We start from the raw sequence: 72,089 nt of genomic DNA on the forward strand, positions 1-72,089 counted from the left end.
AGACCAGACCGGACCAGACTAGACCGAACCGAACCAGACCAGACCGAACCGGACCGAACCAGACCAGACCGAACCAGACGGGACCAGACCAAACCAGACCGAACCAGATCGAACCAGACCAGACCGAACCAGACCAGACCAGCCGAACCAGACCAGACCAGCCGAACCAGACCAGACCAGCCGAACCAGACCGAACAAGACCAGACCAGGCCAGACCGAACCAGACCAGACCAGACCGAACCAGACCGAACCAGAACGAACCAGACCAGACCGGACCAGACCAGACCGGACCAGACCAGACCGAACCAGACCAGACCGAACCAGACCAGACCAGCCGAACCAGACCGAACCAGACCAGACCGAACCAGACCAGACCGAACCAGACCAGACCAGCCGAACCAGACCAGACCGGACCAGACCAGACCAGACCGAACCAGACCGGACCAGACCAGACCAGACCGAACCAGACCATACCAGACCGAACCAGACCAGACCAGACCGAACCAGACCAGACCGAACCAGACCAGACCGAACCAGACCGAACCAGAGCGAACCAGACCAGACCAGACCAGACCGAACCAGACCGAACCAGAACGAACCAGACCGAACCAGAACGAACTAGACCAGACCGAACCAGAACGAACCAGACCAGACCAGAGCAGACCAGACCGAACCAGACCGAACCGAACCAGACCAGACCAGACCAAACCGGACCAGACCAGACCGAACCAGACCAGACCGAACCAGACCTGGCCAGACCAGACCAGACCATACCGAACCAGACCAGACCGAACCAGACCAGACCGAACCAGACCAGACCGGACCAGACCAGACCGGACCAGACCGAACCAGACCAGACCAGACCGTACCAGACCGAACCAGACCGAACCAGACCAGACCAGACCAGACCGGACCAGAGCGGACCAGACAAGACCAGACCGAACCAGACCAGACCTGGCCAGACCAGACCAGACCGAACCAGAACGAACCAGACCAGACCAGACCGAACCAGACCGGACCAGACCGAACCGGAGCGAACCAGAACGAACCAGACCAGACCAGACCATACCAGACCGAACCAGACCAGACCGAACCAGACCAGACCGAACCAGACCAGAGCGAACCAGACCGAACCAGACCCGAACCAGACCGAACCAGACCCGAACCAGACCAGACCGAACCAGACCAGACCAGACCGAACCAGAGCGAACCAGAACGAACCAGACCAGACCAGACCGAAACAGACCGGACCAAACCAGACCAGACCGGACCAAACCAGACCAGACCGAACCAGAACGAACCAGACCAGACCAGACCAGACCGATCCAGACCAGACCGGACCAGACCGAACCAGAGCGAACCAGACCGAACCAGACCAGACCGAACCAGACCGAACCAGACCAGACCAGAACGAACCAGACCAGACCATACCGAACCAGACGAGACCAGACCAGACCAGACCGAACCAGACCAGACCGAACCAGACCAGACCGAACCAGACCAGACCGAACCAGACCGAACCAGACCAGACCGAACCAGACCAGAGCGAACCAGACCAGAGCGAACCAGACCAGAGCGAACCAGACCAGAGCGAACCAGACCCGAACCAGACCCGAACCAGACCCGAACCAGACCAGACCGAACCAGAGCGAACCAGAATGAACCAGACCCGACCGGACCAGACCAGACCGAACCAGACCAGACCGAACCAGACCAGACCAGACCGAACCAGAGCGAACCAGAACGAACCAGACCAGACCAGACCGAACCAGACTGGACCAAACCAGACCAGACCGAACCAGACCAGACCGAACCAGAACGAACCAGACCAGACCAGACCAGAACAGACCGAACCAGACCAGACCAGACCAGACCGAACCAGACCAGACCAAAACAGACCAGACCAGACCGAACCAGACCAGACCAGACCGAACCAGACCAAACCAGACCGAACCAGACCAGACCGAACCAGACCAGACCGAACCAGACCAGACCGAACCAGAACGAACCAGACCAGACCGAACCAGACCAGACCGAACCAGAACGAACCAGACCAGACCAGACCGAACCAGACCAAATCGAACCAGACCAGACCAGACCGAACCAGACCAGACCGAACCAGACCAGACCGAACCAGACCAGACCAAACCGGACCAGACCGGACCAGACCAGACCGGACCAGACCGAACCAGACCGAACCAGACCAGACCAGACCGAACCAGAGCGGACCAGACCAGACCAGACCGAACCAGACCAGACCTGGCCAGACCGAACCAGACCGAACCAGAACGAACCAGACCAGACCAGACCGAACCAGACCGAACCAGACCAGACCTGGCCAGACCGAACCAGACCGAACCAAAACGAACCAGAACGAACCAGACCAGACCAGACCGAACCAGACCAGACCGAACCAGACCGGACCAGACCGAACCGGAGCGAACCAGAACGAACCAGACCAGACCAGACCATACCAGACCGAACCAGACCAGACCGAACCAGACCAGAGCGAACCAGAACGAACCAGACTAGACCAGGCCAGACCACACCGAAGCAGACCAGACCAGACCAGACCGAACCAGAACGAACCAGACCAGACCGAACCAGACCGAACCAGACCAGACCAGACCGAACCAGACCAGACCAGACCGAACCAGACCAGACCATACCAGACCATACCGAACCAGACCAGACCGAACCAGACCGAACCAGAGCGACCCAGAGCGAACCAGACCAGACCAGGCCAGACCGAACCAGACCAGACCGAACCAGACCAGACCAAACCAGACCAGACCATACCGAACCAGACCAGACCGAACCAGATCAAACCAGACCAGACCGAACCAGACCAGACCGAACCAGACCAGACCGAACCAGACCGAAACGGACCAGACCGGACCAGACCGGACCAGACCGAACCAGACCAGACCGAACCAGACCAGACCAGACCGAACCAGACCAAATCGAACCAGACCAGACCGAACCAGACCAGACCGAACCAGACCAGACCGAACCAGACCAGACCGAACCAGACCGAACCAGACCAGACCAGACCGGACCAGACCGGACCAGAGCGGACCAGACCAGACCAGACCGAACCAGACCAGACCTGGCCAGACCGAACCAGACCGAACCAGAACGAACCAGACCAGACCAGACCGAACCAGACCAGACCTGGCCAGACCGAACCAGACCGAACCAGAACGAACCAGACCAGACCGAACCAGACCGGACCAGAACGAACCGGAGCGAACCAGAACGAACCAGACCAGACCAGACCATACCAGACCGAACCAGACCAGACCGAACCAGACCAGAGCGAACCAGAACGAACCAGACCAGACCAGGCCAGACCACACCGAAGCAGACCAGACCAGACCATACCGAACCAGACCAGATCGAACCAGACCAGAGCGAACCAGAACGAACCAGACCAGACCAGGCCAGACCACACTGAAGCAGACCAGACCAGACCAGACCAGACCGAACCAGACCGAACCAGACCAGACCAGACCAGACCATACCAGACCAGACCGAACCAGACCGAACCAGACCGAACCAGAGCGAACAGAACCAGACCAGACCGAACCAGACCAGACCAGACCGAACCAGACCAGACCATACCGAACCAGACCAGACCGAACAGGACCAGACCGAAACGGACCAGACCGGACCAGACCGGACCAGACCGAACCAGACCAGACCGAACCAGACCAGACCAGACCGAACCAGACCAGACCGAACCAGACCAGACCGAACCAGACCGTACCAGACCGAACCAGACCAGACCGAACCAGACCAGACCGAACCAGACCGGACCAGACCGTACCAGACCGGACCAGACGGGACCAGACCGAAACAGACCAGACCATACCGAACCAGACCAGACCGAACCAGACCAGACCGAACAGGACCAGACCGAACCAGACCAGACCGAACCAGACAGAACCAGAACGAACCAGACCGAAACGGACCAGACCGAAACGGACCAGACCGGACCAGACCGGACCAGACCGAACCAGACCAGACCGAACCAGACCAGACCAGACCGAACCAGACCAGACCGAACCAGACCAGACCGAACCAGACCGTACCAGACCGGACCAGACCAGACCAGACGGGACCAGACCGAAACAGACCGGACCAGACCGAACCAGACCAGACCAGACTAGACCGAACCAGACCGAACCAGACCGAACCAGAACGAACCAGACCGAACAAGACAAGACCAGACCGAACCAGACCAGACCAGACCAGATCGAACCAGACCGAACCAGACCAGATCGAACCAGACCATACCGAACCAGACCAGACCGAACCAGACCAAACCAGACCAGACCGAACCAGACCAGACCGAACCAGACCAGACCGAACCAGACCGAAACGGACCAGACCGGACCAGACCGGACAAGACCGAACCAGACCAGACCGAACCAGACCAGACCAGACCAAATCGAACCAGACCAGACCGAACCAGACCAGACCGAACCAGACCAGACCGAACCAGACCAGACCGAACCAGACCGAACCAGACCAGACCAGACCGGACCAGACCGGACCAGAGCGGACCAGACCAGACCAGACCGAACCAGACCAGACCTGGCCAGACCGAACCAGAACGAACCAGAACGAACCAGACCAGACCAGACCGAACCAGACCAGACCAGACCGAACCAGACCGAACCAGACCAGACTAGACCGAACCGAACCAGACCAGACCGAACCAGACCAGACCGAACCAGACCAGACCAGACCGGACCAGACCGAACCAGATCGAACCAGAACGAACCAGACCAGACCAGACCGAACCAGACCAGACCGGACCAGACCAGACCGAACCAGACCAGACCAGACCGAACCAGACCAGAACGAACCAGACCGAACCAGACCAGACCGAACCAGACCAGACCAGACCGAACCATACCGAACCAGACCGGACCAAACCAGACCAGACCGAACCAGACCAGACCGAACCAGAGCGAACCAGAACGAACCAGACCAGACCAGACCAGAACAGACCGAACCAGACCAGACCAGACCAGACCGAACCAGACCGGACCAGACCGAACCAGAGCGAACCAGAACGAACCAGACCAGACCAGGCCAGACCGAACCAGACCGAACCAGACCAGACCAGACCGAACCAGACCAGACCAGAACGAACCAGACCAGACCAGACCATACCGAACCAGACCAGACCAGACCGAACCAGACCAGACCGAACCAGACTGAACCAGACCAGACTGAACCAGACCAGACCGAACCAGACCAGACCGAACCAGACCAGACCGAACCAGACCAGACCGAACCAGACCGAACCAGAGCGAACCAGAACGAACCAGACCAGATCAGGCCAGACCGAACCAGATCGAACCAGACCGAACCAGACCAGACCAGACTGAACCAGACCAGACCGAACCAGACCAGACCGAACCAGACCGAACCAGACCAGACCGAACCAGACAAGACCAGACCGGACCAGACCGAACCAGACCGAACCAGACCAGACCAGACCGAACCGAACCAGACCGAACCAGATCGAACCAGACCAGTCCGAACCAGACCAGACTAGACCGAACCAGACCAGACCAGACCGGACCAGACTAGACCGAACCGAACCAGACCAGACCGAACCGGACCGAACCAGACCAGACCGAACCAGACGGGACCAGACCAAACCAGACCGAACCAGATCGAACCAGACCAGACCGAACCAGACCAGACCAGCCGAACCAGACCAGACCAGCCGAACCAGACCAGACCAGCCGAACCAGACCGAACAAGACCAGACCAGGCCAGACCGAACCAGACCAGACCAGACCGAACCAGACCGAACCAGAACGAACCAGACCAGACCGGACCAGACCAGACCGGACCAGACCAGACCGAACCAGACCAGACCGAACCAGACCAGACCAGCCGAACCAGACCGAACCAGACCAGACCGAACCAGACCAGACCGAACCAGACCAGACCAGCCGAACCAGACCAGACCGGACCAGACCAGACCAGACCGAACCAGACCGGACCAGACCAGACCAGACCGAACCAGACCATACCAGACCGAACCAGACCAGACCAGACCGAACCAGACCAGACCGAACCAGACCAGACCGAACCAGACCGAACCAGAGCGAACCAGACCAGACCAGACCAGACCGAACCAGACCGAACCAGAACGAACCAGACCGAACCAGAACGAACTAGACCAGACCGAACCAGAACGAACCAGACCAGACCAGAGCAGACCAGACCGAACCAGACCGAACCGAACCAGACCAGACCAGACCAAACCGGACCAGACCAGACCGAACCAGACCAGACCGAACCAGACCTGGCCAGACCAGACCAGACCATACCGAACCAGACCAGACCGAACCAGACCAGACCGAACCAGACCAGACCGGACCAGACCAGACCGGACCAGACCGAACCAGACCAGACCAGACCGTACCAGACCGAACCAGACCGAACCAGACCAGACCAGACCAGACCGGACCAGAGCGGACCAGACAAGACCAGACCGAACCAGACCAGACCTGGCCAGACCAGACCAGACCGAACCAGAACGAACCAGACCAGACCAGACCGAACCAGACCGGACCAGACCGAACCGGAGCGAACCAGAACGAACCAGACCAGACCAGACCATACCAGACCGAACCAGACCAGACCGAACCAGACCAGACCGAACCAGACCAGAGCGAACCAGACCGAACCAGACCCGAACCAGACCGAACCAGACCCGAACCAGACCAGACCGAACCAGACCAGACCAGACCGAACCAGAGCGAACCAGAACGAACCAGACCAGACCAGACCGAAACAGACCGGACCAAACCAGACCAGACCGGACCAAACCAGACCAGACCGAACCAGAACGAACCAGACCAGACCAGACCAGACCGATCCAGACCAGACCGGACCAGACCGAACCAGAGCGAACCAGACCGAACCAGACCAGACCGAACCAGACCGAACCAGACCAGACCAGAACGAACCAGACCAGACCATACCGAACCAGACGAGACCAGACCAGACCAGACCGAACCAGACCAGACCGAACCAGACCAGACCGAACCAGACCAGACCGAACCAGACCGAACCAGACCAGACCGAACCAGACCAGACCGAACCAGACCAGAGCGAACCAGACCAGAGCGAACCAGACCCGAACCAGACCCGAACCAGACCCGAACCAGACCAGACCGAACCAGAGCGAACCAGAATGAACCAGACCCGACCGGACCAGACCAGACCGAACCAGACCAGACCGAACCAGACCAGACCAGACCGAACCAGAGCGAACCAGAACGAACCAGACCAGACCAGACCGAACCAGACTGGACCAAACCAGACCAGACCGAACCAGACCAGACCGAACCAGAACGAACCAGACCAGACCAGACCAGAACAGACCGAACCAGACCAGACCAGACCAGACCGAACCAGACCAGACCAAAACAGACCAGACCAGACCGAACCAGACCAGACCAGACCGAACCAGACCAAACCAGACCGAACCAGACCAGACCGAACCAGACCAGACCGAACCAGACCAGACCGAACCAGAACGAACCAGACCAGACCGAACCAGACCAGACCGAACCAGAACGAACCAGACCAGACCAGACCGAACCAGACCAAATCGAACCAGACCAGACCGAACCAGACCAGACCGAACCAGACCAGACCGAACCAGACCAGACCGAACCAGACCAGACCAAACCGGACCAGACCGGACCAGACCAGACCGGACCAGACCGAACCAGACCGAACCAGACCAGACCAGACCGAACCAGAGCGGACCAGACCAGACCAGACCGAACCAGACCAGACCTGGCCAGACCGAACCAGACCGAACCAGAACGAACCAGACCAGACCAGACCGAACCAGACCGAACCAGACCAGACCTGGCCAGACCGAACCAGACCGAACCAAAACGAACCAGAACGAACCAGACCAGACCAGACCGAACCAGACCAGACCGAACCAGACCGGACCAGACCGAACCGGAGCGAACCAGAACGAACCAGACCAGACCAGACCATACCAGACCGAACCAGACCAGACCGAACCAGACCAGAGCGAACCAGAACGAACCAGACTAGACCAGGCCAGACCACACCGAAGCAGACCAGACCAGACCAGACCGAACCAGAACGAACCAGACCAGACCGAACCAGACCGAACCAGACCAGACCAGACCGAACCAGACCAGACCAGACCGAACCAGACCAGACCATACCAGACCATACCGAACCAGACCAGACCGAACCAGACCGAACCAGAGCGACCCAGAGCGAACCAGACCAGACCAGGCCAGACCGAACCAGACCAGACCGAACCAGACCAGACCAAACCAGACCAGACCATACCGAACCAGACCAGACCGAACCAGATCAAACCAGACCAGACCGAACCAGACCAGACCGAACCAGACCAGACCGAACCAGACCGAAACGGACCAGACCGGACCAGACCGGACCAGACCGAACCAGACCAGACCGAACCAGACCAGACCGAACCAGACCAGACCGAACCAGACCAGACCGAACCAGACCAGACCGAACCAGACCAGACCGAACCAGACCGAACCAGACCAGACCAGACCGGACCAGACCGGACCAGAGCGGACCAGACCAGACCAGACCGAACCAGACCAGACCTGGCCAGACCGAACCAGACCGAACCAGAACGAACCAGACCAGACCAGACCGAACCAGACCAGACCTGGCCAGACCGAACCAGACCGAACCAGAACGAACCAGACCAGACCGAACCAGACCGGACCAGAACGAACCGGAGCGAACCAGAACGAACCAGACCAGACCAGACCATACCAGACCGAACCAGACCAGACCGAACCAGACCAGAGCGAACCAGAACGAACCAGACCAGACCAGGCCAGACCACACCGAAGCAGACCAGACCAGACCATACCGAACCAGACCAGATCGAACCAGACCAGAGCGAACCAGAACGAACCAGACCAGACCAGGCCAGACCACACTGAAGCAGACCAGACCAGACCAGACCAGACCGAACCAGACCGAACCAGACCAGACCAGACCAGACCATACCAGACCAGACCGAACCAGACCGAACCAGACCGAACCAGAGCGAACAGAACCAGACCAGACCGAACCAGACCAGACCAGACCGAACCAGACCAGACCATACCGAACCAGACCAGACCGAACAGGACCAGACCGAAACGGACCAGACCGGACCAGACCGAACCAGACCAGACCGAACCAGACCAGACCAGACCGAACCAGACCAGACCGAACCAGACCAGACCGAACCAGACCGGACCAGACCGTACCAGACCGGACCAGACGGGACCAGACCGAAACAGACCAGACCATACCGAACCAGACCAGACCGAACAGGACCAGACCGAACCAGACCAGACCGAACCAGACAGAACCAGAACGAACCAGACCGAAACGGACCAGACCGAAACGGACCAGACCGGACCAGACCGGACCAGACCGAACCAGACCAGACCGAACCAGACCAGACCAGACCGAACCAGACCAGACCGAACCAGACCAGACCGAACCAGACCGTACCAGACCGGACCAGACCAGACCAGACGGGACCAGACCGAAACAGACCGGACCAGACCGAACCAGACCAGACCAGACTAGACCGAACCAGACCGAACCAGACCGAACCAGAACGAACCAGACCGAACAAGACAAGACCAGACCGAACCAGACCAGACCAGACCAGATCGAACCAGACCGAACCAGACCAGATCGAACCAGACCATACCGAACCAGACCAGACCGAACCAGACCAAACCAGACCAGACCGAACCAGACCAGACCGAACCAGACCAGACCGAACCAGACCGAAACGGACCAGACCGGACCAGACCGGACAAGACCGAACCAGACCAGACCGAACCAGACCAGACCAGACCAAATCGAACCAGACCAGACCGAACCAGACCAGACCGAACCAGACCAGACCGAACCAGACCAGACCGAACCAGACCGAACCAGACCAGACCAGACCGGACCAGACCGGACCAGAGCGGACCAGACCAGACCAGACCGAACCAGACCAGACCTGGCCAGACCGAACCAGAACGAACCAGAACGAACCAGACCAGACCAGACCGAACCAGACCAGACCTGGCCAGACCGAACCAGACCGAACCAGAACGAACCAGACCAGACCGAACCAGACCGGACCAGAACGAACCGGAGCGAACCAGAACGAACCAGACCAGACCAGACCATACCAGACCGAACCAGACCAGACCGAACCAGACCAGAGCGAACCAGAACGAACCAGACCAGACCAGGCCAGACCACACCGAAGCAGACCAGACCAGACCATACCGAACCAGACCAGATCGAACCAGACCAGAGCGAACCAGAACGAACCAGACCAGACCAGGCCAGACCACACCGAAGCAGACCAGACCAGACCAGACCAGACCGAACCAGACCAGACCAGACCAGACCAGACCAGACCAGACCGAACCAGACCGAACCAGACCGAACCAGAGCGAACAGAACCAGACCAGACCGAACCAGACCAGACCAGACCGAACCAGACCAGACCATACCGAACCAGACCAGACCGAACAGGACCAGACCGAACCAGACCAGACCGAACCAGACAGAACCAGAACGAACCAGACCGAAACGGACCAGACCGAAACGGACCAGACCGGACCAGACCGAACCAGACCAGACCGAACCAGACCAGACCAGACCGAACCAGACCAGACCGAACCAGACCAGACCGAACCAGACCGGACCAGACCGTACCAGACCGGACCAGACGGGACCAGACCGAAACAGACCAGACCATACCGAACCAGACCAGACCGAACAGGACCAGACCGAACCAGACCAGACCGAACCAGACAGAACCAGAACGAACCAGACCGAACCAGACCAGACCAGCCGAACCAGACCAGACCAGCCGAACCAGACCAGACCAGCCGAACCAGACCGAACAAGACCAGACCAGGCCAGACCGAACCAGACCAGACCAGACCGAACCAGACCGAACCAGAACGAACCAGACCAGACCGGACCAGACCAGACCGGACCAGACCAGACCGAACCAGACCAGACCGAACCAGACCAGACCAGACCAGCCGAACCAGACCAGACCAGCCGAACCAGACCGAACCAGACCAGACCGAACCAGACCAGACCGAACCAGACCAGACCAGCCGAACCAGACCAGACCGGACCAGACCAGACCAGACCGAACCAGACCGGACCAGACCAGACCAGACCGAACCAGACCATACCAGACCGAACCAGACCAGACCAGACCGAACCAGACCAGACCGAAACAGACCAGACCGAACCAGACCGAACCAGAGCGAACCAGACCAGACCAGACCAGACCGAACCAGACCGAACCAGAACGAACCAGACCGAACCAGAACGAACTAGACCAGACCGAACCAGAACGAACCAGACCAGACCAGAGCAGACCAGACCGAACCAGACCGAACCGAACCAGACCAGACCAGACCAAACCGGACCAGACCAGACCGAACCAGACCAGACCGAACCAGACCTGGCCAGACCAGACCAGACCATACCGAACCAGACCAGACCGAACCAGACCAGACCGAACCAGACCAGACCAGACCGAACCAGACCAGACCGGACCAGACCGAACCAGACCAGACCAGACCGTACCAGACCGAACCAGACCGAACCAGACCAGACCAGACCAGACCGGACCAGAGCGGACCAGACAAGACCAGACCGAACCAGACCAGACCTGGCCAGACCAGACCAGACCGAACCAGAACGAACCAGACCAGACCAGACCGAACCAGACCGGACCAGACCGGACCAGACCGAACCGGAGCGAACCAGAACGAACCAGACCAGACCATACCAGACCAAACCAGACCAGACCGAACCAGACCAGACCGAACCAGACCAGAGCGAACCAGACCGAACCAGACCCGAACCAGACCGAACCAGACCCGAACCAGACCAGACCGAACCAGACCAGACCAGACCGAACCAGAGCGAACCAGAACGAACCAGACCAGACCAGACCGAACCAGACCGGACCAAACCAGACCAGACCGGACCAAACCAGACCAGACCGAACCAGAACGAACCAGACCAGACCAGACCAGACCGATCCAGACCAGACCGGACCAGACCGAACCAGAGCGAACCAGACCGAACCAGACCAGACCGAACCAGACCGAACCAGACCAGACCAGAACGAACCAGACCAGACCATACCGAACCAGACGAGACCAGACCGAACCAGACCAGACCGAACCAGACCAGACCGAACCAGACCAGACCAGACCGAACCAGACCGAACCAGACCAGACCGAACCAGACCAGACCGAACCAGACCAGAGCGAACCAGACCAGAGCGAACCAGACCCGAACCAGACCCGAACCAGACCAGACCGAACCAGAGCGAACCAGAATGAACCAGACCCGACCGGACCAGACCAGACCGAACCAGACCAGACCGAACCAGACCAGACCAGACCGAACCAGAGCGAACCAGAACGAACCAGACCAGACCAGACCGAACCAGACTGGACCAAACCAGACCAGACCGAACCAGACCAGACCGAACCAGAACGAACCAGACCAGACCAGACCAGAACAGACCGAACCAGACCAGACCAGACCAGACCGAACCAGACCAGACCAGACCAGACCGAAACAGACCAGACCAGACCGAACCAGACCAGACCAGACCGAACCAGACCAAACCAGACCGAACCAGACCAGACCGAACCAGACCAGACCGAACCAGACCAGACCGAACCAGAACGAACCAGACCAGACCGAACCAGACCAGACCGAACCAGAACGAACCAGACCAGACCAGACCGAACCAGACCAAATCGAACCAGACCAGACCGAACCAGACCAGACCGAACCAGACCAGACCGAACCAGACCAGACCAAACCGGACCAGACCGGACCAGACCAGACCGGACCAGACCGAACCAGACCGAACCAGACCAGACCAGACCAGACCGAACCAGAGCGGACCAGACCAGACCAGACCGAACCAGACCAGACCTGGCCAGACCGAACCAGACCGAACCAGAACGAACCAGACCAGACCAGACCGAACCAGACCGAACCAGACCAGACCTGGCCAGACCGAACCAGACCGAACCAGAACGAACCAGAACGAACCAGACCAGACCGAACCAGACCGAACCAGACCAGACCGAACCAGACCGGACCAGACCGAACCGGAGCGAACCAGAACGAACCAGACCAGACCAGACCATACCAGACCGAACCAGACCAGACCGAACCAGACCAGAGCGAACCAGAACGAACCAGACTAGACCAGGCCAGACCACACCGAAGCAGACCAGACCAGACCAGACCGAACCAGAACGAACCAGACCAGACCGAACCAGACCGAACCAGACCAGACCAGACCGAACCAGACCAGACCAGACCGAACCAGACCAGACCATACCAGACCATACCGAACCAGACCAGACCGAACCAGACCGAACCAGAGCGAACCAGAGCGAACCAGACCAGACCAGGCCAGACCGAACCAGACCAGACCGAACCAGACCAGACCAAACCAGACCAGACCATACCGAACCAGACCAGACCGAACCAGATCAAACCAGACCAGACCGAACCAGACCAGACCGAACCAGACCAGACCGAACCAGACCGAAACGGACCAGACCGGACCAGACCGGACCAGACCGAACCAGACCAGACCGAACCAGACCAGACCAGACCGAACCAGACCAAATCGAACCAGACCAGACCGAACCAGACCAGACCGAACCAGACCAGACCGAACCAGACCAGACCGAACCAGACCGAACCAGACCAGACCAGACCGGACCAGACCGGACCAGAGCGGACCAGACCAGACCAGACCGAACCAGACCAGACCTGGCCAGACCGAACCAGACCGAACCAGAACGAACCAGACCAGACCAGACCGAACCAGACCAGACCTGGCCAGACCGAACCAGACCGAACCAGAACGAACCAGACCAGACCGAACCAGACCGGACCAGAACGAACCGGAGCGAACCAGAACGAACCAGACCAGACCAGACCATACCAGACCGAACCAGACCAGACCGAACCAGACCAGAGCGAACCAGAACGAACCAGACCAGACCAGGCCAGACCACACCGAAGCAGACCAGACCAGACCATACCGAACCAGACCAGATCGAACCAGACCAGAGCGAACCAGAACGAACCAGACCAGACCAGGCCAGACCACACCGAAGCAGACCAGACCAGACCAGACCAGACCGAACCAGACCGAACCAGACCAGACCAGACCAGACCATACCAGACCAGACCGAACCAGACCAGACCGAACCAGACCAGACCAGACCGAACCAGACCAGACCATACCGAACCAGACCAGACCGAACAGGACCAGACCGAACCAGACCAGACCGAACCAGACAGAACCAGAACGAACCAGACCGAAACGGACCAGACCCGAAACGGACCAGACCGGACCAGACCGAACCAGACCAGACCGAACCAGACCAGACCAGACCGAACCAGACCAGACCGAACCAGACCGGACCAGACCGTACCAGACCGGACCAGACGGGACCAGACCGAAACAGACCAGACCATACCGAACCAGACAAGACCGAACAGGACCAGACCGAACCAGACCAGACCGAACCAGACAGAACCAGAACGAACCAGACCGAAACGGACCAGACCGAAACGGACCAGACCGGACCAGACCGGACCAGACCGAACCAGACCAGACCGAACCAGACCAGACCAGACCGAACCAGACCAGACCGAACCAGACCAGACCGAACCAGACCGGACCAGACCGTACCAGACCGGACCAGACCAGACCAGACGGGACCAGACCGAAACAGACCGGACCAGACCGAACCAGACCAGACCAGACTAGACCGAACCAGACCGAACCAGACCGAACCAGAACGAACCAGACCGAACAAGACAAGACCAGACCGAACCAGACCAGACCAGATCGAACCAGACCGAACCAGACCAGATCGAACCAGACCATACCGAACCAGACCAGACCGAACCAGACCAAACCAGACCAGACCGAACCAGACCAGACCGAACCAGACCAGACCGAACCAGACCGAAACGGACCAGACCGGACCAGACCGGACCAGACCGAACCAGACCAGACCGAACCAGACCAGACCAGACCAAATCGAACCAGACCAGACCGAACCAGACCAGACCGAACCAGACCAGACCGAACCAGACCAGACCGAACCAGACCGAACCAGACCAGACCAGACCGGACCAGACCGGACCAGAGCGGACCAGACCAGACCAGACCGAACCAGACCAGACCTGGCCAGACCGAACCAGACCGAACCAGAACGAACCAGACCAGACCAGACCGAACCAGACCAGACCTGGCCAGACCGAACCAGACCGAACCAGAACGAACCAGACCAGACCGAACCAGACCGGACCAGAACGAACCGGAGCGAACCAGAACGAACCAGACCAGACCAGACCATACCAGACCGAACCAGACCAGACCGAACCAGACCAGAGCGAACCAGAACGAACCAGACCAGACCAGGCCAGACCACACCGAAGCAGACCAGACCATACCGAACCAGACCAGATCGAACCAGACCAGAGCGAACCAGAACGAACCAGACCAGACCAGGCCAGACCACACCGAAGCAGACCAGACCAGACCAGACCAGACCGAACCAGACCGAACCAGACCAGACCAGACCAGACCATACCAGACCAGACCGAACCAGACCGAACCAGACCGAACCAGAGCGAACAGAACCAGACCAGACCGAACCAGACCAGACCAGACCGAACCAGACCAGACCATACCGAACCAGACCAGACCGAACAGGACCAGACCGAACCAGACCAGACCGAACCAGACAGAACCAGAACGAACCAGACCGAAACGGACCAGACCGAAACGGACCAGACCGGACCAGACCGAACCAGACCAGACCGAACCAGACCAGACCAGACCGAACCAGACCAGACCGAACCAGACCGGACCAGACCGTACCAGACCGGACCAGACGGGACCAGACCGAAACAGACCAGACCATACCGAACCAGACCAGACCGAACAGGACCAGACCGAACCAGACCAGACCGAACCAGACAGAACCAGAACGAACCAGACCGAAACGGACCAGACCGAAACGGACCAGACCGGACCAGACCGGACCAGACCGAACCAGACCAGACCGAACCAGACCAGACCAGACCAGACCGAACCAGACCAGACCGAACCAGACCGGACCAGACCGTACCAGACCAGACCAGACCAGACGGGACCAGACCGAAACAGACCGGACCAGACCGAACCAGACCAGACCAGACTAGACCGAACCAGACCGAACCAGACCGAACCAGAACGAACCAGACCGAACAAGACAAGACCAGACCGAACCAGACCAGACCAGACCAGATCGAACCAGACCGAACCAGACCAGATCGAACCAGACCATACCGAACCAGACCAGACCGAACCAGACCAAACCAGACCAGACCGAACCAGACCAGACCAGACCGAACCAGACCAGACCGAACCAGACCAGACCGAACCAGACCGGACCAGACCGTACCAGACCAGACCAGACCAGACGGGACCAGACCGAAACAGACCGGACCAGACCGAACCAGACCAGACCAGACTAGACCGAACCAGACCGAACCAGACCGAACCAGAACGAACCAGACCGAACAAGACAAGACCAGACCGAACCAGACCAGACCAGACCAGATCGAACCAGACCGAACCAGACCAGATCGAACCAGACCAGACCGAACCAGACCAGACCGAACCAGACCAGACCGAACCAGACCAGACCGAACCAGACCAGACCGAACCAGACCAGACTAGACCGAACCAGACCGAACCAGACCAGACCAGACCAGACCGAAACAGACGGGACCAGACCGAACCAGACCGGACCAGACGCAACCAGACCGAACCAGATCGAACCAGACCAGACCGAACCAGACCGAACCAGACCAGACCGAACCAGAACAGACCGAACCAGACTAAACCAGACCGAACCAGACCGAACCAGACCAGACCGAACCAGACCGAACCAGACCAGACCGAACCAGACCAGACCGGACCAGACCAGACCGGACCAGACCAGACCGGACCAGAGCGAACCAGAACGAACCAGACCAGACCAGACCGGACCAGACCAGACCAGACCAGACCGAACCAGACCGAACCAGACCAGACTAGACCGAACCAGACCAGACCAGACCGAAACAGACCAGACCAGACCGAACCAGACCAGACCAGACCGAACCAGACCAGACCAGACCGAACCAGACCAGACCGAACCAGACCAGACCGAACCAGACCAGACCGAACCAGAACGAACCAGACCAGACCGAACCAGACCAGACCGAACCAGAACGAACCAGACCAGACCAGACCGAACCAGACCAAATCGAACCAGACCAGACCGAACCAGACCAGACCGAACCAGACCAGACCGAACCAGACCAGACCAAACCGGACCAGACCGGACCAGACCAGACCGGACCAGACCGAACCAGACCGAACCAGACCAGACCAGACCAGACCAGACCGAACCAGAGCGGACCAGACCAGACCAGACCGAACCAGACCAGACCGAACCAGACCGAACCAGAACGAACCAGACCAGACCAGACCGAACCAGACTGAACCAGACCAGACCTGGCCAGACCGAACCAGACCGAACCAGAACGAACCAGAACGAACCAGACCAGACCAGACCGAACCAGACCGAACCAGACCAGACCGAACCAGAACGAACCAGACCAGACCAGACCGAACCAGACCAGACCTGGCCAGACCGAACCAGACCGAACCAGAACGAACCAGACCAGACCGAACCAGACCGGACCAGACCGAACCGGAGCGAACCAGAACGAACCAGACCAGACCAGACCATACCAGACCGAACCAGACCAGACCGAACCAGACCAGAGCGAACCAGAACGAACCAGACCAGACCAGGCCAGACCACACCGAAGCAGACCAGACCAGACCATACCGAACCAGACCAGACCGAACCAGACCAGAGCGAACCAGAACGAACCAGACCAGACCAGGCCAGACCACACCGAAGCAGACCAGACCGAACCAGACCAGACCAGACCGAACCAGACCGAACCAGACCAGACCAGACCAGACCATACCGAACCAGACCAGACCAGACCGAACCAGACCAGACCGAACCAGACCAGACCAGACCGAACCAGACCAGACCGGACCAGACCAGACCGAACCAGACCAGACCAGAACGTACCAGACCTGGCCAGACCAGACCAGACCGAACCAGACCGGACCAGACCGAACCGGAGCGAACCAGAACGAACCAGACCAGACCAGACCGAACCAGACCAGACCAGACCGAACCAGACCAGACCGAACCAGACCAGACCGAACCAGACCAGAGCGAACCAGACCGAACCAGACCCGAACCAGACCGAACCAGACCCGAACCAGACCAGACCGAACCAGAGCGAACCAGAACGAACCAGACCAGACCGAACCAGACCAGAGCAGACCGAACCAGACCAGACCGAACCAGACCAGACCGAACCAGACCAGACCAGACCGAACCAGAGCGAACCAGAACGAACCAGACCAGACCAGACCGGACCAAACCAGACCAGACCGAACCAGACCAGACCGAACCAGAACGAACCAGACCAGACCAGACCAGACCGAACCAGACCAGACCGGACCAGACCGAACCAGACCGAACCAGACCAGACCGAACCAGACCGAACCAGACCAGACCAGAACGAACCAGACGAGACCAGACCAGACCAGACCGAACCAGACCAGACCGAACCAGACCAGACCGAACCAGACCAGACCAGACCGAACCAGACCGAACCAGACCAGACCGAACCAGACCAGACCGAACCGAACCAGACCGAACCAGACCAGACCGAACCAGACCAGACCGAACCAGACCAGACCGAACCAGACCAGACCGAACCAGACCGAACCAGACCAGACCAGACCGAACCAGACCGAACCAGACCAGACCGAACCCAACCGAACCAGACCAGACCGAACCAGACCAGACCGAACCAGACCAGACCGAACCAGACCAGACCGAACCAGACCAGACTAGACCGAACCGAACCAGACCAGACCGAACCAGACCAGACCGAACCAGACCAGACCAGACCAGACCGGACGAGACCGAACCAGAGCGAACCAGAACAGACCAGACCGAACCAGACCGAACCAGAACGAACCAGACCAGACCAAACCAGACCAGACCAAACCAGACCAGACCGAACCAGACCAGACCAGACCGAACCAGACCAGACCAGACCGAACCGAACCAGACCGAACCAGACCAGACCATACCGAACCAGACCAGACCGAACCAGACCAGACCAGACCGAACCAGACCAGACCGAACCAGACCAGACCAGACCGAACCAGACCGAACCAGACCAGACTAGACCGAACCGAACCAGACCGAACCAGACCAGACCGAACCAGACCAGACCGAACCAGAGCGAACCAGAGCGAACCAGACCAGACCAGACCGAACCAGACCAGACCAGACCAGACCGAACCAGACCGGACCAGACCAGACCGAACCAGACCAGACCGAACCAGACCAGAACGAACCAGACCGAACCAGACCAGACCGAACCAGACCAGACCAGACCGGACCAGACCAGACCATACCAGACCAGACCATACCGAACCAGACCAGACCGAACCAGACCGAACCAGAGCGAACCAGAGCGAACCAGAACGAACCATACCAGACCATACCGAACCAGACCAGACCGAACCAGACCAGACCGAACCAGACCAGACCAGACTGAACCAGACCAGACCGAACCAGACCGAACCAGACCAGACCGAACCGAACCAGACCGAACCAGACCAGACCAGACCGAACCAGACCGAACCAGACCAGACCGAACCAGACCGGACCAGACCGAACCAGAGCGAACCAGAACGAACCAGACCAGACCAGGCCAGACCGAACCAGACCAGACCGAACCAGACCAGACCAGACCGAACCAGACCAGACCAGACCGAACCAGACTGAACCAGACCAGACTGAACCAGACCGAACCAGACCAGACTGAACCAGACCAGACCGAACCAGACCAGACCGAACCAGACCGAACAAGACCAGACCAGACCAGACCGAACCAGACCGAACCAGACCGAACCAGACCAGACCAGACCAGATCGAACCAGACCGAACCAGACCAGATCGAACCAGACCAGACCGAACCAGACCGAACCAGACCAGACTAGACCGAACCAGACCGAACCAGACCAGACCAGACCAGACCGAAACAGACGGGACCAGACCGAACCAGACCGGACCAGACCTAACCAGACCGAACCAAACCAGACCGAACCAGAACAGACCGAACCAGAACAGACCGAACCAGACCGAACCAGACCGAACCAGAACAGACCGAACCAGACCAAACCAGACCGAACCAGACCGAACCAGACCAGACCGAACCAGACCGAACCAGACCAGACCGAACCAGACCAGACCGAACCAGACCAGACCGGACCAGACCAGACCGGACCAGACCAGACCGGACCAGACCAGACCGGACCAGACCAGACCGGACCAGACCGAACCAGAGCGAACCAGAACGAACCAGACCAGACCAGGCCAGACCAGACCGAACCAGACCAGACCGGACCAGACCAGACCAGACCGAACCAGACCGAACCAGACCGAACCAGACCAGACTAGACCGAACCAGACCAGACCAGACCAGACCGAAACAGACCAGACCAGACCGAACCAGACCAGACCGATCCAGACCAAACCAGACCGAACCAGACCAGACCGAACCAGACCAGACCGAACCAGACCGAACCAGACCGAACCAGACCAGACCGAACCAGAACGAACCAGACCAGACCGAACCAGACCAGACCAGACCGAACCAGACCAGACCGAACCAGACCAGACCAGACCGAACCAGACCGAACCAGACCAGACTAGACCGAACCGAACCAGACCAGACCGAACCAGACCAGACCGAACCAGACCAGACCAGACCGGACCAGACCGGACCAGACCGAACCAGAGCGAACCAGAGCGAACCAGACCAGACCAGACCGAACCAGACCAGACCAGACCAGACCGAACCAGACCGAACCAGACCAGACCGGACCAGACCAGACCGAACCAGACCAGACCAGACCGAACCAGACCAGAACGAACCAGACCGAACCAGACCAGACCGAACCAGACCAGACCAGACCAGACCGAACCAGACCAGACCATACCAGACCAGACCATACCGAACCAGACCGAACCAGACCGAACCAGACCGAACCAGACCGAACCAGACCGAACCAGAGCGAACCAGAGCGAACCAGAACGAACCATACCAGACCATACCGAACCAGACCAGACCAGACCGAACCAGACCAGACCAGACTGAACCAGACCAGACCGAACCAGACCGAACCAGACCAGACCGAACCGAACCAGACCGAACCAGACCAGACCAGACCGAACCAGACCAGACCGAACCAGACCGGACCAGACCGAACCAGAGCGAACCAGAACGAACCAGAACAGACCAGGCCAGACCGAACCAGACCAGACCGAACCAGACCAGACCAGACCGAACCAGACCAGACCGAACCAGACCAGACCAGACCGAACCAGACTGAACCAGACCAGACTGAACCAGACTGAACCAGACCAGACTGAACCAGACCAGACCGAACCAGACCAGACCGAACCAGACCGAACCAGACCGAACAAGACCAGACCAGACCAGACCGAACCAGACCGAACCAGAACGAACCAGACCAGACCAGACCAGATCGAACCAGACCGAACCAGACCAGATCGAACCAGACCAGACCGAACCAGACCAGACCGAACCAGACCAGACCGAACCAGACCAGACCGAACCAGACCAGACCGAACCAGACCAGACCAGACCAGACCAGACCGAAACAGACGGGACCAGACCGAACCAGACCGGACCAGACGCAACCAGACCGAACCAGATCGAACCAGACCAGACCGAACCAGACCGAACCAGACCGAACCAGACCAGACCGAACCAGACCAAACCGAACCAGACCGAACCAGACCAGACCGAACCAGACCGAACCAGACCAGACCGAACCAGACCAGACCGAACCAGACCAGACCGGACCAGACCAGACCGGACCAGACCGAACCAGAACGAACCAGACCAGACCAGGCCAGACCAGACCGGACCAGACCAGACCAGACCGAACCAGACCGAACCAGACCGAACCAGACCAGACTAGACCGAACCAGACCAGACCAGACCAGACCGAAACAGACCAGACCAGACCGAACCAGACCAGACCAGACCGAACCAGACCAAACCAGACCGAACCAGACCAGACCGAACCAGACCAGACCGAACCAGACCAGACCGAACCAGAACGAACCAGACCAGACCGAACCAGACCAGACCGAACCAGAACGAACCAGACCAGACCAGACCGAACCAGACCAAATCGAACCAGACCAGACCGAACCAGACCAGACCGAACCAGACCAGACCGAACCAGACCAGACCAAACCGGACCAGACCAAACCGGACCAGACCGGACCGGACCAGACCGGACCAGACCGAACCAGACCAGACCGAACCAGACCAGACCAGACCAGACCAGACCGAACCAGAGCGGACCAGACCAGACCAGACCGAACCAGACCAGACCTGGCCAGACCGAACCAGACCGAACCAGAACGAACCAGACCAGACCAGACCGAACCAGACCGAACCAGACCAGACCTGGCCAGACCGAACCAGACCGAACCAGAACGAACCAGAACGAACCAGACCAGACCAGACCGAACCAGACCGAACCAGACCAGACCGAACCAGACCGGACCAGACCGAACCGGAGCGAACCAGAACGAACCAGACCAGACCAGACCATACCAGACCGAACCAGACCAGACCGAACCAGACCAGAGCGAACCAGAACGAACCAGACTAGACCAGGCCAGACCACACCGAAGCAGACCAGACCAGACCAGACCGAACCAGAACGAACCAGACCAGACCGAACCAGACCAGACCAGACCGAACCAGACCAGACCAGACCGAACCAGACCAGACCAGACCGAACCAGACCAGACTGAACCAGACCGAACCAGAGCGAACCAGAGCGAACCAGACCAGACCAGACCAGACCGAACCAGACCAGACCGAACCAGACCAAACCAGACCAGACCATACCGAACCAGACCAGACCGAACCAGACCAAACCAGACCAGACCGAACCAGACCAGACCGAACCAGACCAGACCGAACCAGACAGAACCAGAACGAACCAGACCAGACCGAACCGAACCAGACCGAACCAGACCAGACCAGACCGAACCAGACCGAACCAGACCAGACCGAACCAGACCGGACCAGACCGAACCAGAGCGAACCAGAACGAACCAGACCAGACCAGGCCAGACCGAACCAGACCAGACCGAACCAGACCAGACCAGACCGAACCAGACCAGACCAGACCGAACCAGACTGAACCAGACCAGACTGAACCAGACTGAACCAGACCAGACCGAACCAGACCAGACCGAACCAGACCAGACCGAACCAGACCGAACAAGACCAGACCAGACCAGACCGAACCAGACCGAACCAGACCGAACCAGACCAGACCAGACCAGATCGAACCAGACCGAACCAGACCAGATCGAACCAGACCAGACCGAACCAGACCAGACCGAACCAGACCAGACTAGACCGAACCAGACCGAACCAGACCAGACCAGACCGAAACAGACGGGACCAGACCGAACCAGACCGGACCAGACGCAACCAGACCGAACCAGACCGAACCAGACCGAACCAGACCAGACCGAACCAGAACAGACCGAACCAGACCAAACCAGACCGAACCAGACCAGACCGAACCAGACCGAACCAGACCAGACCGAACCAGACCAGACCGAACCAGACCAGACCGGACCGAACCAGAGCGAACCAGAACGAACCAGACCAGACCAGGCCAGACCAGACCGAACCAGACCAGACCGGACCAGACCAGACCAGACCGAACCAGACCGAACCAGACCGAACCAGACCAGACTAGACCGAACCAGACCAGACCAGACCAGACCGAAACAGACCAGACCAGACCGAACCAGACCAGACCGAACCAGACCAAACCAGACCGAACCAGACCAGACCGAACCAGACCAGACCGAACCAGACCAGACCGAACCAGAACGAACCAGACCAGACCGAACCAGACCAGACCGAACCAGAACGAACCGAACCAGACCAGACCGAACCAGACCAGACCAGACCGAACCAGACCAGACCGAACCAGACCAGACCAGACCGAACCAGACCGAACCAGACCAGACTAGACCGAACCGAACCAGACCAGACCGAACCAGACCAGACCGAACCAGACCAGACCGGACCAGACCAGACCGGACCAGAGCGAACCAGAGCGAACCAGAGCGAACCAGACCAGACCAGACCGAACCAGACCAGACCAGACCAGACCGAACCAGACCGAACCAGACCAGACCGGACCAGACCAGACCAGACCGAACCAGACCAGAACGAACCAGACCGAACCAGACCAGACCGAACCAGACCAGACCAGACCAGACCGAACCAGACCAGACCAGACCATACCAGACCATACCGAACCAGACCGAACCAGACCGAACCAGACAGAACCAGAGCGAACCAGAACGAACCATACCAGACCATACCGAACCAGACCAGACCGAACCAGACCAGACCAGACCGAACCAGACCAGACCGAACCAGACCGGACCAGACCGAACCAGAGCGAACCAGAACGAACCAGACCAGACCAGGCCAGACCGAACCAGACCAGACCGAACCAGACCAGACCAGACCGAACCAGACCAGACCAGACCGAACCAGACTGAACCAGACCAGACTGAACCAGACCAGACTGAACCAGACCAGACTGAACCAGACCAGACCGAACCAGACCAGACCGAACCAGACCGAACCAGACCGAACAAGACCAGACCAGACCGAACCAGACCGAACCAGACCAGGCCAGACCAGATCGAACCAGACCGAACCAGACCAGATCGAACCAGACCAGACCGAACCAGACCAGACCGAACCAGACCAGACCGAACCAGACCAGACCGAACCAGACCAGACTAGACCGAACCAGACCGAACCAGACCAGACCAGACCAGACCGAAACAGACGGGACCAGACCGAACCAGACCGGACCAGACGCAACCAGACCGTACCAGATCGAACCAGACTAGACCGAACCAGACCGAACCAGACCAGACCGAACCAGAACAGACCGAACCAGACCAAACCAGACCGAACCAGACCGAACCAGACCGAACCAGACCGAACCAGACCAGACCGAACCAGACCAGACCGAACCAGACCAGACCGGACCGGACCAGACCGAACCAGAGCGAACCAGAACGAACCAGACCAGACCAGGCCAGACCGGACCAGACCAGACCAGACCAGACCAGACCGAACCAGATCGAACCAGACCGAACCAGACCAGACTAGACCGAACCAGACCAGACAAGACCAGACCGAAACAGACCAGACCAGACCGAACCAGACCAGACCAGACCGAACCAGACCAGACCGAACCAGACCAGACCGAACCAGACCAGACCGAACCAGACCAGACCGAACCAGAACGAACCAGACCAGACCGAACCAGACCAGACCGAACCAGAACGAACCAGACCAGACCAGACCGAACCAGACCAAATCGAACCAGACCAGACCGAACCAGACCAGACCGAACCAGACCAGACCAAACCGGACAAGACCGGACCAGACCAGACCAGACCAGACCGAACCAGACCGAACCAGACCAGACCAGACCAGACCGAACCAGAGCGGACCAGACCAGACCAGACCGAACCAGACCAGACCTGGCCAGACCGAACCAGACCGAACCAGAACGAACCAGACCAGACCAGACCGAACCAGACCGAACCAGACCAGACCTGGCCAGACCGAACCAGACCGAACCAGAACGAACCAGAACGAACCAGACCAGACCAGACCGAACCAGACCGAACCAGACCAGACCGAACCAGACCGGACCAGACCGAACCGGAGCGAACCAGAACGAACCAGACCAGACCAGACCATACCAGACCGAACCAGACCAGACCGAACCAGACCAGAGCGAACCAGAACGAACCAGACTAGACCAGGCCAGACCACACCGAAGCAGACCAGACCAGACCAGACCGAACCAGAACGAACCAGACCAGACCGAACTAAACCAGACCAGACCGAACCAGACCGAACCAGACCAGACCAGACCGAACCAGACCAGACCGAACCAGACCAGACCATACCAGACCATACCGAACCAGACCAGACCGAACCAGACCGAACCAGAGCGAACCAGAGCGAACCAGACCAGACCAGGCCAGACCGAACCAGACCAGACCTAACCAGACCAGACCAAACCAGACCAGACCATACCGAACCAGACCAGACCGAACCAGACCAAACCAGACCAGACCGAACCAGACCAGACCGAACCAGACCAGACCGAACCAGACAGAACCAGAACGAACCAGACCGAACCAGACCAGACCGGACCAGACCGGACCAGACCGAACCAGACCAGACCGAACCAGACCAGACCAGACCGAACCAGACCAAATCGAACCAGACCAGACCGAACCAGACCAGACCGAACCAGACCAGACCGAACCAGACCGAACCAGACCAGACCAGACCGGACCAGACCGGACCAGACCGGACCAGAGCGGACCAGACCAGACCAGACCGAACCAGACCAGACCTGGCCAGACCGAACCAGACCGAACCAGAACGAACCAGACCAGACCAGACCGAACCAGACCAGACCTGGCCAGACCTGGCCAGACCGAACCAGACCGAACCAGAACGAACCAGACCAGACCGAACCAGACCGGACCAGAACGAACCGGAGCGAACCAGAACGAACCAGACCAGACCAGACCATACCAGACCGAACCAGACCAGACCGAACCAGACCAGAGCGAACCAGAACGAACCAGACCAGACCAGGCCAGACCACACCGAAGCAGACCAGACCAGACCATACCGAACCAGACCAGATCGAACCAGACCAGAGCGAACCAGAACGAACCAGACCAGACCAGGCCAGACCACACCGAAGCAGACCAGACCAGACCAGACCAGACCGAACCAGACCGAACCAGACCAGACCAGACCATACCAGACCAGACCGAACCAGACCGAACCAGATCGAACCGAACCAGACCAGACCGAACCAGACCAGACCAGACCAAACCAGACCAGACCATACCGAACCAGACCAGACCGAACAGGACCAGACCGAACCAGACCAGACCGAACCAGACCAGACCGAACCAGACAACCAGAACGAACCAGACCGAAACGGACCAGACCGAAACGGACCAGACCAGACCGAACCAGACCAGACCGAACCAGACCAGACCAGACCGAACCAGACCGAACCAGACCAGACCGAACCAGACCGGACCAGACCGGACCAGACGGGACCAGACCGAAACAGACCAGACCATACCGAACCAGACCAGACCGAACAGGACCAGACCGAACCAGAACGAACCAGACCGAAACGGACCAGACCGAAACGGACCAGACCGAAACGGACCAGACCGGACCAGACCGAACCAGACCAGACCGAACCAGACCAGACCGAACCTGACCAGACCGAACCTGACCAGACCGAACCAGACCGAACCAGACCGGACCAGACCGTACCAGACCGGACCAGACCGAACCAGACCAGACCAGACTAGACCGAACCAGACCGAACCAGACCGAACCAGAACGAACCAGACCGAACAAGACAAGACCAGACCGAACCAGACCAGACCAGACCAGATCGAACCAGACCGAACCAGACCAGATCGAACCAGACCAGACCGAACCAGACCAGACCGAACCAGACCAGACCGAACCAGACCGAACCAGACCAGACTAGACCGAACCAGACCGAACCAGACCAGACCAGACCAGACCGAAACAGACGGGACCAGACCGAACCAGACCGGACCAGACGCAACCAGACCGAACCAGATCGAACCAGACCAGACCGAACCAGACCGAACCAGACCAGACCGAACCAGAACAGACCGAACCAGACCAAACCAGACCGAACCAGACCGAACCAGACCAAACCAGACCGAACCAGACCGAACCAGACCAGACCGAACCAGACCGAACCAGTCCAGACCGAACCAGACCAGACCGAACCAGACCGGACCAGACCAGACCGGACCAGACCGAACCAGAGCGAACCAGAACGAACCAGACCAGACCAGACCAGACCGGACCAGACCAGACCAGACCAGACCGAACCAGACCGAACCAGACCGAACCAGACCAGACTAGACCGAACCAGACCAGACCAGACCGAAACAGACCAGACCAGACCGAACCAGACCAGACCAGACCGAACCAGACCAGACCAGACCGAACCAGACCAGACCGAACCAGACCAGACCGAACCAGACCAGACCGAACCAGAACGAACCAGACCAGACCGAACCAGACCAGACCGAACCAGAACGAACCAGACCAGACCAGACCGAACCAGACCAAATCGAACCAGACCAGACCGAACCAGACCAGACCGAACCAGACCAGACCGAACCAGACCAGACCAAACCGGACCAGACCGGACCAGACCGGACCAGACCGAACCAGACCGAACCAGACCGAACCAGACCAGACCAGACCAGACCGAACCAGAGCGGACCAGACCAGACCAGACCGAACCAGACCAGACCTGGCCAGACCGAACCAGACCGAACCAGAACGAACCAGACCAGACCAGACCGAACCAGACCGAACCAGACCAGACCTGGCCAGACCGAACCAGACCGAACCAGAACGAACCAGAACGAACCAGACCAGACCAGACCGAACCAGACCGAACCAGACCAGACCGAACCAGACCGGACCAGACCGAACCGGAGCGAACCAGAACGAACCAGACCAGACCAGACCATACCAGACCATACCGAACCAGACCAGACCGAACCAGACCGAACCAGAGCGAACCAGAGCGAACCAGACCAGACCAGACCAGACCGAACCAGACCAGACCGAACCAGACCAGACCAAACCAGACCAGACCATACCGAACCAGACCAGACCGAACCAGACCAAACCAGACCAGACCGAACCAGACCAGACCGAACCAGACCAGACCGAACCAGACAGAACCAGAACGAACCAGACCGAAACGGACCAGACCGGACCAGACCGGACCAGACCGAACCAGACCAGACCGAACCAGACCAGACCGAACCAGACCAGACCAGACCGAACCAGACCAAATCGAACCAGACCAGACCGAACCAGACCATACCGAACCAGACCAGACCGAACCAGACCGAACCAGACCAGACCAGACCGGACCAGACCGGACCAGAGCGGACCAGACCAGACCAGACCAGACCGAACCAGACCAGACCGAACCAGACCAGACCAAACCAGACCATACCGAACCAGACCAGACCGAACCAGACCAAACCAGACCAGACCGAACCAGACCAGACCGAACCAGACCAGACCAAACCAGACCAGACCATACCGAACCAGACCAGACCGAACCAGACCAAACCAGACCAGACCGAACCAGACCAGACCGAACCAGACCAGACCGAACCAGACAGAACCAGAACGAACCAGACCGAAACGGACCAGACCGGACCAGACCGGACCAGACCGAACCAGACCAGACCGAACCAGACCAGACCGAACCAGACCAGACCAGACCGAACCAGACCAAATCGAACCAGACCAGACCGAACCAGACCAGACCGAACCAGACCAGACCGAACCAGACCGAACCAGACCAGACCAGACCGGACCAGACCGGACCAGAGCGGACCAGACCAGACCAGACCGAACCAGACCAGACCTGGCCAGACCGAACCAGACCGAACCAGAACGAACCAGACCAGACCAGACCGAACCAGACCAGACCTGGCCAGACCGAACCAGAACGAACCAGACCAGACCAGACCATACCAGACCGAACCAGACCAGACCGAACCAGACCAGAGCGAACCAGAACGAACCAGACCAGACCAGGCCAGACCACACCGAAGCAGACCAGACCAGACCATACCGAACCAGACCAGATCGAACCAGACCAGAGCGAACCAGAACGAACCAGACCAGACCAGGCCAGACCACACCGAAGCAGACCAGACCAGACCAGACCGAACCAGACCGAACCAGACCAGACCAGACCAGACCATACCAGACCAGACCGAACCAGACCGAACCAGACCGAACCAGAGCGAACAGAACCAGACCAGACCGAACCAGACCAGACCAGACCGAACCAGACCAGACCATACCGAACCAGACCAGACCGAACAGGACCAGACCGAACCAGACCAGACCGAACCAGACAGAACCAGAACGAACCAGACCGAAACGGACCAGACCGAAACGGACCAGACCGGACCAGACCGAACCAGACCAGACCGAACCAGACCAGACCAGACCGAACCAGACCAGACCGAACCAGACCAGACCGAACCAGACCGGACCAGACCGTACCAGACCGGACCAGACGGGACCAGACCGAAACAGACCAGACCATACCGAACCAGACCAGACCGAACAGGACCAGACCGAACCAGACCAGACCGAACCAGACAGAACCAGAACGAACCAGACCGAAACGGACCAGACCGAAACGGACCAGACCGGACCAGACCGGACCAGACCGAACCAGACCAGACCAGACCGAACCAGACCAGACCGAACCAGACCAGACCGAACCAGACCGGACCAGACCGTACCAGACCGGACCAGACCAGACGGGACCAGACCGAAACAGACCGGACCAGACCGAACCAGACCAGACCAGACTAGACCGAACCAGACCGAACCAGACCGAACAAGACAAGACCAGACCGAACCAGACCAGACCAGACCAGATCGAACCAGACCGAACCAGACCAGATCGAACCAGACCATACCGAACCAGACCAGACCGAACCAGACCAAACCAGACCAGACCGAACCAGACCAGACCGAACCAGACCAGACCGAACCAGACCGAAACGGACCAGACCGGACCAGACCGGACCAGACCGAACCAGACCAGACCGAACCAGACCAGACCAGACCAAATCGAACCAGACCAGACCGAACCAGACCAGACCGAACCAGACCAGACCGAACCAGACAAGACCGAACCAGACCGAACCAGACCAGACCAGACCGGACCAGACCGGACCAGAGCGGACCAGACCAGACCAGACCGAACCAGACCAGACCTGGCCAGACCGAACCAGACCGAACCAGAACGAACCAGACCAGACCAGACCGAACCAGACCAGACCTGGCCAGACCGAACCAGACCGAACCAGAACGAACCAGACCAGACCGAACCAGACCGGACCAGAACGAACCGGAGCGAACCAGAACGAACCAGACCAGACCAGACCATACCAGACCGAACCAGACCAGACCGAACCAGACCAGAGCGAACCAGAACGAACCAGACCAGACCAGGCCAGACCACACCGAAGCAGACCAGACCAGACCATACCGAACCAGACCAGATCGAACCAGACCAGAGCGAACCAGAACGAACCAGACCAGACCAGGCCAGACCACACCGAAGCAGACCAGACCAGACCAGACCAGACCGAACCAGACCGAACCAGACCAGACCAGACCAGACCATACCAGACCAGACCGAACCAGACCGAACCAGACCGAACCAGAGCGAACAGAACCAGACCAGACCGAACCAGACCAGACCAGACCGAACCAGACCAGACCATACCGAACCAGACCAGACCGAACAGGACCAGACCGAACCAGACCAGACCGAACCAGACAGAACCAGAACGAACCAGACCGAAACGGACCAGACCGAAACGGACCAGACCGGACCAGACCGAACCAGACCAGACCGAACCAGACCAGACCAGACCAGACCGAACCAGACCAGACCGAACCAGACCAGACCGAACCAGACCGTACCAGACCGGACCAGACGGGACCAGACCGAAACAGACCAGACCATACCGATCCAGACCAGACCGAACCAGACCGAACCAGACCAGACCGAACCAGACAGAACCAGAACGAACCAGACCGAAACGGACCAGACCGAAACGGACCAGACCGGACCAGACCGGACCAGACCGAACCAGACCAGACCGAACCAGACCAGACCAGACCGAACCAGACAAGACCGAACCAGACCAGACCGAACCAGACCGGACCAGACCGTACCAGACCGGACCAGACCAGACCAGACGGGACCAGACCGAAACAGACCGGACCAGACCGAACCAGACCAGACCAGACTAGACCGAACCAGACCGAACCAGACCGAACCAGAACGAACCAGACCGAACAAGACAAGACCAGACCGAACCAGACCAGACCAGACCAGATCGAACCAGACCGAACCAGACCAGATCGAACCAGACCAGACCGAACCAGACCAGACCGAACCAGACCAGACCGAACCAGACCAGACCGAACCAGACCAGACTAGACCGAACCAGACCGAACCAGACCAGACCAGACCAGACCGAAACAGACGGGACCAGACCGAACCAGACCGGACCAGACGCAACCAGACCGAACCAGATCGAACCAGACCAGACCGAACCAGACCGAACCAGACCAGACCGAACCAGAACAGACCGAACCAGACCAAACCAGACCGAACCAGACCGAACCAGACCAGACCGAACCAGACCGAACCAGACCAGACCGAACCAGACCGAACCAGACCAGACCGGACCAGACCAGACCGGACCAGACCGAACCAGAGCGAACCAGAACGAACCAGACCAGACCAGACCAGACCAGACCGGACCAGACCAGACCAGACCAGACCGAACCAGACCGAACCAGACCAGACTAGACCGAACCAGACCAGACCAGACCAGACCGAAACAGACCAGACCAGACCGAACCAGACCAGACCAGACCGAACCAGACCAGACCAGACCGAACCAGACCAGACCGAACCAGACCAGACCGAACCAGACCAGACCGAACCAGAACGAACCAGACCAGACCGAACCAGACCAGACCGAACCAGAACGAACCAGACCAGACCAGACCGAACCAGACCAAATCGAACCAGACCAGACCGAACCAGACCAGACCGAACCAGACCAGACCGAACCAGACCAGACCAAACCGGACCAGACCGGACCAGACCAGACCGGACCAGACCGAACCAGACCGAACCAGACCAGACCAGACCAGACCAGACCGAACCAGAGCGGACCAGACCAGACCAGACCGAACCAGACCAGACCTGGCCAGACCGAACCAGACCGAACCAGAACGAACCAGACCAGACCAGACCGAACCAGACCGAACCAGACCGAACCAGACCGAACCAGACCTGGCCAGACCGAACCAGAACGAACCAGAACGAACCAGACCAGACCAGACCGAACCAGACCGAACCAGACCAGACCGAACCAGAACGAACCAGACCAGACCAGACCGAACCAGACCAGACCTGGCCAGACCGAACCAGACCGAACCAGAACGAACCAGACCAGACCGAACCAGACCGGACCAGACCGAACCGGAGCGAACCAGAACGAACCAGACCAGACCATACCAGACCGAACCAGACCAGACCGAACCAGACCAGAGCGAATCAGAACGAACCAGACCAGACCAGGCCAGACCACACCGAAGCAGACCAGACCAGACCATACCGAACCAGACCAGACCGAACCAGACCAGAGCGAACCAGAACGAACCAGACCAGACCAGGCCAGACCACACCGAAGCAGACCAGACCGAACCAGACCAGACCAGACCGAACCAGACCGAACCAGACCAGACCAGACCAGACCGAACCAGACCAGACCAGACCGAACCAGACCAGACCAGACCGAACCAGACCAGACCGGACCAGACCAGACCGAACCAGACCAGACCGTACCAGACCTGGCCAGACCGGACCAGACCGAACCGGAGCGAACCAGAACGAACCAGACCAGACCAGACCGAACCAGACCAGACCGAACCAGACCAGACCGAACCAGACCAGAGCGAACCAGACCAGAGCGAACCAGACCGAACCAGACCCGAACCAGACCGAACCAGACCCGAACCAGACCAGACCGAACCAGAGCGAACCAGAACGAACCAGACCAGACCGAACCAGACCAGAGCAGACCGAACCAGACCAGACCGAACCAGACCAGACCGAACCAGACCAGACCAGACCGAACCAGAGCGAACCAGAACGAACCAGACCAAACCAGACCAGACCGAACCAGACCAGACCGAACCAGACCAGACCGAACCAGAACGAACCAGACCAGACCGAACCAGACCAGACCGGACCAGACCGAACCAGACCGAACCAGACCAGACCGAACCAGACCGAACCAGACCAGACCAGAACGAACCAGACGAGACCAGACCAGACCAGACCGAACCAGACCAGACCGAACCAGACCAGACCGAACCAGACCAGACCAGACCGAACCAGACCGAACCAGACCAGACCGAACCAGACCAGACCGAACCGAACCAGACCGAACCAGACCAGACCGAACCAGACCAGACCAGACCGAACCAGACCAGACCGAACCAGACCAGACCATACCGAACCAGACCAGACCGAACCAGACCAGACCAGACCGAACCAGACCAGACCGAACCAGACCAGACCAGACCGAACCAGACCGAACCAGACCAGACTAGACCGAACCGAACCAGACCGAACCAGACCAGACCGAACCAGACCAGACCGAACCAGACCAGACCGAACCAGACCAGACCAGACCAGACCGGACGAGAGCGAACCAGAGCGAACCAGAACAGACCAGACCGAACCAGACCGAACCAGAACGAACCAGACCAGACCAAACCAGACCAGACCAAACCAGACCAGACCGAACCAGACCAGACCAGACCGAACCAGACCAGACCAGACCAGACCGAACCGAACCAGACCGAACCAGACCAGACCATACCGAACCAGACCAGACCGAACCAGACCAGACCAGACCGAACCAGACCAGACCGAACCAGACCAGACCAGACCGAACCAGACCGAACCAGACCAGACTAGACCGAACCGAACCAGACCGAACCAGACCAGACCGAACCAGACCAGACCAGACCGGACCAGACCGGACCAGACCGAACCAGAGCGAACCAGAGCGAACCAGACCAGACCAGACCGAACCAGACCAGACCAGACCAGACCAGACCAGACCAGACCAGACCGAACCAGACCAGACCGGACCAGACCAGACCGAACCAGACCAGACCGAACCAGACCAGAACGAACCAGACCGAACCAGACCAGACCGAACCAGACCAGACCAGACCGGACCAGACCAGACCAGACCATACCAGACCAGACCATACCGAACCAGACCAGACCGAACCAGACCGAACCAGAGCGAACCAGAGCGAACCAGAACGAACCATACCAGACCATACCGAACCAGACCAGACCGAACCAGACCAGACCGAACCAGACCAGACCAGACTGAACCAGACCAGACCGAACCAGACCGAACCAGACCAGACCGAACCGAACCAGACCGAACCAGACCAGACCAGACCGAACCAGACCGAACCAGACCGAACCAGACCGGACCAGACCGAACCAGAGCGAACCAGAACGAACCAGACCAGACCAGGCCAGACCGAACCAGACCAGACCAGACCAGACCGAACCAGACCAGACCGGACCAGACCAGACCGAACCAGACCAGACCGAACCAGACCAGAACGAACCAGACCGAACCAGACCAGACCGAACCAGACCAGACCAGACCGGACCAGACCAGACCAGACCATACCAGACCAGACCATACCGAACCAGACCAGACCGAACCAGACCGAACCAGAGCGAACCAGAGCGAACCAGAACGAACCATACCAGACCATACCGAACCAGACCAGACCGAACCAGACCAGACCGAACCAGACCAGACCAGACTGAACCAGACCAGACCGAACCGAACCAGACCAGACCAGACCGAACCAGACCGAACCAGACCAGACCGAACCAGACCGGACCAGACCGAACCAGAGCGAACCAGAACGAACCAGACCAGACCAGGCCAGACCGAACCAGACCAGACCGAACCAGACCAGACCGAACCAGACCAGACTGAACCAGACCAGACTGAACCAGACCAGACTGAACCAGACCGAACCAGACCAGACTGACCCAGACCAGACCGAACCAGACCAGACCGAACCAGACCGAACAAGACCAGACCAGACCGAACCAGACCGAACCAGACCGAACCAGACCAGACCAGACCAGATCGAACCAGACCGAACCAGACCAGATCGAACCAGACCAGACCGAACCAGACCGAACCAGACCAGACTAGACCGAACCAGACCGAACCAGACCAGACCAGACCAGACCGAAACAGACGGGACCAGACCGAACCAGACCGGACCAGACCGAACCAGACCGAACCAGACCGAACCAGACCAGACCGAACCAGAACAGACCGAACCAGACCAAACCAGACCGAACCAGACCGAACCAGACCAGACCGAACCAGAGCGAACCAGAACGAACCAGACCAGACCAGGCCAGACCAGACCGAACCAGACCAGACCGGACCAGACCAGACCAGACCAGACCGAACCAGACCGAACCAGACCGAACCAGACCAGACTAGACCGAACCAGACCAGACCAGACCAGACCGAAACAGACCAGACCAGACCGAACCAGACCGAACCAGACCAGACTAGACCGAACCAGACCAGACCAGACCAGACCGAAACAGACCAGACCAGACCGAACCAGACCAGACCAGACCGAACCAGACCAGACCAGACCGAACCAGACCAGACCGAACCAGACCAGACCGAACCAGACCAGACCGAACCAGAACGAACCAGACCAGACCGAACCAGACCAGACCGAACCAGAACGAACCAGACCAGACCAGACCGAACCAGACCAAATCGAACCAGACCAGACCGAACCAGACCAGACCGAACCAGACCAGACCGAACCAGACCAGACCAAACCGGACCAGACCGGACCAGACCAGACCGGACCAGACCGAACCAGACCGAACCAGACCAGACCAGACCAGACCAGACCGAACCAGAGCGGACCAGACCAGACCAGACCGAACCAGACCAGACCTGGCCAGACCGAACCAGACCGAACCAGAACGAACCAGACCAGACCAGACCGAACCAGACCGAACCAGACCGAACCAGACCGAACCAGACCTGGCCAGACCGAACCAGACCGAACCAGAACGAACCAGAACGAACCAGACCAGACCAGACCGAACCAGACCGAACCAGACCAGACCGAACCAGAACGAACCAGACCAGACCAGACCGAACCAGACCAGACCTGGCCAGACCGAACCAGACCGAACCAGAACGAACCAGACCAGACCGAACCAGACCGGACCAGACCGAACCGGAGCGAACCAGAACGAACCAGACCAGACCATACCAGACCGAACCAGACCAGACCGAACCAGACCAGAGCGAATCAGAACGAACCAGACCAGACCAGGCCAGACCACACCGAAGCAGACCAGACCAGACCATACCGAACCAGACCAGACCGAACCAGACCAGAGCGAACCAGAACGAACCAGACCAGACCAGGCCAGACCACACCGAAGCAGACCAGACCGAACCAGACCAGACCAGACCGAACCAGACCGAACCAGACCAGACCAGACCAGACCGAACCAGACCAGACCAGACCGAACCAGACCAGACCAGACCGAACCAGACCAGACCGGACCAGACCAGACCGAACCAGACCAGACCGTACCAGACCTGGCCAGACCAGACCAGACCGAACCAGACCGGACCAGACCGAACCGGAGCGAACCAGAACGAACCAGACCAGACCAGACCGAACCAGACCAGACCGAACCAGACCAGACCGAACCAGACCAGAGCGAACCAGACCAGAGCGAACCAGACCGAACCAGACCCGAACCAGACCGAACCAGACCCGAACCAGACCAGACCGAACCAGAGCGAACCAGAACGAACCAGACCAGACCGAACCAGACCAGAGCAGACCGAACCAGACCAGACCGAACCAGACCAGACCGAACCAGACCAGACCAGACCGAACCAGAGCGAACCAGAACGAACCAGACCAGACCAGACCGGACCAAACCAGACCAGACCGAACCAGACCAGACCGAACCAGACCAGACCGAACCAGAACGAACCAGACCAGACCGAACCAGACCAGACCGGACCAGACCGAACCAGACCGAACCAGACCAGACCGAACCAGACCGAACCAGACCAGACCAGAACGAACCAGACGAGACCAGACCAGACCAGACCGAACCAGACCAGACCGAACCAGACCAGACCGAACCAGACCAGACCAGACCGAACCAGACCGAACCAGACCAGACCGAACCAGACCAGACCGAACCGAACCAGACCGAACCAGACCAGACCGAACCAGACCAGACCAGACCGAACCAGACCAGACCGAACCAGACCAGACCGAACCAGACCAGACCGAACCAGACCAGACCAGACCGAACCAGACCAGACCGAACCAGACCAGACCAGACCGAACCAGACCGAACCAGACCAGACTAGACCGAACCGAACCAGACCGAACCAGACCAGACCGAACCAGACCAGACCGAACCAGACCAGACCGAACCAGACCAGACCAGACCAGACCGGACGAGAGCGAACCAGAGCGAACCAGAACAGACCAGACCGAACCAGACCGAACCAGAACGAACCAGACCAGACCAAACCAGACCAGACCAAACCAGACCAGACCGAACCAGACCAGACCAGACCGAACCAGACCAGACCAGACCGAACCGAACCAGACCGAACCAGACCAGACCATACCGAACCAGACCAGACCGAACCAGACCAGACCAGACCGAACCAGACCAGACCGAACCAGACCAGACCAGACCGAACCAGACCGAACCAGACCAGACTAGACCGAACCGAACCAGACCGAACCAGACCAGACCGAACCAGACCAGACCAGACCGGACCAGACCGGACCAGACCGAACCAGAGCGAACCAGAGCGAACCAGACCAGACCAGACCGAACCAGACCAGACCAGACCAGACCAGACCAGACCAGACCGAACCAGACCAGACCGGACCAGACCAGACCGAACCAGACCAGACCGAACCAGACCAGAACGAACCAGACCGAACCAGACCAGACCGAACCAGACCAGACCAGACCGGACCAGACCAGACCAGACCATACCAGACCAGACCATACCGAACCAGACCAGACCGAACCAGACCGAACCAGAGCGAACCAGAGCGAACCAGAACGAACCATACCAGACCATACCGAACCAGACCAGACCGAACCAGACCAGACCGAACCAGACCAGACCAGACTGAACCAGACCAGACCGAACCAGACCGAACCAGACCAGACCGAACCGAACCAGACCGAACCAGACCAGACCAGACCGAACCAGACCGAACCAGACCAGACCGAACCAGACCGGACCAGACCGAACCAGAGCGAACCAGAACGAACCAGACCAGACCAGGCCAGACCGAACCAGACCAGACCAGACCAGACCGAACCAGACCAGACCGGACCAGACCAGACCGAACCAGACCAGACCGAACCAGACCAGAACGAACCAGACCGAACCAGACCAGACCGAACCAGACCAGACCAGACCGGACCAGACCAGACCAGACCATACCAGACCAGACCATACCGAACCAGACCAGACCGAACCAGACCGAACCAGAGCGAACCAGAGCGAACCAGAACGAACCATACCAGACCGAACCAGACCAGACCGAACCAGACCAGACCGAACCAGACCAGACCAGACCGAACCGAACCAGACCAGACCAGACCGAACCAGACCAGACCGAACCGAACCAGACCAGACCAGACCGAACCAGACCGAACCAGACCAGACCGAACCAGACCGAACCAGAGCGAACCAGAACGAACCAGACCAGACCAGGCCAGACCGAACCAGACCAGACCGAACCAGACCAGACCGAACCAGACCAGACTGAACCAGACCAGACTGAACCAGACCAGACTGAACCAGACCGAACCAGACCAGACTGACCCAGACCAGACCGAACCAGACCAGACCGAACCAGACCGAACAAGACCAGACCAGACCGAACCAGACCGAACCAGACCGAACCAGACCAGACCAGACCAGATCGAACCAGACCGAACCAGACCAGATCGAACCAGACCAGACCGAACCAGACCGAACCAGACCAGACTAGACCGAACCAGACCGAACCAGACCAGACCAGACCAGACCGAAACAGACGGGACCAGACCGAACCAGACCGGACCAGACCGAACCAGACCGAACCAGACCGAACCAGACCAGACCGAACCAGAACAGACCGAACCAGACCAAACCAGACCGAACCAGACCGAACCAGACCAGACCGAACCAGAGCGAACCAGAACGAACCAGACCAGACCAGGCCAGACCAGACCGAACCAGACCAGACCGGACCAGACCAGACCAGACCAGACCGAACCAGACCGAACCAGACCGAACCAGACCAGACTAGACCGAACCAGACCAGACCAGACCAGACCGAAACAGACCAGACCAGACCGAACCAGACCAGACCGATCCAGACCAAACCAGACCGAACCAGACCAGACCGAACCAGACCAGACCGAACCAGACCGAACCAGACCAGACCGAACCAGACCAGACCGAACCAGAACGAACCAGACCAGACCGAACCAGACCAGACCAGACCGAACCAGACCAGACCGAACCAGACCAGACCAGACCGAACCAGACCAGACCGAACCAGACCAGACCGAACCAGACCAGACCAGACCGGACCAGACCGGACCAGACCGGACCAGAGCGAACCAGAGCGAACCAGACCAGACCAGACCGAACCAGACCAGACCAGACCGAACCAGACCGAACCAGACCAGACCGGACCAGACCAGACCGAACCAGACCGAACCAGACCAGAACGAACCAGACCGAACCAGACCAGACCGAACCAGACCAGACCAGACCGAACCAGACCAGACCATACCAGACCAGACCATACCGAACCAGACCGAACCAGACCGAACCAGACCGAACCAGAGCGAACCAGAGCGAACCAGAACGAACCATACCAGACCATACCGAAAAAGACCAGACCGAACCAGACCAGACCAGACCGAACCAGACCAGACCAGACTGAACCAGACCAGACCGAACCAGACCGAACCAGACCAGACCGAACCAGACCGAACCAGACCAGACCAGACCGAACCAGACCAGACCGAACCAGACCGGACCAGACCGAACCAGAACGAACCAGAACAGACCAGGCCAGACCGAACCAGACCAGACCGAACCAGACCAGACCAGACCGAACCAGACCAGACCGAACCAGACCAGACCAGACCGAACCAGACTGAACCAGACCAGACTGAACCAGACTGAACCAGACCAGACTGAACCAGACCAGACCGAACCAGACCAGACCGAACCAGACCGAACCAGACCAGACCGAACCAGACCGAACCAGACCGAACAAGACCAGACCAGACCAGACCGAACCAGACCGAACCAGAACGAACCAGACCAGACCAGATCGAACCAGACCGAACCAGACCAGATCGAACCAGACCAGACCGAACCAGACCAGACCGAACCAGACCAGACCGAACCAGACCAGACCGAACCAGACCAGACCGAACCAGACCAGACCGAACCAGACCGAACCAAACCAGACCAGACCAGACCGAAACAGACGGGACCAGACCGGACCAGACGCAACCAGACCGAACCAGATCGAACCAGACCAGACCGAACCAGACCGAACCAGACCGAACCAGACCAGACCGAACCAGAACAGACCGAACCAGACCGAACCAGACCAGACCGAACCAGACCGAACCAGACCAGACCGAACCAGACCAGACCGAACCAGACCAGACCGGACCAGACCAGACCGGACCAGACCGAACCAGAACGAACCAGACCAGACCAGGCCAGACCAGACCGGACCAGACCAGACCAGACCGAACCAGACCGAACCAGACCGAACCAGACCAGACTAGACCGAACCAGACCAGACCAGACCAGACCGAAACAGACCAGACCAGACCGAACCAGACCAGACCAGACCGAACCAGACCAAACCAGACCGAACCAGACCAGACCGAACCAGACCAGACCGAACCAGACCAGACCGAACCAGAACGAACCAGACCAGACCGAACCAGACCAGACCGAACCAGAACGAACCAGACCAGACCAGACCGAACCAGACCAAATCGAACCAGACCAGACCGAACCAGACCAGACCGAACCAGACCAGACCGAACCAGACCAGACCAAACCGGACCAGACCGGACCGGACCAGACCGGACCAGACCGAACCAGACCAGACCGAACCAGACCAGACCAGACCGAACCAGAGCGGACCAGACCAGACCAGACCGAACCAGACCAGACCTGGCCAGACCGAACCAGACCGAACCAGAACGAACCAGACCAGACCAGACCGAACCAGACCGAACCAGACCAGACCTGGCCAGACAGAACCAGACCGAACCAGAACGAACCAGAACGAACCAGACCAGACCGAACCAGACCGAACCAGACCAGACCGAACCAGACCGGACCAGACCGAACCGGAGCGAACCAGAACGAACCAGACCAGACCAGACCATACCAGACCGAACCAGACCAGACCGAACCAGACCAGAGCGAACCAGAACGAACCAGACTAGACCAGGCCAGACCACACCGAAGCAGACCAGACCAGACCAGACCGAACCAGAACGAACCAGACCAGACCAAACCAGACCAGACCAGACCGAACCAGACCGAACCAGACCAGACCAGACCGAACCAGACCAGACCAGACCGAACCAGACCAGACTGAACCAGACCGAACCAGAGCGAACCAGAGCGAACCAGACCAGACCAGACCAGACCGAACCAGACCAGACCGAACCAGACCAGACCAAACCAGACCAGACCATACCGAACCAGACCAGACCGAACCAGACCAAACCAGACCAGACCGAACCAGACCGAACCAGACCAGACCGAACCAGACAGAACCAGAACGAACCAGACCAGACCGAACCGAACCAGACCGAACCAGACCAGACCAGACCGAACCAGACCGAACCAGACCAGACCGAACCAGACCGGACCAGACCGAACCAGAGCGAACCAGAACGAACCAGACCAGACCAGGCCAGACCGAACCAGACCAGACCGAACCAGACCAGACCAGACCGAACCAGACCAGACCGAACCAGACTGAACCAGACCAGACTGAACCAGACTGAACCAGACCAGACTGAACCAGACCAGACCGAACCAGACCAGACCGAACCAGACCAGACCGAACCAGACCGAACAAGACCAGACCAGACCAGACCGAACCAGACCGAACCAGACCGAACCAGACCAGACCAGACCAGATCGAACCAGACCGAACCAGACCAGATCGAACCAGACCAGACCGAACCAGACCAGACCGAACCAGACCAGACTAGACCGAACCAGACCGAACCAGACCAGACCAGACCAGACCGAAACAGACGGGACCAGACCGAACCAGACCGGACCAGACGCAACCAGACCGAACCAGACCGAACCAGACCGAACCAGACCGAACCAGACCGAACCAGACCGAACCAGAACAGACCGAACCAGACCAAACCAGACCGAACCAGACCGAACCAGACCAGACCGAACCAGACCGAACCAGACCAGACCGAACCAGACCAGACCGAACCAGACCAGACCGGACCGAACCAGAGCGAACCAGAACGAACCAGACCAGACCAGGCCAGACCAGACCGAACCAGACCAGACCGGACCAGACCAGACCAGACCGAACCAGACCGAACCAGACCGAACCAGACCAGACTAGACCGAACCAGACCAGACCAGACCAGACCGAAACAGACCAGACCAGACCGAACCAGACCAGACCGAACCAGACCAAACCAGACCGAACCAGACCAGACCGAACCAGACCAGACCGAACCAGAACGAACCAGACCGAACCAGAACGAACCAGACCAGACCGAACCAGACCAGACCGAACCAGAACGAACCGAACCAGACCAGACCGAACCAGACCAGACCAGACCGAACCAGACCAGACCGAACCAGACCAGACCAGACCGAACCAGACCGAACCAGACCAGACTAGACCGAACCGAACCAGACCAGACCGAACCAGACCAGACCGAACCAGACCAGACCGGACCAGACCAGACCGGACCAGAGCGAACCAGAGCGAACCAGAGCGAACCAGACCAGACCAGACCGAACCAGACCAGACCAGACCAGACCGAACCAGACCGAACCAGACCAGACCGGACCAGACCAGACCAGACCGAACCAGACCAGAACGAACCAGACCGAACCAGACCAGACCAGACCAGACCGAACCAGACCAGACCAGACCATACCAGACCATACCGAACCAGACCGAACCAGACCGAACCAGACCGAACCAGACAGAACCAGAGCGAACCAGAACGAACCATACCAGACCATACCGAACCAGACCAGACCGAACCAGACCAGACCAGACCGAACCAGACCAGACCAGACTGAACCAGACCAGACCAGACCGAACCGAACCAGACCAGACCGAACCAGACCAGACCGAACCAGACCGGACCAGACCGAACCAGAGCGAACCAGAACGAACCAGACCAGACCAGGCCAGACCGAACCAGACCAGACCGAACCAGACCAGACCAGACCGAACCAGACCAGACCAGACCGAACCAGACTGAACCAGACCAGACTGAACCAGACTGAACCAGACCAGACTGAACCAGACCAGACCGAACCAGACCAGACCGAACCAGACCGAACCAGACCGAACAAGACCAGACCAGACCAGACCGAACCAGACCGAACCAGACCGAACCAGACCAGACCAGACCAGATCGAACCAGACCAGACCAGACCAGATCGAACCAGACCAGATCGAACCAGACCAGACCGAACCAGACCAGACCGAACCAGACCAGACTAGACCGAACCAGACCGAACCAGACCAGACCAGACCAGACCGAAACAGACGGGACCAGACCGAACCAGACCGGACCAGACGCAACCAGACCGAACCAGATCGAACCAGACCAGACCGAACCAGACCGAACCAGACCAGACCGAACCAGAACAGACCGAACCAGACCAAACCAGACCGAACCAGACCGAACCAGACCGAACCAGACCAGACCGAACCAGACCAGACCGAACCAGACCAGACCGGACCAGACCAGACCGGACCAGACCGAACCAGAGCGAACCAGAACGAACCAGACCAGACCAGGCCAGACCAGACCGGACCAGACCAGACCAGACCAGACCAGACCGAACCAGATCGAACCAGACCGAACCAGACCAGACTAGACCGAACCAGACCAGACCAGACCAGACCGAAACAGACCAGACCAGACCGAACCAGACCAGACCAGACCGAACCAGACCAGACCAGACCGAACCAGACCAGACCGAACCAGACCAGACCGAACCAGACCAGACCGAACCAGACCAGACCGAACCAGAACGAACCAGACCAGACCGAACCAGACCAGACCGAACCAGAACGAACCAGACCAGACCGAACCAGACCAAATCGAACCAGACCAGACCGAACCAGACCAGACCGAACCAGACCAGACCAAACCGGACCAGACCGGACCAGACCGAACCAGACCAGACCAGACCAGACCGAACCAGACCAGACCAGACCAGACCGAACCAGAGCGGACCAGACCAGACCAGACCGAACCAGACCAGACCTGGCCAGACCGAACCAGACCGAACCAGAACGAACCAGACCAGACCAGACCGAACCAGACCAGACCTGGCCAGACCGAACCAGACCGAACCAGAACGAACCAGAACGAACCAGAACGAACCAGACCAGACCAGACCGAACCAGACCGAACCAGACCAGACCGAACCAGACCGGACCAGACCGAACCGGAGCGAACCAGAACGAACCAGACCAGACCAGACCATACCAGACCGAACCAGACCAGACCGAACCAGACCAGAGCGAACCAGAACGAACCAGACTAGACCAGGCCAGACCACACCGAAGCAGACCAGACCAGACCAGACCGAACCAGAACGAACCAGACCAGACCGAACTAAACCAGACCAGACCGAACCAGACCGAACCAGACCAGACCAGACCGAACCAGACCAGACCGAACCAGACCAGACCATACCAGACCATACCGAACCAGACCAGACCGAACCAGACCGAACCAGAGCGAACCAGAGCGAACCAGACCAGACCAGGCCAGACCGAACCAGACCAGACCGAACCAGACCAGACCAAACCAGACCAGACCATACCGAACCAGACCAGACCGAACCAGACCAAACCAGACCGAACCAGACCAGACCGAACCAGACCAGACCGAACCAGACAGAACCAGAACGAACCAGACCGAACCAGACCGAAACGGACCAGACCGGACCAGACCGGACCAGACCGAACCAGACCAGACCGAACCAGACCAGACCAGACCGAACCAGACCAAATCGAACCAGACCAGACCGAACCAGACCAGACCGAACCAGACCAGACCGAACCAGACCAGACCGAACCAGACCGAACCAGACCAGACCAGACCGGACCAGACCGGACCAGAGCGGACCAGACCAGACCAGACCGAACCAGACCAGACCTGGCCAGACCGAACCAGACCGAACCAGAACGAACCAGACCAGACCAGACCGAACCAGACCAGACCTGGCCAGACCGAACCAGACCGAACCAGAACGAACCAGACCAGACCGAACCAGACCGGACCAGAACGAACCGGAGCGAACCAGAACGAACCAGACCAGACCAGACCATACCAGACCGAACCAGACCAGACCGAACCAGACCAGAGCGAACCAGAACGAACCAGACCAGACCAGGCCAGACCACACCGAAGCAGACCAGACCAGACCATACCGAACCAGACCAGATCGAACCAGACCAGAGCGAACCAGAACGAACCAGACCAGACCAGGCCAGACCACACCGAAGCAGACCAGACCAGACCAGACCAGACCGAACCAGACCGAACCAGACCAGACCAGACCATACCAGACCAGACCGAACCAGACCGAACCAGATCGAACCGAACCAGACCAGACCGAACCAGACCAGACCAGACCGAACCAGACCAGACCATACCGAACCAGACCAGACCGAACAGGACCAGACCGAACCAGACCAGACCGAACCAGACAGAACCAGAACGAACCAGACCGAAACGGACCAGACCGAAACGGACCAGACCGGACCAGACCGAACCAGACCAGACCGAACCAGACCAGACCAGACCGAACCAGACCAGACCGAACCAGACCAGACCGAACCAGACCGGACCAGACCGTACCAGACCGGACCAGACGGGACCAGACCGAAACAGACCAGACCATACCGAACCAGACCAGACCGAACAGGACCAGACCGAACCAGACCGAACCAGACCGAAACGGACCAGACCGAAACGGACCAGACCGAAACGGACCAGACCGGACCAGACCGAACCAGACCAGACCGAACCAGACCAGACCGAACCTGACCAGACCGAACCAGACCAGACCGAACCAGACCGGACCAGACCAGACCAGACTAGACCGAACCAGACCGAACCAGAACGAACCACACCGAACAAGACAAGACCAGACCGAACAAGACCAGACCAGACCAGATCGAACTAGACCAGATCGAACCAGACCAGATCGAACCAGACCAGACCGAACCAGACCAGACCGAACCAGACCAGACCGAACCAGACCAGACTAGACCGAACCAGACCGAACCAGACCAGACCAGACCAGACCGAAACAGACGGGACCAGACCGAACCAGACCGGACCAGACGCAACCAGACCGAACCAGATCGAACCAGACCAGACCGAACCAGACCGAACCAGACCAGACCGAACCAGAACAGACCGAACCAGACCAAACCAGACCGAACCAGACCGAACCAGACCAAACCAGACCGAACAAGACCGAACCAGACCAGACCGAACCAGACCGAACCAGTCCAGACCGAACCAGACCAGACCGAACCAGACCAGACCGGACCAGACCAGACGGGACCAGACCGAACCAGAGCGAACCAGAACGAACCAGACCAGACCAGACCAGACCGGACCAGACCAGACCAGACCGAACCAGACCGAACCAGACCGAACCAGACCAGACTAGACCGAACCAGACCAGACCAGACCGAAACAGACCAGACCAGACCGAACCAGACCAGACCAGACCGAACCAGACCAGACCAGACCGAACCAGACCAGACCGAACCAGACCAGACTAGACCGAACCAGACCAGACCAGACCGAAACAGACCAGACCAGACCGAACCAGACCAGACCAGACCGAACCAGACCAGACCAGACCGAACCAGACCAGACCGAACCAGACCAGACCGAACCAGACCAGACCGAACCAGACCAGACCGAACCAGACCAGACCGAACCAGACCAGACCGAACCAGACCAGACCGAACCAGACCAGACCAGACCGAACCAGACCAAATCGAACCAGACCAGACCGAACCAGACCAGACCGAACCAGACCAGACCGAACCAGACCAGACCAAACCGGACCAGACCGGACCAGACCGGACCAGACCGAACCAGACCGAACCAGACCGAACCAGAGCGGACCAGAGCGGACCAGACCAGACCAGACCGAACCAGACCAGACCTGGCCAGACCGAACCAGACCGAACCAGAACGAACCAGACCAGACCAGACCGAACCAGACCGAACCAGACCAGACCTGGCCAGACCGAACCAGACCGAACCAGAACGAACCAGAACGAACCAGACCAGACCAGACCGAACCAGACCGAACCAGACCAGACCGAACCAGACCGGACCAGACCGAACCGGAGCGAACCAGAACGAACCAGACCAGACCAGACCATACCAGACCATACCGAACCAGACCAGACCGAACCAGACCGAACCAGAGCGAACCAGAGCGAACCAGACCAGACCAGACCAGACCGAACCAGACCAGACCGAACCAGACCAGACCAAACCAGACCATACCGAACCAGACCAGACCGAACCAGACCAAACCAGACCAGACCGAACCAGACCAGACCGAACCAGACCAGACCGAACCAGACCAGACCGAACCAGACAGAACCAGAACGAACCAGACCGAAACGGACCAGACCGGACCAGACCGGACCGAACCAGACCAGACCGAACCAGACCAGACCGAACCAGACCAGACCAAATCGAACCAGACCAAATCGAACCAGACCAGACCGAACCAGACCAGACCGAACCAGACCAGACCGAACCAGACCGAACCAGACCAGACCAGACCGGACCAGACCGGACCAGAGCGGACCAGACCAGACCAGACCAGACCGAACCAGACCAGACCGAACCAGACCAGACCGAACCAGACCAGACCAAACCAGACCAGACCATACCGAACCAGACCAGACCGAACCAGACCAAACCAGACCAGACCGAACCAGACCAGACCGAACCAGACCAGACCAAACCAGACCAGACCATACCGAACCAGACCAGACCGAACCAGACCGAACCAGACCAGACCGAACCAGACCAGACCGAACCAGACCAGACCGAACCAGACCAGACCGAACCAGACCAGACCGAACCAGACAGAACCGAAACGGACCAGACCGGACCAGACCAGACCGAACCAGACCGAACCAGACCAGACCGAACCAGACCAGACCGAACCAGACCAGACCGAACCAGACCAGACCGAACCAGACCAAATCGAACCAGACCAGACCGAACCAGACCAGACCGAACCAGACCAGACCGAACCAGACCGAACCAGACCAGACCAGACCGGACCAGACCGGACCAGAGCGGACCAGACCAGACCAGACCGAACCAGACCAGACCTGGCCAGACCGAACCAGACCGAACCAGACCAGACCAGACCGAACCAGACCAGACCTGGCCAGACCGAACCAGAACGAACCAGACCAGACCGAACCAGACCGGACCAGAACGAACCGGAGCGAACCAGAACGAACCAGACCAGACCAGACCATACCGAACCAGACCAGACCGAACCAGACCAGAGCAAACCAGAACGAACCAGACCAGACCAGGCCAGACCACACCGAAGCAGACCAGACCAGACCGAACCAGACCAGATCGAACCAGACCAGAGCGAACCAGAACGAACCAGACCAGACCAGGACAGACCACACCGAAGCAGACCAGACCAGACCAGACCAGACCAGACCAGACCGAACCAGACCGAACCAGACCAGACCAGACCAGACCATACCAGACCAGACCGAACCAGACCGAACCAGAGCGAACCGAACCAGACCAGACCGAACCAGACCAGACCAGACCGAACCAGACCAGACCATACCGAACCAGACCAGACCGAACAGGACCAGACCGAACCAGACCAGACCGAACCAGACCAGACCGAACCAGACAGAACCAGAACGAACCAGACCAGACCGAAACGGACCAGACCGGACCAGACCGAACCAGACCAGACCGAACCAGACCAGACCAGACCGAACCAGACCAGACCGAACCAGACCGGACCAGACCGTACTAGACCGGACCAGACCAGACCAGACGGGACCAGACCGAAACAGACCAGACCATACCGAACCAGACCAGACCGAACAGGACCAGACCGAACCAGACCAGACCGAACCAGACCAGACCGAACCAGACCGAACCAGACCGAAACGGACCAGACCGAAACGGACCAGACCGGACCAGACCGAACCAGACCGAACCAGACCGAACCAGACCAGACCGAACCAGACCAGACCAGACCGAACCAGACCAGACCGAACCAGACCGGACCAGACCGTACCAGACCGGACCAGACCAGACCAGACGGGACCAGACCGAAACAGACGGGACCAGACCGAAACAGACCGGACCAGACCGAACCAGACCAGACCAGACTAGACCGGACCAGACCGAACCAGACCAGACCAGACTAGACCGAACCAGACCGAACCAGACCGAACCAGAACGAACCAGACCGAACAAGACAAGACCAGACCGAACCAGACCCGAACCAGACCGGACCAGACCAGACCAGACCGAACCAGACCAGACCAGACCGAACCAGACCAGACCGAACCAGAGCGAACCAGAACGAACCAGACCAGACCAGGCCAGACCACACCGAAACAGACCAGACCAGACCGAACCAGACGGGACCAGACAGGACCAGACCAGACCAGACCGAACCAGACCAGACCAGACCGAACCAGAACAAACCAGACCAGACCGAACCAGACCAGACCGAACCAGACAAGACCAGACCAGACCGGACCAGACCGAACCAGACCCGAACCAGACCGAACCAGACCCGAACCAGACCAGACCATACCGAACCAGACCTGACCAGACCGAACCAGACCAGACCAGACCAGACCGAACCAGACCGAACCAGACCGAACCAGAACGAACCAGAACGAACCAGACCAGACCAGACCGGACCAGACCGAACCAGACAAGACCGAACCAGACCAGACCGAACCAGACCAGACCATACCAGACCATACCGAACCAGACCAGACCGGACCAGAGCGAACCAGAACGAACCAGACAAGACCAGACCAGAACCGGACCAAACCAGACCAGACCGAACCAGACCATACCAGACCGAACCAGACCAAACCAGACCGAACCAGAGCGAACCAGACCGAACCAGACCGAACCAGAACGAACCAGACCAGACCGAACCAGACCAGACCAGACCGAACCAGACCAGACCGAACCAGACCAGACCGAACCAGACCCGAACCAGACCATACCAGCCGAACCATACCAGACCAGACCATACCGAACCAGACCAGACCGAAACAAACCGGACCAGACCGAACCAGACCAGACCATACCAGACCATACCGAACCAGACCAGACCGAAACAGACCAGACCGAACCAGACCGGACCAGAACGAACCAGACCAGACCAGACCAGACCGAACCAGACCAGAACAGACCAGACCGGACCAGACCGAACCAGACTGAACCAGACCAGACCGAACCAGACCGGACCAGACCGAACCAGACCAGACCATACCAGACCATACCGAACCAGACCAGACCGAAACAGACCAGACCGAACCAGACCGGACCAGAACGAACCAGACCAGACCAGACCAGAACGAACCAGACCAGAACAGACCAGACCGGACCAGACCGAACCAGACCAGACCGAAACAGACCAGACCGAACCAGAACGGACCAGAACGAACCAGACCAGACCAGACCAGACCGAACCAGACAGGACCGAACCAGACCGAACCAGACCGAACCAGACCAGACCGAACCAGAACGAACCAGACCGAATCAGACCGAACCAGACCGGAAAAGACCGGACCAGACCAGACCAGACCGAACCAGAACGAACCAGACCGAACCAGACCGAACCAGACCGGACCAGACCGGACCAGACCGGACCAGACCAGACCAGACCGAACCAGACCAGACCATATCGAACCAGACCAGACCGAACCAGACCAGACCGAACCAGACCGGACCAGACCGGACCAGACCGGACCAGACCGAACCAGAGCGAACCAGAACGAACCAGACCAGACCGAACCAGACCAGACCGAACCAGACCAGATCGAACCAGACCAGACCGAACCAGACCAGACCGAACCAGAGCGAACCAGAACGAACCAGACCAGACCGAACCAGACCAGACCGAACCAGAACGAACCAGACCAGACCAAACCGGACCAGACCAGACCGAACCAGACCAGACCGGACCAGACCAGACCGGACCAGACCGGACCAGACCGAACCAGACCCGAAACAGACCGGACCAGACCAGACCATACCGAACCAGACCAGACCAGACCGAACCAGACCAGACCGAACCAGACCGAACCAGACCAGACCGAACCAGATCAGACCGAACCAGACTGAACCAGACCAGACTGAACCAGACCAGACTGAACCAGACCAGACTGACCAGACCAGACTGAACCAGACCAGACCAGACCAGACCATACCGAACCAGACCAGACCGAACCAGAGCGAACCAGAACGAACCAGACCAGACCAGACCGAACCAGACCGAACCAGACCAGACCTGGCCAGACCGAACCAGACCGAACCAGAACGAACCAGAACGAACCAGACCAGACCAGACCGAACCAGACCGAACCAGAGCGGACCAGACCAGACCAGACCGAACCAGACCAGACCGAACCAGAGCGAACCAGAACGAACCAGACCAGACCAGACCGAACCAGACCGAACCAGACCAGACCTGGCCAGACCGAACCAGACCGAACCAGAACGAACCAGAACGAACCAGACCAGACCAGACCAGACCGAACCAGAGCGGACCAGACCAGACCAGACCGAACCAGACCAGACCTGGCCAGACCGAACCAGACCGAACCAGAACGAACCAGACCAGACCAGACCGAACCAGACCGAACCAGACCAGACCTGGCCAGACCGAACCAGACCGAACCAGAACGAACCAGAACGAACCAGACCAGACCAGACCGAACCAGACCGAACCAGACCAGACCGAACCAGACCGGACCAGACCGAACCGGAGCGAACCAGAACGAACCAGACCAGACCAGACCATACCAGACCATACCGAACCAGACCAGACCGAACCAGACCGAACCAGAGCGAACCAGAGCGAACCAGAGCGAACCAGACCAGACCAGACCAGACCGAACCAGACCAGACCGAACCAGACCAGACCAAACCAGACCATACCGAACCAGACCAGACCGAACCAGACCAAACCAGACCAGACCGAACCAGACCAGACCGAACCAGACCAGACCGAACCAGACAGAACCAGAACGAACCAGACCGAAACGGACCAGACCGGACCAGACCGGACCGAACCAGACCAGACCGAACCAGACCAGACCGAACCAGACCAGACCAAATCGAACCAGACCAAATCGAACCAGACCAGACCGAACCAGACCAGACCGAACCAGACCAGACCGAACCAGACCGAACCAGACCAGACCAGACCGGACCAGACCGGACCAGAGCGGACCAGACCAGACCAGACCAGACCGAACCAGACCAGACCGAACCAGACCAGACCAAACCAGACCAGACCAGACCGAACCAGACCAAACCAGACCAGACCGAACCAGACCAGACCGAACCAGACCAAACCAGACCAGACCATACCGAACCAGACCAGACCGAACCAGACCAAACCAGACCAGACCGAACCAGACCAGACCGAACCAGACCAGACCGAACCAGACAGAACCAGAACGAACCAGACCGAAACGGACCAGACCGGACCAGACCGGACCAGACCGAACCAGACCAGACCGAACCAGACCAGACCGAACCAGACCAGACCAGACCGAACCAGACCAAATCGAACCAGACCAGACCGAACCAGACCAGACCGAACCAGACCAGACCGAACCAGACCGAACCAGACCAGACCAGACCGGACCAGACCGGACCAGAGCGGACCAGACCAGACCAGACCGAACCAGACCAGACCTGGCCAGACCGAACCAGACCGAACCAGAACGAACCAGACCAGACCAGACCGAACCAGACCAGACCTGGCCAGACCGAACCAGAACGAACCAGACCAGACCGAACCAGACCGGACCAGAACGAACCGGAGCGAACCAGAACGAACCAGACCAGACCATACCGAACCAGACCAGACCGAACCAGACCAGAGCAAACCAGAACGAACCAGACCAGACCAGGCCAGACCACACCGAAGCAGACCAGACCAGACCGAACCAGACCAGATCGAACCAGACCAGAGCGAACCAGAACGAACCAGACCAGACCAGGACAGACCACAACGAAGCAGACCAGACCAGACCAGACCAGACCAGACCAGACCGAACCAGACCGAACCAGACCAGACCAGACCATACCAGACCAGACCGAACCAGACCGAACCAGACCGAACCAGAGCGAACCGAACCAGACCAGACCGAACCAGACCAGACCAGACCGAACCAGACCAGACCATACCGAACCAGACCAGACCGAACAGGACCAGACCGAACCAGACCAGACCGAACCAGACAGAACCAGAACGAACCAGACCGAAACGGACCAGACCGAAACGGACCAGACCGGACCAGACCGAACCAGACCAGACCGAACCAGACCAGACCGAACCAGACCGGACCAGACCGTACTAGACCGGACCAGACCAGACCAGACGGGACCAGACCGAAACAGACCAGACCATACCGAACCAGACCAGACCGAACAGGACCAGACCGAACCAGACCAGACCGAACCAGACCAGACCGAACCAGACCGAACCAGACCGAAACGGACCAGACCGAAACGGACCAGACCGGACCAGACCGGACCAGACCGAACCAGACCAGACCGAACCAGACCAGACCAGACCGAACCAGACCAGACCGAACCAGACCGGACCAGACCGTACCAGACCGGACCAGACCAGACCAGACGGGACCAGACCAGACCAGACGGGACCAGACCGAAACAGACCGGACCAGACCGAACCAGACCAGACCAGACTAGACCGGACCAGACCGAACCAGACCAGACCAGACTAGACCGAACCAGACCGAACCAGACCGAACCAGAACGAACCAGACCGAACAAGACAAGACCAGACCGAACCAGACCCGAACCAGACCGGACCAGACCAGACCAGACCGAACCAGACCAGACCAGACCGAACCAGACCAGACCGAACCAGAGCGAACCAGAACGAACCAGACCAGACCAGGCCAGACCACACCGAAACAGACCAGACCAGACCGAACCAGACGGGACCAGACCGGACCAGACCAGACCAGACCGAACCAGACCAGACCAGACCGAACCAGAACAAACCAGACCAGACCGAACCAGACCAGACCGAACCAGACAAGACCAGACCAGACCGGACCAGACCAAACCCGAACCAGACCGAACCAGACCCGAACCAGACCAGACCATACCGAACCAGACCTGACCAGACCGAACCAGACCAGACCAGACCAGACCGAACCAGACCGAACCAGACCGAACCAGAACGAACCAGAACGAACCAGACCAGACCAGACCGGACCAGACCGAACCAGACAAGACCGAACCAGACCGAACCAGACCAGACCATACCAGACCATACCGAACCAGACCGGACCAGAGCGAACCAGAACGAACCAGACAAGACCAGACCAGAACCGGACCAAACCAGACCAGACCGAACCAGACCATACCAGACCGAACCAGACCAAACCAGACCGAACCAGAGCGAACCAGACCGAACCAGACCGAACCAGAACGAACCAGACCAGACCGAACCAGACCAGACCAGACCGAACCAGACCAGACCAGACCGAACCAGACCAGACCGAACCAGACCCGAACCAGACCATACCAGCCGAACCATACCAGACCAGACCATACCGAACCAGACCAGACCGAAACAAACCGGACCAGACCGAACCAGACCAGACCATACCAGACCATACCGAACCAGACCAGACCGAAACAGACCAGACCGAACCAGACCGGACCAGAACGAACCAGACCAGACCAGACCAGACCGAACCAGACCAGAACAGACCAGACCGGACCAGACCGAACCAGACTGAACCAGACCAGACCGAACCAGACCGGACCAGACCGAACCAGACCAGACCATACCAGACCATACCGAACCAGACCAGACCGAAACAGACCAGACCGAACCAGACCGGACCAGAACGAACCAGACCAGACCAGACCAGAACGAACCAGACCAGAACAGACCAGACCGGACCAGACCGAACCAGACCAGACCGAAACAGACCAGACCGAACCAGAACGGACCAGAACGAACCAGACCAGACCAGACCGAACCAGACAGGACCGAACCAGACCGAACCAGACCGAACCAGACCAGACCGAACCAGAACGAACCAGACCGAATCAGACCGAACCAGACCGGACCAGACCGGACCAGACCAGACCAGACCGAACCAGAACGAACCAGACCGAACCAGACCGGACCAGACCGGACCAGACCGGACCAGACCGGACCAGACCAGACCAGACCGAACCAGACCAGACCATATCGAACCAGACCAGACCGAACCAGACCAGACCGAACCAGACCGGACCAGACCGGACCAGACCGGACCAGACCGAACCAGAGCGAACCAGAACGAACCAGACCAGACCGAACCAGACCAGACCGAACCAGACCAGATCGAACCAGACCAGACCGAACCAGACCAGACCGAACCAGAGCGAACCAGAACGAACCAGACCAGACCGAACCAGACCAGACCGAACCAGAACGAACCAGACCAGACCGAACCAGACCAGACCGGACCAGACCAGACCGGACCAGACCAGACCGGACCAGACCGAACCAGACCCGAAACAGACCGGACCAGACCAGACCATACCGAACCAGACCAGACCAGACCGAACCAGACCAGACCGAACCAGACCGAACCAGACCAGACCGAACCAGATCAGACCGAACCAGACTGAACCAGACCAGACTGAACCAGACCAGACTGAACCAGACCAGACTGAACCAGACCAGACCAGACCATACCGAACCAGACCAGACCGAACCAGAGCGAACCAGAACGAACCAGACCAGACCAGGCCAGACCACACCGAAGCAGACCAGACCAGACCAGACCGAAACAGACGGGACCAGACCGGACCAGACCGAACCAGACCAGACCAGACCGAACCAGACCAGACCGAACCAGACCGAACCAGACCGAACCAGAACGAACCAGACCAGACCAGACCATACCAGACCAGACCGAACCAGACCAGACCGGACCAGACCGAACCAGAGCGAACCAGAGCGAACCAGAACGAACCAGACCAGACCAGACCAGAACCGGACCAAACCAGACCAGACCGAACCAGACCGAACCAGAGCGAACCAGAACGAACCAGACCAGACCGAACCAGAACGAACCAGAACGAACCAGACCAGACCGAACCAGACCAGACCGAACCAGACCAGACCGAACCAGACCAGACCAGACCAGACCGAACCAGACCAGACCGAACCAGACCATACCAGCCGAACCATACCAGACCAGACCATACCGAACCAGACCATGCCGAACCAGACCAGACCAGACCGAACCAGACCAGACCGAACCAGACCGGACCAGACCGAACCAGACCAGACCATACCAGACCATACCGAACCAGACCAGACCGAACCAGAGCGAACCAGAACGAACCAGACCAGACCGAACCAGACCAGACCGAACCAGAACGAACCAGACCAGACCAAACCGGACCAGACCAGACCGAACCAGACCAGACCGGACCAGACCAGACCGGACCAGACCGGACCAGACCGAACCAGACCCGAAACAGACCGGACCAGACCAGACCATACCAAACCAGACCAGACCAGACCAGACCGAACCAGACCAGACCGAACCAGACCGAACCAGACCAGACCGAACCAGATCAGACTGAACCGAACCAGACTGAACCAGACCAGACTGAACCAGACCAGACTGAACCAGACCAGACTGAACCAGACCAGACCGAACCCGTCCAGACCCAACCAGACCAGACCAGACCAGACCATACCGAACCAGACCAGACCGAACCAGAGCGAACCAGAACGAACCAGACCAGACCAGGCCAGACCACACCGAAGCAGACCAGACCAGACCAGACCGAAACAGACGGGACCAGACCGGACCAGACCGAACCAGACCAGACCAGACCGAACCAGACCAGACCGAACCAGACCGAACCAGACCGAACCAGAACGAACCAGACCAGACCAGACCATACCGAACCAGACCAGACCGAACCAGACCAGACCGGACCAGACCGAACCAGAGCGAACCAGAACGAACCAGACCAGACCAGACCAGAACCGGACCAAACCAGACCAGACCGAACCAGACCGAACCAGAGCGAACCAGAACGAACCAGACCAGACCGAACCAGAACGAACCAGAACGAACCAGACCAGACCGAACCAGACCAGACCAGACCGAACCAGACCAGACCGAACCAGACCAGACCAGACCGAACCAGACCAGACCGAACCAGACCATACCAGCCGAACCATACCAGACCAGACCATACCGAACCAGACCGAACCAGACCAGACCAGACCAGACCGAACCAGACCGGACCAGACAGAACCAGACCAGACCATACCAGACCATACCGAACCAGACCAGACCGAACCAGACCAGACCGAACCAGACCGGACCAGAACGAACCAGACCAGACCGAACCAGACCGGACCAGAACGAACCAGACAAGAACGAACCAGACCAGAACAGACCAGACCGGACCAGACCAGACCGGACCAGACCGGACCAGACCGAACCAGACCGAACCAGAACGAACCAGACCGAACTAGACCGAACCAGACTGAACCAGACTGAACCAGACCGAACCAGACCAGACCAGACCAGACCGAACCAGACCGAACCAGACCAGACCAGACCGAACCAGACCAGACCATATCGAACCAGACCAGACCGAACCAGACCGGACCAGACCGGACCAGACCGAACCAGAGCGAACCAGACCAGACCGAACCAGACCAGACCGAACCAGACCATATCGAACCAGACCAGACCGAACCAGACCAGACAATATCGAACCAGACCAGACCGAACCAGACCGAACCAGAGCGAACCAGACCAGACCGAACCAGACCGAACCAGAACGAACCAGACCAGACCAAACCGGACCAGACCAGACCGAACCAGACCAGACCGAACCAGACCAGACCGAACCAGACCAGACCGGACCAGACCAGACCGGACCAGACCCGAACCAGACCGGACCAGACCAGACCAAACCGGACCAGAGCGAACCAAAACGAACCAGACCAGACCAGACCGAACCAGACCAGACCGAACCAGACCAGACCGAACCAGACCGAACCAGACCAGACCGAACCAGACCAGACCGAACCGAACCAGACCGAACCAGACCGAACCAGACCGAACCGAACCAGACCAGAACGAACCATACCGGACCAGACCAGACCAGACCAGAACCAGACCAGACCGGACTAGACCCGAACCAGACCCGAACCAGACCAGACCGGACTAGACCCGAACCAGACCCAAACCAGACCAGACCGAACCAGACCGAACCGGACCAGACCAGACCGGACCAGACCGGACCAGACCGAACCGAACCAGACCGAACCAGACCGAACCAGAACGAACCGAACCAGACCAGACCGAACCGAACCAGACCGAACCGAACCAGACCAGAACGAACCATACCGGACCAGACCAGACCAGACCAGACCAGAACCAGACCGAACCGAACCAGACCGGACCAGACCCGAACCAGACCCGAACCAGACCAGACCGGACTAGACCCGAACCAGACCCGAACCAGACCAGACCGGACTAGACCCGAACCAGACCCGAACCAGACCAGACCGAACCAGACCCGAACCAGACCGGACCGAACCAGACCAGACCGAACCGGACCAGACCAGACCGAACCAGACCGGACCGGACCAGACCAGACCGGACCGGACCAGACCAGACCGAACCAGAGCGAACCAGATCAAACCAGACCAGAGCGAACCAGACCAGACCAGACCAGAACCAGAACCAGACCGAACCAGACCAGACCGAACCAGATAATAACAATCAATCACAGAAAACACTACACACTAGAGTTTACTTCAAACCAACAGACACACATGCTTTACTTCATAAACACAGTTACCATCCTAAACATACATTTAAGGGAATAATAAAATCACAAATTATACGGTTCTACAGGATATCATCTTGCAAGCAAGACCTGGATTATGCAATAAATACACTATTCAATGCACTTAGAAGAGGATATTCAAAACGATTTTTAAGAACCATTAAAAACACATTGGCCGCCCTCCCTCCCATTCATCCAACACTCACAGACCACAGCAAATCATCCTACTCCTAACCTTGACCCCTCCCCAAACCTCACGCCTAACCCTAATGTGTACCATTACCCTGGTTCTCATCCTATCTCCCTCCCTCACCCTGACTCCCCTATGGAAAGTGATCTGCACCAATCACTAAACCGGAACACTTCCTCTGTCTCTTCTCCCTTGTCATCAATACTCAATCAACAGACAATTATCATCCCCCTAGTAACCACATTTTCACATAGAATTAGACCCCTACATCAATCAATCAAACACAACTTCTCTACAGTTCAGCACACTTACATACCACTCAAACCATACAGAATTATTTCAGCATTTAGAAAGAACAAACACTTAAAGGACCTCCTCACCAAAGCAAGATTCAGTAGTAAGCCACCACAAGACCTCAAACCTCATAATTTCCATTTTCGACAGATAAAGGTCATTACAAATATACACAGCCACACATCAGCACCAGTACAAGAATCCTATTCATTGAACACACATAACACCATTTATATAATTACATGTACACTTTGCAATAAACAATACATTGGAGAAACCAAACACACCATAGAAACCAGACTCAAACAACACCTGTATAACATTAAAAGGGCACACCTACAAACGGAACTCATAACCCACTTCCAGGAGCACCCCATCACTCACCTTACCATATCAGGGTTACAGTCACATATAGGCTGGACCTGTGGGCCTCTGGACCTGTGGGCAGCACGGGAGTGGATCCAGAACCTACAGACAATAACACCAAATGGCCTGTATTAGAAAATGGGTTTTAACAGACAGGAAAATGGATGGAGAAGAACATGGTTTTATTCATAATTTATTTCTACTCTATATATTTATGGTTTGTTTGGTTTTAGTTTGGCACTTCCTCTTTTAGGTTTTTCCTTTCCTTTAACAAAACAATAAAACCATTTAAATGCACAATATGGCGTTTATGTTCATATTTAACAACACTATGGTTGAATGAATCTCTCACCACATCGACTTCTGCACTGCCACCCAGAAAAAGAGGCAACTTGGAGCTTACCTCAGTTTAATTTATGATCCTAGGAGGACATCTACGGGCCTTTAAGTATTACACCAAATGGCAAGGTGGCAGATTGGAATTTGAAGGGAAATAAACCAATACTAGTCTTGGGAGACTCAAATGTTAATAGAATCCCTCCATTTCATAACCCATACAAGTGGAGAGTTACCCTGGAGCAACATTTTACCATTTCAAAAAGGTCCTGGAGAAAACAGAGGTTCATTTAGACACCAGCATGCATAGTGGTTCTCTCGGTGGGCATAAACAATATGGATAATGACCCATACAAAACATCAAACAGAATGCATCAATGCACAAGGAAGCAAGAGTCACTTTTTCCCTAATGCAATTATTTACATCCCCATTATTAACCACTCACACCTCCTTTCACCAGATCGAAAACGGAACCTCAAAGTCATTAACGGTTACATCACCACACATGGCCCATTTCTCTTGGAGATACCCCATGATCAATTCCACACAACAGACCTGATACACTGGACAACAACCACAGCAGACCTCATTTTTAAGAATTGGTGTGAGCAGCTAAATTTAGAATAGGCTCTACCCACAATTTGGACCCACACCACACCCTTCTTTTCCCCCCAACCCCCTGTACTCTCCCCCCTTTCCTCCCCCATAAGCCACCACAAGACCTCAAACCTCACAATTTCCATTTTCGACAGATAAAGTTCATTATAAACATACCAGCTGCGTGCTTGCAGACGCGATAAAGACACGCAGGTTAAAATATCAAAACAAAATATGTGACCAATGGCATTAAATTGGGGACAGGCCGAAAAGCATGAAACATGTATGGCAATTTAGCGAGTTAACCCGCTAGCTAATTTGTCCTGTGATATAAACATTGCGTTATTTTTTTACCTGAATTACACAAATTCCTCTACTCCGACAATTAATCCACACATAAAACCGTCAACTGAATCGTTTCTAGTCATCCCTCCTTCTTCATCTTTGAATTTATATGGTAATTGCCATCAACACAAATCAGTTCTTCAATCAACCACGTGAGTGAGGAGATATCACGTGCATAGGCAGAAATCCCAGGGGGGACACGACCCCCCTATCCTGGGAAAAATATGATTTCCCCCCCCAATATATCACTGTAAACATATCTATGTAATTTCAATAATATGAATGAACGCAATGAAAGCACTTATGCTGATTATAGACACTTAATAGCGCGTTTTTAAGTTTCAAAAGATTGCAACCCCCGCCCTTTGCCTCACAATGGTTTGATCCACTGCAGGTCATTAGTTTTGTTGGAAGCGTTCACACACACACACACACCTGCTGAATTTGCAGAGCTGGCGCGCAAACATTAACTATCAAGCTAGCTAGCTAGCACCCCTCAACTGAAGCTAGACAGCTAACTACCAGCAAACCATTGCTAGCGGTCTTCAGCTAACCTTCAGCGCGGAAAGCTCTCGCCAGTTCGAACAACGCGACTCTAACCAGAGCATAACGGACCTATTATTATTATTTTTTTATCCCCGGATTCCCACCGGATTCCCACCGCAAACGGAACATTTTCAGCTGGGTCTTCACAACTAGCTAACTGCAACCCCGGATGTTAACTCCTGGCTAGCGTTTCCATCCATTTAGCTTGAAGCTAGCCCGGCCAGAGCTCCTGTGCTACCACCGAAGCATACTCCTGGGCTACAATATCCGGACCCACGACAGGTCTATCGATGTCACCGCATGAAGAGGCATAAACAGACTCACCCCATCGCGACGTCCCCCAAAGGCTAACTTTCTAGCCCTTGCTATCTCCTTGCTTGCTAATTCGGCCTGCTAACTGCTAGCTTGTTTAGCCCCGGTCCGCTAACTGCTACCTTGTTCAGCCCCGGCCTACTAACTGTTAGCACAGGCCTGCTAACCGTCTGAATCGCAGCGTCCCAACCACTCACCGGACCAAATATTTTCTTTCAATCTCTTTTCGATTTTTAATTTGATTATACCTTCCGGTAACCTGCCTCACCCAATGTGATACGGAATCGCTATTATTTTTAATTTTTAGAACACATTCAAGAACCTCCAGAAGCTAACCAGCTAACTAGCTATTTAGTCATTGTTAGCCACTGCTAGCGGCCTTTACCTTCTGCACAGCCAGCCAGTTTTCTTAACCTGGATAATACTCGCCAGTCTAGCTTCGCTGCCCCCTGGACACTGATCACTTGGGTACAAAACAGTATACAACCACAGACACAGCTAAGGACAATAATAAAAAGACTACGACCAACACTACATCACAGCAAAACAACGGGACTTTCTCAACGGTACAGACACCCCACGACCTAGACTATTCTACTTACTGTTAAAAGTACACAAGGAACCGGAGACATGGACAATTCCCTTTGAAGTTCCTCCTGGCAGACCGATTGTCTCAGACTGCAATCGTGAATCCTATAACATTTCACAATATATAGATCACCATATCAACCCTCTCTCCACAAGGCACCCCAGCTTTCTCAGGGACACCTACCTCTTCATGGAGAGGATTGGACCCATAGTTGTTCCCTCCCATACACACATATTCACGATAGATTTTGATAGCCTATACAGCAACAGGAATACAAGCAATTAGAAATATCTTTAAGAGATACCCAGACAACACTAGACCGGACAAAGAAATATTACAACTGTTAGAAATCAGCCTGACTAGCAATGACTTTTTATTCAATGATCATTATTACCTGCAGGTGGAGGGAACAGCTATGGGCAAAAAATGTGCACCTGCTTACGCCAATATATACATGGCTGAATGGGAGAGAGAGGCACTGGCCAAGTGTCCATATCAACCCACTTGTTATTACCGCTTTTTAGATGACATAATAGGAGCCTGGCCCCACGACATCCAGTTATTCACAGATTTTATAAACATTCTCAACGGTCATCATCCATCCATTAAGGTTAAATACACAATTCATCCGCAAGAAGTCAACTTCTTAGACACAACGTTTTTTTTCAGTAATAACAATCAATCACAGAAAACACTACACACTAGAGTTTACTTCAAACCAACAGACACACATGCTTTACTTCATAAACACAGTTACCAGAACGAACCAGACCAGACCAAACCAGACCAGACCGAACCAGACCAGACCGAACCGAACCAGACCAGACCAGACCGAACCAGACCAGACCGAACCAGACCATACCGAACCAGACCAGACCAGACCGAACCAGAACGAACCAGACCAGACCGGACAGGACCAGACCGAACCAGACCGAACCAGACCAGACCGAACCAGACCAGACCAGACCGAACCAGACCAGACCATACCGAACCAGACCAGACCAGACCGAACCAGAGCGAACCAGAACGAACCAGACCAGACCAGACCGAACCAGACCAGACCGAACCAGAACGAACCAGACCAGACCGAACCAGACCAGACCAGGCCAGAACGAACCAGACCAGACCGAACCAGACCAGACCGAACCAGACCACACCGAACCAGACCAAACCGAACCAGACCGGACCAGACCGAACCAGACCGAACCAGACCGGACCAGGCCAGACCAGGCCAGACCAGACCGAACCAGAACGAACCAGAACGAACAAGACCAAACCAGAGCAGACCGAACCAGACCGAACCAGACCAGACCGAACCAGACCAGACTGGACCAGACCGAACCGGAGCGAACCAGAACGAACCAGACCATACCAGACCGAACCAGACCGAACCAGACCAGACCGAACCAGACCAGACCGAACCAGAGCGAACCAGAACGAACCAGACCAGACCAGACCAGACCGAACCAGACCGAACCAGACCGAACCGGACCAGACCAGACCGGACCAGACCGGACCAGACCGAACCGAACCAGACCGAACCAGACCGAACCAGAACGAACCGAACCAGACCAGACCGAACCGAACCAGACCGAACCGAACCAGACCAGAACGAACCATACCGAACCAGACCAGACCAAACCAGACCAGACCATACCGAACCAGACCAGACCGAACCAGACCAAACCAGACCAGACCGAACCAGACCAGACCGAACCAGACCAGACCAAACCAGACCAGACCATACCGAACCAGACCAGACCGAACCAGACCAAACCAGACCAGACCGAACCAGACCGAACCAGACAGAACCAGAACGAACCAGACCGAAACGGACCAGACCGGACCAGACCGGACCAGACCGAACCAGACCAGACCGAACCAGACCAGACCGAACCAGACCAGACCAGACCGAACCAGACCAAATCGAACCAGACCAGACCGAACCAGACCAGACCGAACCAGACCAGACCGAACCAGACCGAACCAGACCAGACCAGACCGGACCAGACCGGACCAGAGCGGACCAGACCAGACCAGACCGAACCAGACCAGACCTGGCCAGACCGAACCAGACCGAACCAGAACGAACCAGACCAGACCAGACCGAACCAGACCAGACCTGGCCAGACCGAACCAGAACGAACCAGACCAGACCGAACCAGACCGGACCAGAACGAACCGGAGCGAACCAGAACGAACCAGACCAGACCAGACCATACCAGACCGAACCAGACCAGACCGAACCAGACCAGAGCGAACCAGAACGAACCAGACCAGACCAGGCCAGACCACACCGAAGCAGACCAGACCAGACCATACCGAACCAGACCAGATCGAACCAGACCAGAGCGAACCAGAACGAACCAGACCAGACCAGGACAGACCACACCGAAGCAGACCAGACCAGACCAGACCGAACCAGACCGAACCAGACCGAACCAGACCAGACCAGACCATACCAGACCAGACCGAACCAGACCGAACCAGAGCGAACCGAACCAGACCAGACCGAACCAGACCAGACCAGACCGAACCAGACCAGACCATACCAGACCAGACCGAACAGGACCAGACCGAACCAGACCAGACCGAACCAGACAGAACCAGAACGAACCAGACCGAAACGGACCAGACCGAACCAGACCAGACCGAACCAGACCAGACCAGACCGAACCAGACCAGACCGAACCAGACCAGACCGAACCAGACCAGACCGAACCAGACCGGACCAGACCGTACTAGACCGGACCAGACCAGACCAGACGGGACCAGACCGAAACAGACCAGACCATACCGAACCAGACAAGACCGAACAAGACCAGACCGAACCAGACCAGACCGAACCAGACCAGACCGAACCAGACCGAACCAGACCGAAACGGACCAGACCGAAACGGACCAGACCGGACCAGACCGGACCAGACCGAACCAGACCAGACCGAACCAGACCAGACCAGACCGAACCAGACCAGACCAGACGGGACCAGACCGAAACAGACCGGACCAGACCGAACCAGACCAGACCAGACTAGACCGAACCAGACCGAACCAGACCGAACCAGAACAAACCAGACCGAACAAGACAAGACCAGACCGAACCAGACCCGAACCAGACCGGACCAGACCAGACCAGACCGAACCAGACCAGACCAGACCGAACCAGACCAGACCGAACCAGAGCGAACCAGAACGAACCAGACCAGACCAGGCCAGACCACACCGAAACAGACCAGACCAGACCGAACCAGACGGGACCAGACCGGACCAGACCAGACCAGACCGAACCAGACCGAACCAGAACAAACCAGACCAGACCGAACCAGACCAGACCGAACCAGACAAGACCAGACCAGACCGGACCAGACCGAACCAGACCCGAACCAGACCGAACCAGACCCGAACCAGACCAGACCATACCGAACCAGACCTGACCAGACCGAACCAGACCAGACCAGACCGAACCAGACCGAACCAGACCGAACCAGACCGAACCAGAACGAACCAGAACGAACCAGACCAGACCGAACCAGACAAGACCGAACCAGACCAGACCGAACCAGACCAGACCATACCAGACCATACCGAACCAGACCAGACCGGACCAGAGCGAACCAGAACGAACCAGACAAGACCAGACCGAACCAGACCATACCAGACCGAACCAGACCAAACCAGACCGAACCAGAGCGAACCAGACCGAACCAGACCGAACCAGAACGAACCAGACCGAACCAGACCGAACCAGAACGAACCAGACCAGACCGAACCAGACCAGACCAGACCGAACCAGACCGAACCAGACCAGACCGAACCAGACCAGACCGAACCAGACCAGACCAGACCGAACCAGACCAGACCAGACCGAACCAGACCAGACCGAACCAGACCCGAACCAGACCATACCAGCCGAACCATACCAGACCAGACCATACCGAACCAGACCAGACCATACCGAACCAGACCAGACCGAAACAAACCGGACCAGACCGAACCAGACCAGACCATACCAGACCATACCGAAACAGACCAGACCGAACCAGACCGGACCAGAACGAACCAGACCAGACCAAACCAGACCGAACCAGACCAGAACAGACCAGACCGGACCAGACCGAACCAGACTGAACCAGACCAGACCGAACCAGACCGGACCAGACCGAACCAGACCAGACCATACCAGACCATACCGAACCAGACCAGACCGAAACAGACCAGACCGAACCAGACCGGACCAGAACGAACCAGACCAGACCAGACCAGAACGAACCAGACCAGAACAGACCGGACCAGACCGAACCAGACCAGACCGAAACAGACCAGACCGAACCAGAACGGACCAGAACGAACCAGACCAGACCAGACCAGACCAGACCGAACCAGACAGGACCGAACCAGACCGAACCAGACCGAACCAGACCAGACCGAACCAGAACGAACCAGACCGAATCAGACCGAACCAGACCGGACCAGACCGGACCAGACCAGACCAGACCGAACCAGAACGAACCAGACCGAACCAGACCGAACCAGACCGGACCAGACCGGACCAGACCAGACCAGACCGAACCAGACCAGACCATATCGAACCAGACCAGACCGAACCAGACCAGACCGAACCAGACCGGACCAGACCGGACCAGACCGGACCAGACCGAACCAGAGCGAACCAGAACGAACCAGACCAGACCGAACCAGACCAGACCGAACCAGACCAGATCGAACCAGACCAGACCGAACCAGACCAGACCGAACCAGAGCGAACCAGAACGAACCAGACCAGACCGAACCAGACCAGACCGAACCAGAACGAACCAGACCAGACCAAACCGGACCAGACCAGACCGAACCAGACCAGACCGGACCAGACCAGACCGGACCAGACCGGACCAGACCGAACCAGACCCGAAACAGACCGGACCAGACCAGACCATACCGAACCAGACCAGACCAGACCAGACCGAACCAGACCAGACCGAACCAGACCGAACCAGACCAGACCGAACCAGATCAGACCGAACCAGACTGAACCAGACCAGACTGAACCAGACCAGACTGAACCAGACCAGACTGAACCAGACCAGACTGAACCAGACCAGACTGAACCAGACCAGACCGAACCCGTCCAGACCCAACCAGACCAGACCAGACCAGACCATACCGAACCAGACCAGACCGAACCAGAGCGAACCAGAACGAACCAGACCAGACCAGGCCAGACCACACCGAAGCAGACCAGACCAGACCAGACCGAAACAGACGGGACCAGACCGGACCAGACCGAACCAGACCAGACCAGACCAGACCGAACCAGACCGAACCAGACCGAACCAGAACGAACCAGACCAGACCAGACCATACCGAACCAGACCAGACCGAACCAGACCAGACCGGACCAGACCGAACCAGAGCGAACCAGAACGAACCAGACCAGACCAGACCAGACCAGAACCGGACCAAACCAGACCAGACCGAACCAGACCGAACCAGACCGAACCAGAGCGAACCAGAACGAACCAGACCAGACCGAACCAGAACGAACCAGAACGAACCAGACCAGACCGAACCAGACCAGACCAGACCGAACCAGACCAGACCGAACCAGACCAGACCAGACCAGACCGAACCAGACCAGACCGAACCAGACCATACCAGCCGAACCATACCAGACCAGACCATACCGAACCAGACCATGCCGAACCAGACCAGACCAGACCGAACCAGACCAGACCGAACCAGACCGGACCAGACCGAACCAGACCAGACCATACCAGACCATACCGAACCAGACCAGACCGAACCAGACCAGACCGAACCAGACCGGACCAGAACGAACCAGACCAGACCGGACCAGAACGAACCAGACAAGAACGAACCAGACCAGAACAGACCAGACCGGACCAGACCAGACCGGACCAGACCGGACCAGACCGAACCAGACCGAACCAGAACGAACCAGACCGAATCAGACCGAACTAGACCGAACCAGACTGAACCAGACTGAACCAGACCGAACCAGACCAGACCGGACCAGACCAGACCGAACCAGACCGAACCAGACCAGACCAGACCGAACCAGACCAGACCAGACTAGACCGAACCAGACCGAACCAGACCGAACCAGAACGAACCAGACCGAACAAGACAAGACCAGACCGAACCAGACCCGAACCAGACCGGACCAGACCAGACCAGACCGAACCAGACCAGACCAGACCGAACCAGACCAGACCGAACCAGAGCGAACCAGAACGAACCAGACCAGACCAGGCCAGACCACACCGAAACAGACCAGACCAGACCGAACCAGACGGGACCAGACCGGACCAGACCAGACCAGACCGAACCAGACCAGACCAGACCGAACCAGAACAAACCAGACCAGACCGAACCAGACCAGACCGAACCAGACAAGACCAGACCAGACCGGACCAGACCGAACCAGACCCGAACCAGACCGAACCAGACCCGAACCAGACCAGACCATACCGAACCAGACCTGACCAGACCGAACCAGACCAGACCAGACCAGACCGAACCAGACCGAACCAGACCGAACCAGAACGAACCAGACCAGACCAGACCGAACCAGACAAGACCGAACCAGACCAGACCGAACCAGACCAGACCGAACCAGACCAGACCATACCAGACCATACCGAACCAGACCAGACCGGACCAGAGCGAACCAGAACGAACCAGACAAGACCAGACCAGAACCGGACCAAACCAGACCAGACCGAACCAGACCATACCAGACCGAACCAGACCAAACCAGACCGAACCAGAGCGAACCAGACCGAACCAGACCGAACCAGAACGAACCAGACCAGACCGAACCAGACCAGACCAGACCGAACCAGACCAGACCAGACCGAACCAGACCAGACCGAACCAGACCCGAACCAGACCATACCAGCCGAACCATACCAGACCAGACCATACCGAACCAGACCAGACCATACCGAACCAGACCAGACCGAAACAAACCGGACCAGACCGAACCAGACCAGACCATACCAGACCATACCGAAACAGACCAGACCGAACCAGACCGGACCAGAACGAACCAGACCAGACCAGACCAGACCGAACCAGACCAGAACAGACCAGACCGGACCAGACCGAACCAGACTGAACCAGACCAGACCGAACCAGACCGGACCAGACCGAACCAGACCAGACCATACCAGACCATACCGAACCAGACCAGACCGAAACAGACCAGACCGAACCAGACCGGACCAGAACGAACCAGACCAGACCAGACCAGAACGAACCAGACCAGAACAGACCAGACCGGACCAGACCGAACCAGACCAGACCGAAACAGACCAGACCGAACCAGAACGGACCAGAACGAACCAGACCAGACCAGACCAGACCGAACCAGACAGGACCGAACCAGACCGAACCAGACCAGACCGAACCAGAACGAACCAGACCGAATCAGACCGAACCAGACCGGACCAGACCGGACCAGACCAGACCAGACCGAACCAGAACGAACCAGACCGAACCAGACCGAACCAGACCGGACCAGACCGGACCAGACCAGACCAGACCGAACCAGACCAGACCATATCGAACCAGACCAGACCGAACCAGACCAGACCGAACCAGACCGGACCAGACCGGACCAGACCGGACCAGACCGAACCAGAGCGAACCAGAACGAACCAGACCAGACCGAACCAGACCAGACCGAACCAGACCAGATCGAACCAGACCAGAC

This window comes from Oncorhynchus mykiss, chromosome 23, assembly GCF_057628025.1.
Source record: "Oncorhynchus mykiss isolate SJ-2025 chromosome 23, ASM5762802v1, whole genome shotgun sequence".
NCBI lineage: Eukaryota > Metazoa > Chordata > Actinopteri > Salmoniformes > Salmonidae > Oncorhynchus > Oncorhynchus mykiss.